The sequence below is a fragment of the Simochromis diagramma genome, unplaced genomic scaffold (genome assembly GCF_900408965.1).
Source record: "Simochromis diagramma unplaced genomic scaffold, fSimDia1.1 OVJJ01000494.1, whole genome shotgun sequence".
NCBI lineage: Eukaryota > Metazoa > Chordata > Actinopteri > Cichliformes > Cichlidae > Simochromis > Simochromis diagramma.
This window is the reverse complement of record NW_024387311.1, coordinates 484,424-556,512: the sequence shown is the minus strand read 5'-3', so window position 1 is coordinate 556,512 and position 72,089 is coordinate 484,424. Positions and strand designations below refer to the sequence as shown.

General features: G+C 42.3%; 2 protein-coding genes and 1 long non-coding RNA gene across 4 annotated transcripts; 2 read left to right on the top strand and 1 right to left on the bottom strand.

Annotated features, from left to right (window-relative positions):
- Positions 1 to 2,546: 2,546 nt before the first annotated feature.
- LOC120717180 (endonuclease domain-containing 1 protein-like) lies at positions 2,547 to 3,147 on the top strand. The gene has a single exon (XM_040005056.1). The coding sequence runs from the start codon at positions 2,568 to 2,570 to the stop codon at positions 3,117 to 3,119; it is 552 nt and encodes a 183-aa protein (XP_039860990.1). The 5' UTR covers positions 2,547 to 2,567; the 3' UTR covers positions 3,120 to 3,147.
- A 40,521-nt stretch (positions 3,148 to 43,668) lies between these two features.
- Positions 43,669 to 63,054, bottom strand: LOC120717162. Its single transcript, XR_005692101.1, has 3 exons — positions 63,043 to 63,054; positions 44,340 to 44,343; positions 43,669 to 43,769 (listed from the first exon to the last, which is right to left on the bottom strand). It is a non-coding gene; the product is annotated as an uncharacterized LOC120717162 (long non-coding RNA).
- On the top strand, positions 45,163 to 71,373 carry fbxl16 (F-box and leucine-rich repeat protein 16). Of its 2 annotated transcripts, XM_040005030.1 has the most exons (7): positions 45,171 to 45,789; positions 59,140 to 59,845; positions 61,408 to 61,650; positions 61,815 to 62,080; positions 66,259 to 66,343; positions 66,600 to 66,663; positions 68,021 to 71,373. In XM_040005030.1, the coding sequence occupies exons 2-7, from the start codon at positions 59,147 to 59,149 to the stop codon at positions 68,167 to 68,169; spliced, it is 1,506 nt and encodes a 501-aa protein (XP_039860964.1). In that variant the 5' UTR covers positions 45,171 to 45,789; positions 59,140 to 59,146; the 3' UTR covers positions 68,170 to 71,373. The 2 variants fall into 2 exon arrangements, with proteins under 2 accessions (XP_039860965.1, XP_039860964.1); XM_040005031.1 differs by lacking the exons at positions 66,259 to 66,343; positions 66,600 to 66,663; positions 68,021 to 71,373 and adding an exon at positions 62,885 to 64,058 and having other exon boundaries at positions 45,163 to 45,789.
- The last annotated feature ends 716 nt before the right edge of the window (positions 71,374 to 72,089 follow it).

The following is a 72,089-nucleotide window of genomic DNA, read 5'->3' as shown; positions in this document are numbered from 1 at the left end:
AATCATTAATGGTGGAACAAACAACACATAACTTGAATTTATTTATGTGTGATATCTTTAGGATTAGGATTCAACTTTATTGTCATTACACATGTATAAATACAGTGTAACGAAATACAGTTTGCATCTAATTAGAAGTGCAATAAGAGCAATTCTACAGTTAAGTTAAGCAAATATACAGATGTACTACGGCCTAATGTATGGATATACTGATATATACAGATAAGAGTAGTATAAATGGGGCAATAGTTATGAACAGATTATGTACAGAGAGACCAAATATACAAATGAACTACAGACAAATGTACAGATGTACAGTACATATGTACAGATATACAGATGATCTCTATAGCATACAGATGTTCTATATTGCTATACAGATGGGCAGATATAGAGATGTACTATGAACAAATATACAGATTTGCTAAATATATACAGATGTGCTGGTGTGTGGTAACAGATCTACAGAGTCCTATGAGTATATCTACAGCAGTGGAAGCGTAGCGCTCTGAGCAGACTATAACAGGGAACAGTGTACGCACTATACCAGAGACTATACTATGTCAGTGTCCTAAACTATAGCAGTAAACAAGTAACCATTTATTGTAAAATAATTTTTATAAAAGAACGAACTGAATAATTTATTTATAGAAACAGAAGGTGTTCATTAAAACTTAAAAAATTGAAAAATTAACTATAGAAAAATAAAAATACATCTCAGGGTTAAGAAATTGTTGTCTTTTCCATTAGTTTCTTCTTTAGTTGCATTTTACTTGATATGACACTTTAAACTGTATAGTAGACTGTATATATTAAGTAAGTAAGTAAGTAAGTAAAATTTTATTTATATAGCAACTTTCAAGATATAAAATCACAAAGTGCTTCACAAGACCCAACAATGAAAAAATAACAAGCAAAATTAATAGAAAGCAGATTTAAAACATTTGTTTTTAACTCATTTTTTAAAGAGATCACAGAGTCTCAAATCGAAAGAAGGAAGAGAGAAAAGTTCCAGAGTCTGGAGGCCACTGAACAGGAGGCTCTGTCTTCTCCGTTTGTTTTCAGCTGAGTATGGGGCCCCACACACACTCATTCACTCACTCAGGTCGTGTGCATGCAAATAAGAAAACGTTTGAATAGGCGCAGGTCACCACACTGTCACCTGAGTTTAGGTTTATGTAAAATCAGCATGTATTTTATTAGTTCATTTTCTTATTCAGCAGATATGATTTGCATAATACAATAAGCAGCCAGATAGAAAAAAAATGTTGTTTATATATATTTATGCGTGTGTGTTTCAAAAGTCTGAATGCTTTCTGCATTCAGTTGCAACCAGGTGCAACTATGTGTCAGAGGTCAGTACTAGTTCGCTGGGCGTACAGTTAAAATGGTTTGCATATTCTTTAAGATTGTATGTAAAACATTATGTTACAATGCGTACACATGACACTGTCATAAATTTATAGACACTGTAGGATAAAAACTTTGGATAATCAAGTGCCCTGTCCTTTGTTAAACAGCAGCCTGTGTTTGGTATCTATTTGCATTAGTACCAGCCACCATCACTGCCACCACCCAGAGGCTGACAGTATTTAACTCCAACCCTCATTTTCAGGAAAAAGGTTCAGTCTACCTTCTACTTTGCTGTGAGAGCTGTCTCAAAGGAAGGATGGGTTTTTTTTCATCACTGTTCAGGTTTATCAGTGTTCTCTTCTATGGAGAGATCACTACTGACTTTAAACCATGCATTGAATTTTTCTACGCAGAAACGATACCACAGGGCATCAGTGGAGACGGCTACCAGGCATTATGTCAGTACTATGAAAGTCAATACCACTTTGCCACCCTGTATGACAGAAACCGTCGTATACCATTGTTCTCTGCGTATATACTCAGTCCTGGAGAGGGATCTAGGCCCAAAAATACAAACTGGATGATTGAACCACGGGTAAGCTATGTAAAATATCACTGTGTGATGTTCAAAGACAGTCATGTATTTGAACTGCTCTCTTTTGACTGATACGGTATATTTTAAAGATGGTTTTCTTAGAGAGGATGAAGAACAATAGTTACAATGTGAAGGAATCGCTCGTTTGGATGTTAACTGTTTGTTGAAGTGTGTATTCTCTGCATTTTACTGCCACGTTGTTCTCCATCACCTCAAACAATATGCAACACATTTAAAGCAGTTATTTTCCTCCTGCCTGTCCTGCCTTAGATATTGTCATACTATACCACATATAATGTAATAACTTAAATAACACAAATATAACTGAATAAATAACAGGACAAGATAAAGAAGAAAACATACACAAAATTAGATGATCTTTAATAAAACGATGGTTAAAAAAGTCTGTAGGATTTTATTTGCTCTCTCACATTTCAAAATGACATGACTTTGCAGTATGACAGTAATCTCTCAGTGTTACACATTCCCACAAACTCACACTGAAAGACTATTTGCACACACAGTATGAAGAATGATAAATAATCTTTGTAGCTTCTAAAGAAACAAAAAGTCTGTCTTTGTTGTCATTCAACTGGTATCAGACGAAGTCAACACAGGAATGAAGTACCAAAAACATCCTGACCAAAATGTGAAGAACAGCCAGGCAGTCAATGAAGACTATAAACACTCTGGTTATACCAGAGGCCACCTCGCCCCCAGTGGTCACCAACAGACAGAAGAAGACAAAAAGGCTACCTTCACCCTGACAAATATTGTTCCTCAAATGGAAAAGTTCAATAACGGCCCCTGGAACAATCTGGAAGATAGGATGGCAGAAAGACTTAAAGTCTGCACATCAAAAATGTATGTTATCACTGGAGTCATGCCTTATGAGAAAGATGAACCCAAGATCAATAACAGGGTGACTGTTCCTGAGTACTTTTGGACTGCTTACTGCTGCCCAACGTTCACAGCTGGACTGCAGAATTACTTTCCTACTTTTGCTGCAGTGGGAAGAAATGATCCCAACAGTAAAGATGACATTGTGAAAAAAAACACAGAAGATGGCCATGATGTGATGGAGATGTCCTTGGAGGACCTGGAGGAGATCCTGCAAAAAAGGCTAAAGATGCCTAAAATGAGTCTCTTTAAAAATAGATGTAAGGAATAAAAGTCTTTTTTCCTTTTGGTTGAACTAAAAAAATCAAATACTTGTCACTAAAATGTGTTAAGATAAAAGTGAAATAAATGAAATGAAATAAACAATAATAAATAAAACTGTAATGTTTTTATCATTAAGTTAAAACAAAATTATATTTTAGAAACATATAACGTATCTGAGTTTCTTCAAAAAAATGAAAACATCGTACAGCCTTGTGCTGCAGGACGGGTTAAATAATACATTTGTAAATAACTACCTATTTTCCTTTATTTTCATAAAGTATAATATTTTATTATATTTTTCACATTATATAGAGATGAGGTGATTAAATTTTGGTGGTGAAAGAATGCTCTTTGGAGGGTTTACACTCAATAAATATTCAAAAGGATAATTTAATGAGATGATGATGTTTACATCCAGGGTCGATTTTAGCCCATTTGGGGGTGCTTCAGCACCCCCAAAATGAATCAAAGCACCCCCAAAGATTTCTTACTTTTTTGACAATATTTGCTGTTTGTGGGACACACTACTAAAATATAAAAAGCATACAGTACGTAATTGAGATGGAACATTTTAACAACAGAAATAGATAATCCCCCCCTCCCAAAATGGTTTGTTCCAGCTCTTCCCTACTCCGGCTCTGGTGCCCAAGATGCAGCGGAGCGGAGGTGGAAGCTTCTGCCTTAAAAGAGGACATATTAGCTGCATTTATGGGCTCAAAATGTGGTCATAAATATTTTGTACTTGTAAATCGGTTTTGTATGTGTAAAAAAAATTGTGTGTGTGTAAAAAAGATTTGTGTGTGGACTTAGCCTACAAAAACCCCTGCAAGTTACAAGTATGGATTTTGACCCTATTTTTCTTCCTTTCATCTGATTGGTCAATGTCATGTCAATCACAAATGTAACAATCCAATCAGAGAACAGATGGGTTTGGCTGTCGAGGGGCGCTTTTTTTGAACTGCAGGTCTTTGAAGGGAATAAATGCCCTTTTACATGCCAGCCCAGCGTTTTCCTTCATCACCACGAAGGATGAGGTCGTCCGAGTTTGGTGATTTTTGTGTCACAGGTCTACGTGTTTAATACAGGGACTTCCACAGCCTTTTCAACAGCGCTGCGGACCGCGGGGTGGGGGGGCAGTGTTTTGGAAATGACAGTCTTCATTACAAAGCTTTCTTCGTTATGAATTAGCATACATGTTTTTATTGAACATTTGAAGAACTAGCAAAAAAACCAGAAACTCTTGTAGAGGACATAAAGTCAGAGACAGAAAAGACAAGGAGCAGGTGCATCTAGTACAGGTAGAGCTGCTGCAAAAACCCACAGAGCTCAGCAGCCAGCACAACAAATTCTGGATCCTTTGCTTTTAGTTAGCAGTTAGCATTAGCAGCACATCCTGCGTCCGAGTTCAAAAAAGCGCCCCTCCGACAGCCAAACCCATCTGTTCTCTGATTGGATTGTTACATTTGTGATTGACATGACATTGACCAATCAGATGAAAGGAAGAAAAATAGGGTCAAAATTCGTACTTGTAACTTTCAGGGTTTTTTTTAGTCCACACACAAATCTTTTTTACACAGACAAATTTTTTTTTTCACATACAAATCCTGATTTACAAGTACAAAATATTTATGATCACATTTTGAGCCCATAGTCATTAGCAAGAGTATAAAACTTGACTGCATGCTGAGGTGGCAACCCCTAACCCTACTCAAGTAAATTTAAGTAAATGTATGTATTTGGCAACATATACTTCTAAAAATACTTTTATTGCACCATGTTCATTCACTCATGAGCTGCTGTAACATGAATCAAATGGCTGAATTGCCAACTCAGCATGCAGTCAAATTCTAGTCTTCCTAATGACCTACTAGGTGTGTTGCAACAGGGACACATGGAAAAGTTGCAGGACAGCGGCCCTCGAGGACTGGAGTTTGAGACCCTGCCGTATGGTGTTCATGCAGTTTTCTACCCCACAGTTACAGCATGTCTGACTGCCTGTTCAGCATATGCAAAAATATGAGTTTAAGCATGTGATGACTAAGGCCTTCCATTATGGTGTTTGTCATCACAAGTCCCAGACATCTGGATGATCATTTGGAATAAACAAAAACCTAAAAACTTGTTACTTCATCTTATCTTTATTATTATTATTGTTCTTATTTTACATTGTTAGGCATTAGGTTTATTTGTAGTAGTCCTTTCCAACTTCTTTCCCTCTTCCATGTTACTGTGGCAGCTTGTCAGCATCTATTTGGGTTTGGAAGTGGAACAGAAAGTAAGGAAATCCAAAGTGCCATTAAAACCAGGAGAGGTTCTTATATTTCAGAAGAAGGGATTAATTCAAAAGAAATGACCTCAATGCCATATTTTATTTAGGAACCCTAGAGAGCACTTTGCAAAATAACACATTCTTATAATTTCACCCTCAGATGAGCCAAGCTACGACTGTCAGGGAAGGTGATGTAGGTACAGAGCATATGAGAGTGGTTAAGTTTGTCTCTTGTCTAGATGAAGGCACAAGAGGGATGGATGGCAAGGCGTAGAGATTCAGTATCTTCAGTGTTCAGTGGACACTCCATTTCTGGCACAAAACACCTGTAAAAGATGGTCGATTTAGGAGGTGACCCGACAACTTCAGCCTGTCAAACATAGTAATGGAGCAGTGTGTTTAAAAAACAACAACAACTAATTAAGCATGCACTCAGTACCCTAAGAATTATTATGGTAGTTAAACACAGTGATAGTCACATATCATATCACTTCAAACAGAGGTGATCCAGTAATGCTGCACTAATGAATTAGACTAACTAGCTAACTTAATAACTTTAGCTAAAGTGAATAAAGAGTTGGGATGCTGTGTAAGACATAAATAAAGGTTTGGACACCGTTTTGCATGTTTCCCTACTGTAGGGGTCTCTGCAAGCATACAGAGGGGGTACTCTGAGAGGGTCCAAAATGACAACTTTGGAATTCTACTAGAAACAGTCGATCATATTTGTTTGTCAAAGCTGAATTCAGGGCAAACTACGCTAAATTAGCGTTTTGAGCTAACAGCTACAATAATAATAATAATGGATTGCATTTATATAGCGCTTTTCAAGGCACCCAAAGCGCTTTACAATACCACTATTCATTCACTCTCACATTCACACACCGGTGGAGGCAGCTACAGTTGTAGCCACAGCTGCCCTGGGGCAGACTGACAGAAGCGAGGCTGCCATATCGCGCCATCGGCCCCTCTGGCCAACACCGGTAGGCAAGTAGGGTAAAGTGTCTTGCCCAAGGACACAACGACCAGGACAGAGAGCCCAGGGATCGAACCGGCGACCTTCTGGTTACAGATGCGATTCCCACCCCCTGAGCCACGGTAGCCTCCAATAATAAGCATAAAAGTTACTGTACGGCTATCATTTGTTAACATGACGCTTGTTCTTATACATGTAATACATTTATTACCAACCTGAGAGTTTATCCGCTGGTCATTCGACATGACGAATGACTTCTGAAGTCTTAATTCAGCTCAAGATGCTGTAGATTCCCGTCAGTAACACTTTCGGTCCGCTAGTAAAACGTAGTTCTATTAATCTGCGCTCGATTACTCTTGAACTGGACCCGGATGTACGTCTCAAAAAACTGAATTGTAGAACTGAAACTGAATGGTGAGAAGTGAATCTGAAATTATTCGAGAGCTAAATTTTTAAAGGATAAAATACAGTTTCAAAGCAAATGAATTCATTTTCTATATATAAACTATATATATATAAACTATAAAATTTAATTTCAATTTAGTGATGATCATTTTCAAACTAATAAATTGAATTTCAAATTAGGCTAATTCATATTCAGTTTTTAAAAGAATTTATTCAAGTTATAATTCAGATTCAATCCGAGCAATTCAAATTCAAATTTAACTTATTCAAATTCAGTTCCTGATGGCACAGATTTCTGCCCATACCACCGCCCCTCCCCCCTCTTCCCAGCGCAAAGCACAGGGCTTGCATGTGGAGTGAAGCGGAAAAAAGTGCAAGAGAGAGAGAGAGAGAGAGAGAAAGAAAAAACAACCCCGCGTCGTTCACTTCAAAGACCCGGCTCTAAGAGCCGTTTTGTTCGCGACTGACACATCACTACAGGGGACGACTGGAGCAGCGGGTTCAGGGAAGGCTGGTTTTTGCAGCCAGCGAAATCATGCTTTCTAGTGATGGGTCGGTCGCGAACGAAATGGCTCTTAGAGCCGAATCTTTGAAGTGAACGATGCGAGACGGCTCCCAATAAGGAGCCATGTTTTTTTTTTCTTTCTCAATTCAATTCAATTCAATTTTATTTATATAGCGCCAAATCACAACAAAAGTCGCCTCAAGGCACTTCATAGATACAGAGAAAAACCCAACAATCATATGACCCCCTATGAGCAGCACTTTGGCGACAGTGGGAAGGAAAAACTCCCTTTTAACAGGAAGAAACCTCCAGCAGAACCAGGCTCAGGGAGGGGCGGGGCCATCTGCTGTGATTGGTTGGGGTGAGAGAAGGAAGACAGGATAAAGACATGCTGTGGAAGAGAGACAGAGGTTAATAACAGATATGATTCAATGCAGAGAGGTCTGTTAATACATAGTGAGTGAGAAAGGTGACTGGAAAGGAAAAACTCAATGCATCATGGGAATCCCCGGCAGCCTACGTCTATTGCAGCATAACTAAGGGAGGATTCAGGGTCACCTGGTCCAGCCCTAACTATATGCTTTAGCAAAAAGGAAAGTTTGAAGCCTAATCTTGAAAGTAGAGATAGTGTCTGTCTCCTGAATCCAAACTGGAAGCTGGTTCCACAGAAGAGGGGCCTGAAAACTGAAGGCTCTGCCTCCCATTCTACTTTTAAATACTCTAGGAACAACAAGTAGGCCTGCAGAGCGAGAGCGAAGTGCTCTAATAGGGTGATATGGTACTACAAGGTCATTAAGATAAGATGGGGCCTGATTATTTAAGACCTTGTATGTGAGGAGCAGGATTTTGAATTCAATTCTGGATTTAACAGGAAGCCAAAACAGGAGAAATCTGCTCTCTCTTTCTAGTCCCTGTCAGGACTCTTGCTGCAGCATTTTGGATTAGCTGAAGGCTTTTCAAGGAGTTTTTTGGACATCCTGATAATAATGAATTACAGTCGTCCAGCCTGGAAGTAATAAATGCATGAACTAGTTTTTCAGCGTCACTCTGAGACAGGATATTTCTAACTTTTAGAGATGTTCTCCTGCCCTCTCTTTCACTTTTCTTCGCTTGATGCTGCAAGTCACCCTTGTGTTTGCGCGGAGCAGAAACGGCAAGCACAGCCTTGCGTTTGCGCCCCTCCCCTCTCTGCTCAGCGCTGAGCTGAGGGGGCTGGCGTAGTTACACTCGCAACAGCAGTAGCATACAACAAGAGCAGGAGGGAGAGGGAAAGAAAGAGAGCCGGGAGCAACAAGAGACAACACCGTCACATTGGAAAGGTACAGTAAAGAAAATGAATGACACCAAGAACAGAAGCAAAGTCTGGAACCATTTCAATCTTATTGACAAAACAAAGGCAGAGTATAGAGTCTACAAGAAAAGGATATAATATAGAGCCGGCTCCACAAACAACATGCACAGGCACCTGAGAACTGTCCACCCATCAGTGCAATGGGAAGATAAAACGCAGTCAGTTGAGTGTGATATTAATATTCCTAAATGCCAACTTTTCCTTTATTGAAGATCTGGGCATTCTTCCCCCCCCCCCATATTTTAAGTTATATTTTATTGTGTTGTGGTTTGCAGTGTTTTGTGTTGTTTCACTTTGATTTGTTTAAAAGGAAAAAGCTGAAAATTTAAGTAGTTAAAAGTTGAAATGTGTTTTTGTATTTTAGAATTTATTTATTACATTTTATGTGGAGTGAATAAATAAAAGTATATTTACAGTGTCCCTTAGAGACAAAGCACGTACAAACTCCAAAACACAACGGAAGTGCTCCAGGATGATAGGGGCTGTGTTGAGCTTTTGTTACCTCGTGGCTACACAAGCCAGGAAGTACCAACAATCGGATTGGGGGTGTGGTAGTAACAGATTAATGAAGTTTTTTTTTTAATTATTTGAATATATATATATATATATATATATATATATGAGTGTTTGTGTATTAATACAAAAACAATAGACATGCTTTCGATTGTGTAATTTAAGTGATCTAGCTAGCTCTGTTTTGGAAGTTCAGTTAACACTAGAAATGTGTTTTGGAGTTTGTACATGCTTCGGAATTTCTAAGTGCTTTGGAGTCTCTAGGGGCCCCCATAAATATTTATATATAAACATACAGTACATAAAGAAAACCACGTTTTTTTTACATTACTAATTCCTTTTGTGCATAATTTTATATTGTTGTTGATAATTAATTACAGCAACAAAACAACCTGAAGAGCTGGTTCGGAGCTGAAAGATCCGGTTCTTTTTAGTGAGCCGAGCCGAAAGAGCCAGTTCTCTAAAAAGAGCCGTAAATCCCATCACTAATACTTTCCCTATTTCAGTAGTGGCTGGGCCGGAGAGAAGGGAGGAGCGGCTACAGCGGAGGGTTGGAGCAGAGTGCACTGCAAAGTGCCGAACCTCAAAGTTAAAAAAGCTAAAATTGACCATCCTGAGTCTTGTCAGATCCTTCAGGGTTACAGTCACAAGCCCAGAGTTCTTTTTTATCATTTTCAATTCTGTGATTAACCCCTGTGCCACTGATCCTGCTGCAACAGTCACAATGGTGTGGTGTCTCTTTAATGTAACATAAGTCAGAGGTTTATGATGTCATTAGAAGTGTTGGGCAAGTTATTTTGAAAAAGTAATTAATTATAGTTACTAGTTACTTCTTCAAAAAAGTAACTGGGTTACAACATTCTAAAAGTAATTAATTACTTGAAAAATAACTATTACGTTACGTTACTTTACGTTACTCTAAAAAAATGCTTAACTCTCTGGGGTCCAGGGTATAATTGCACTCAAAAAACAGATTCAGGTCCTTCTTTCAAAGAACACATACAAATTTTGTTAGTTGTTCATAAATGTAATTAAAAAATACCAAATTAATTTGATTTTCTTTGTGTAAATTTAAAATTATTCTAAACCAGCAGAGGCTGATTCTGAACACAAAATGAATGAGTTTGTTGGGGCACTGGGGGTAGGGGGAGTACATTTTTGCACTTGCGCATTTGTAAACTCAAAAAAAAAAAATTCAAGCCCCTCTATAAGCTTAAACATTTTTTTTTATCTCACTCAACGCAAATGTAGCACTCCAGCATTACTGCAATTATTATTCGTGTGGTGAACAAACCCCAAAACACAACGGAAGTGCTCCAGGACGCTAGGGGCAGTGTTGAGCTTTTGTTACCTAGTAACTACACAAGCCAGGAAGTACCAATGACCGGATTTGGGCTGTATCCCAATTCAGGGTCTGCAGCCTTAAAGGCCGCATTTTAAGGCCGATTACGTCACAGCGACACGACGAAGGCTGTCCCAATTCAAAGGCTGCTCGAAATGCGGCCCTCAAATGCGTCCTTCATTTCCCTGAATTTTAAGGATGGGTCGTGTAGCCTTCATGGCCCAACATATCCCAGATTTCATAGCACGGCGGTGGTGTGGATAATTTTGCCAAAAAAAAAAAACGGCGGAAGCGGAGCCGCCGAAGAGTGAACTTTCAGAAGTAAGTACTGAATATTATGTCACTTATTTATGTGCAAATGTTTAATAATGAAGAACATTAAAACATTACTGTTGGCCACATGTCGGCAGAGTTATGTGACATTAGCGATGTTTGTACTAACTTGGTTTTAAAGCCTTTACTTTTAAATATACGCCGTTCAATAGTTGACTTTAATCTTACAGAGAATCTGATGATTTTATGGATAATTAAGGTCAGTCATGTATCCACAAACACAACAAGCTGAAAGTCAGTGATGCTGCTCGATTTGCAGTCCTGAATATCACGGCACAAGCAGGATTCACTGCACTGTTAATGTTAGCTATGTTATATTGCTGCCTCTGTTCGGTGGTGTCGAGCCAAACGGACTTTAACGTGTGTTTGAACGAGCTGACGGTTCACTCGTTAAGCTGAAAGAAAGATGCTTTAATCACAGCAGTCACACATGTGTCCACTGTACCATCTGGAACTCTTCTTGTTTAGTCAAGTCAAGTCAAGTTTATTTATAAAGCACATTTAAAAACAACCAAGGCTGACCAAAGTGCTGTACAATAAAATACAAATATAAAATACAATAAAACACAAGTACATAAAACACCTCACTGATAAACCAATAAGTTAAAACAGTAAGTTAAACCTTGCTAAAAGCCAATGAGAAGAGGTGAGTTTTAAGAGCAGTTTTAAAAGTTCCTAGGCTTGTGGAGAATCTGATGTGAGGAGGTAAACTGTTCCACAGTCTGGGTGCAGCCACAGCAAAAGCCCTCTCTCCCCTAGTCTTTAATCTGTACCTGGGAACATCTAAAAGCATCAGGACTGCTGACCTCAAAGATCTCCTGGGGCGGTAAATGCTAAGAAGCTCTGCCAGGTAAGGAGGTGCAGTACCGTTAAGAACCTTAAAAACCAGCAGTAAAATTTTAAAATCAATCCTAAAAGCAACTGGGAGCCAGTGGAGAGAGCAGAGGACCGGAGTGATGTGGTCTCTCTTTTTGGAACCGGTCAGCATGCGAGCAGCAGCGTTCTGCACCAGTTGGAGGCGATGCAGACAGGAACGATCTAAACCGGCATAAAGGGAGTTACAGTAGTCCAGCCGTGATGTAATAAAAGCATGGACCACCCTTTCTAGATCGTTCCTGCACAGGTAGGACTTGACTTTAGCTAAAATCCGTAGATGATAAAAAGATCCCTTGACTACGGAGCTGATTTGTTTATCAAATTTAAAAGCACTGTCAAAAGTAACACCGAGGCTCTTAATGGAGGAAGTACATTCGGAAGTTAGGGGTCCCATAAAATCAAAGGAAAGGTTGGGGTCTTTAGGAAGCCCAAACACAATGACTTCAGTTTTACTTTCATTTAGATGTAGAAAGTTAAGAGCCATCCAAGTCTTAATGTCAGACAGACAGGAGAATAACAGCTGCAGAGAGTCCTTACAGTCTAACCTCAGAGGGAGGTACAGTGGGGCAAAAAAGTATTTAGTCAGCCACCGATTGTGCAAGTTCCCCCACTTAAAATGATGACAGAGGTCAGTAATTTGCACCAGAGGTACACTTCAACTGTGAGAGACAGAATGTGAAAAAAAAATCCATGAATCCACATGGTAGGATTTGTAAAGAATTTATTCGTAAATCAGGGTGGAAAATAAGTATTTGGTCACCTCAAACAAGGAAAATCTCTGGCTCTCACAGACCTGTAACGTCTTCTGTAAGAAGCTTTTCTGTCCCCCACTCGTTACCTGTATGAATGGCACCTGTTTGAACTCATCATCTGTATAAAAGACACCTGTCCACAGCCTCAAACAGTCAGACTCCAAACTCCGCCATGGCCAAGACCAAAGAGCTTTCGAAGGACACCAGGAAAAGTATTGTAGACCTGCACCAGACTGGGAAGAGTGAATCTACAATAGGCAAGCAGCTTGGTGTGAAAAAATCAACTGTGGGAGCAATCATCAGAAAATGGAAGACATACAAGACCACTGATAATCTCCCTCGATCTGGGGCTCCACGCAAGATCTCATCCCGTGGGGTCAAAATGATCATGAGAACGGTGAGCAAAGATCCCAGAACCACACGGGGGGACCTGGTGAATGACCTGCAGAGAGCTGGGACCAAAGTAACAAAGGTCACCATCAGTAACACACTACAACGGCAGGGAATCAAATCCCGCAGTGCCAGACGTGTTCCGCTGCTGAAGCCAGTGCATGTCCAGGCCCGTCTGAAGTTTGCCAGAGAGCACATGGATGATACAGCAGAGGATTGGGAGAATGTCATGTGGTCAGATGAAACCAAAGTAGAACTTTTTGGTATAAACTCAACTCGTCGTGTTTGGAGGAAGACGAATACTGAGTTGCATCCCAAGAACACCATACCTACTGTGAAGCATGGGGGTGGAAACATCATGCTATGGGGCTGTTTTTCTGCCAAGGGGACAGGACGACTGATCCGTGTTAAGGACAGAATGAATGGGGCCATGTATCGTGAGATTTTGAGCCAAAACCTCCTTCCATCAGTGAGAACTTTGAAGATGAAACGAGGCTGGGTCTTCCAACATGACAATGATCCAAAACACACCGCCCGGGCAACAAAGGAGTGGCTCCGTAAGAAGCATTTGAAAGTCCTGGAGTGGCCTAGCCAGTCTCCAGACCTCAACCCCATAGAAAATCTGTGGCGGGAGTTGAAAGTCCGTGTTGCTCGGCGACAGCCCCAAAACATCACTGCTCTCGAGAAGATCTGCATGGAGGAATGGGCCAAAATACCAGCTACTGTGTGTGCAAACCTGGTAAAGACCTATAGTAAACGTTTGACCTCTGTTATTGCCAACAAAGGTTATGTTACAAAGTATTGAGTTTTATTTTTGTTATTGACCAAATACTTATTTTCCACCCTAATTTACGAATAAATTCTTTACAAATCCTACCATGTGGATTCATGGATTTTTCTTTCACATTCTGTCTCTCACAGTTGAAGTGTACCTCTGGTGCAAATTACTGACCTCTGTCATCATTTTAAGTGGGGGAACTTGCACAATCGGTGGCTGACTAAATACTTTTTTGCCCCACTGTAGATCTGAATGTCATCAGCAAAGGTGTGGAAGGACACATTATGTTTGCGCAGCACATCGCCCAGAGGGAGCAAATACAGAGTAAACAGCAGGGGACCTAGAATGGACCCCTGAGGTACACCACAAGTTAAAGGAGCTCTGGGAGATGACAGTTCACCGAGGTGAATAAAAAACTCCTGTTATCCAGGTAGGACTGGAAAAACTTTAAGACAGTACCTTTCAAACCGACACAGTGTTCTAGGCGGGATAACAGTATGTTGTGATCAACAGTGTCGAAGGCTGCTGTCAGGTCTAAGGTTACTAGGACAGCAGCACAACCAGAGTCTACAGTTAAAAGCAAATCATTAAAAACTCTCAGTAAGGCGGTTTCAGTGCTGTGACGAGCTCTAAAACCAGACTGAAACTTCTCATAGAGACTGTTGTTGTCTAAAAATGACTGGAGCTGCCTGAGGACAGCTCGTTCCAGTACTTTGGACAGAAAGGGCAGATTGGAGATGGGCCTATAATTAGAGAGTATAGATGGATCCAGGTTAGGCTTTTTGAGGAGAGGTTGAACAACAGCATGCTTAAAAAGTGTTGGGAAACAACCAGAGCTGAGACAGGCATTGATCAGGACCAGAAGGACAGGTCCAACTGAGTCCAGGACCTGCTTCAGAAGACGAGAGGGGATAGCGTCAGTGGAACAGTTGGTAGACTTGACCTTGCAGACTGTTTTATGCAGCTGAGAAAGAGAGATTAGCTCAAACTGGTTAAAAGCAGATTGGCACGAGGGAGAAACACAGGGTTTGAAAGGTGGAGGTGGAATGACAGACTGCAGGGAGGAAATTTTATTAACAAAGAAATATAAAAAGTCATTGCAGAGGGTGGCAGAAGGTGTGAGGCAGGTGGACGTATGAGGATCAACAATGGAGTTTAAAACACGAAACAGAGTCTGAGGTTTATGGACATTACTGCATTACTGTTTAGCACTCTTAATAACACAAACACTAAATCCTGCTTCTCTGGTGCTGTTGTGTAGCAGTGTGTACACCTGAGACTGTCACCTGTCTGTCTGTCCTGCACTCTCTCTCTGTTTCTTTCTCTCTGATTGTGGAATAAAAGTATGAACATGTGTTTATAAGTTACACTTGTGTTTGAATCCTGCAGCTTATCACACATTTGATTTCCATGTGTGACGACTGCAAGTGTCCAGAGTGAGGACAGACTGAGGGAGCCACTGCTGCACATCATCTGTGAGGCTTTGCACCCCTGATGATCCACCAGGACAAACTCAGCAGTGTGTGAGGAAGAGGAGGAGGAAGAGCCAGCAGCAGCTGACAGATGGAGAGAATAGACAGACTGTTCCCTGTTTGTGAAGGACTGCTAGAAAAGTTTAACATAACTGTCTGTGCTGAATCAGTCTTATTAGGTAATGTTCAAATAATGTTATCATCCCAGTGTTTCCAGTGTGGGAGAAAGTACTCAGGGCCTTCAAGTTACACACTATGAAAGGCAGCAACAAGTTTAATGTTCAGAAACCTAAAGTCTGTATCAGCAGCAGAATGGAGCTAAAATAAATGTTGGTTTCAGTTCTATGAAGCTTTGAGTATTTTGGATCAGTAGCTGCTGTGTTTGTTGCATCATATTGCTGTAACTGTTTATATGCTTTATATATTCTGAGGTAAGTTGATCTATAGTGTTACATCATATTCTATAAGGATGTTATGTGTTTGTAGACTTTCTGCCCAGTTTGACCCATTTAGCAGAAGTCAGCCTGTTTAAGGCTCTGATATCTATTCTGTGTGACTTAAAGCAGTTATGACATGGTCTGATTTTCTCACCCAGTAAAGGAATATTTCATATATCAGTCTGCTCTTCATTCTATCAGACACAGTTATCACAGCTCGTACATTTGCTTTTTATAAATATATGTAAGCAATGAGCCAAATTTAGTAATGCCAACATACTGAAGGAACAACATTTGTTTCTTATATATAATACATCTATAAATGCACTGTCACAGATACTTGTCTTTGAGCGAAGATTTAAGATGATAAGACATATAAATAACTGCAACTTGAATCTGTACTGAGGCTCAGTATTTGACACAGAGTTCATGTTCACTGCTGTAATAACTGATAATGATTAATATAATAACTATAATATTGGCCATATTATATTTACATTACCAAAGTGAGATGACTTTAGTCTCATGAACAACATCTAATTGTTATTTACTAGCTAATCTTAAATAACTGTTCAGTACAGAAATGAAGCCCAAAAATCATGTTTTACTGTCCTGTGGTCTCAGCCTCAGATACTTATCAAATCACACAAAGCTCTACTAGAAACAAACAAACAAATCAACAAAATATGTTCTCCTTCATTTCTGTCAAACAAAGTTGTATGACACATTTCCAGCGGTTAGTATCGTGGTTGCTAGGCAACCTGGGAAGCGTGACGGAGACTAGTCCCATACAGACAAACTTGCCGTTTATTTTGCAAATCGAGCTCAACACTGCCCCTAGCATCCTGGAGCACTTCCGTTGTGTTTTGGAATTTGCATGTGTTTTTGGAGTTTGCAAGTGTTTTGGAGTTTGCATGTGTTTTGGAGTTTGCATGTGTTTTGGAGTTTGCATGTGTTTTGGAGTTTGCAAGTGTTTTGAAGTTTGCAAGTGTTTTGGAGTTTGTATGTGTTTTGGAGTTTGCAAGTGTTTTGGAGTGTTACGTTTCGGTGTTGTCAGTGTGTTGTTTTTGGCGTGACTGTTATGTGTTTCCTGTTTTACTTTGAAAGTCTGTGTTATCTTAGTGTTTTCAGTTTACGTTTCCCTGTCTCGTCAGTTCTGAGTTGCCCCAGCTGTGTTTCCCTCTTGTCCATTTTCCTGATTGCTCCCTCTAGGTGGACCGGGGACCGCCCCAGCCTTTGTCGTCTGCTGGAGGGTCCGTGGGACCGCTCCAGCCTTCATTCGCCTTCGCTGGAGGGTCCGAGGGACCACTCCAGCCTTCATCCGCCTTCGCTGGAGGGTCCGAGGGACCGCTCCAGCCTTCGTCGTCTGCTGGAGGGTCCGTGGGACCGCTCCAGCCTTCATCAGCTTCGTCTGCCTTTGCTTCAGCCATCCGTCTCCGCTGGAGGGTCCGTGGGACCGCTCCAGCCTTCGTCGTCTGCTGAAGGGTCCGTGGGACCGCTCCAGCCTTCATCAGCTTCGTCTGCCTTCGCTGAGGGGAGGGTCCGTGGGACCGCCCCAGCCTTTGTTGTCGCTGGAGGGTCCGTGGGACCGCTCCAGCCTTCATCCGCCTTCACTGGAGGGTCCGTGGGACCGCTCAGCTTCGGCTGAGGGTCAGTGGGACCGCTCCAGCCTTCATCAGCTTCGTCTGCCTTCGCTGAGGGAGGGTCCGTGGGACCGCCCCAGCCTTTGTCGTCTTCGCTGGAGGGTCCGTGGGACCGCTCCAGCCTTCATCCGCCTTCGCTGGAGGGTCCGTGGGACCGCTCCAGCCTTCGTCGTCTGCTGGAGGGTCAGTGGGACCGCTCCAGCCTTCATCGGCTTCGTCTGTCTGGATCAAACTTTTCACTTGGTGTTAAATGTTTGATTTTTGGGTGGGGGGAACTGTTACGTTTCGGTGTTGTCAGTGTGTTGTTTTTGGCGTGACTGTTATGTGTTTCCTGTTTTACTTTGAAAGTCTGTGTTATCTTAGTGTTTTCAGTTTACGTTTCCCTGTCTCGTCAGTTCTGAGTTGCCCCAGCTGTGTTTCCCTCTTGTCCATTTTCCTGATTGCTCCCTCTAGGTATTTAAACCCTGTGTTTCAGTGTGTCATGGTCGCGATCTTCCCTGTGTTGTAAATAGTTTGGTGTTTTGTTGTAAATAGCTGTAAATAGATTTGTCGATACTTTCGTTTTGGGATTTTGGTGGTGAGCTTTAGTGGGGGTTTTTTTTCTTTATTTTTACTTTTTTCATGTTGCACTCCGGTTGCCTAGGCTGGGGTGTAACATGGAGTTTGCAAGTGTTTTGGAGTTTGCAAGTGTTTTGGAGTTTGCAAGTGTTTTGGAGTTTGCATGTGCTTTGTCTCTTGTACGTGCTTTGTCTCTAGGGGCCACCGTATCTCTCTGTACTTTTTGAATAAAACTACACCTTGAGGTAAGGTAACATATTAATTTTTCATATATCCAATTGTGTATTTCTTTATGAGCTTCTCTTCTTGAATACTGATGTAGCCGGATGGGCTACTCGCCTTTCTTTTTTTTTCTCTCTCTCTCGCTCGCTCTACTGCTCTCGCTCTCTCCTGTGCTTGCTCTCGGCTGTGCAACTAGGTTAATTGGGAACCCACCTGCATATTGATTGCAGGGTGGCGTCAGCCCGTATAAAGCTAAGCCGGTGTTTTTCTGGATCATTCCTCCCGTGCATTCGGCACAAAGCAGAAGTAAATGCTGGCACACTGCGACGGACTGATCAGCAAGCGAGTAGATCATATGACAGCTACAGTGCGGCAGTTTCTGTTTTATTCCAGCGTTGCGGGGAGAGGTGCTCGAGTTATCTCCACCAGTGAGAGTATAACGCCTCCGGTCCTGGGGGTTTGATCGCTGCCTTCACCTCTCCGTGGCAACTCACCCAACCTAGCCGCTGTTGTGAGGGCTTCTCCTCGGTGGAGCCTGGAGGACTGTTGCTTGTAACCACGCTTCTGAGATTGGACTGAAGCGATCCTCTGCCCGAGTGTCGTGCTGGGAACTTTAAATCGCCTCAGTTGCTGGTCTCAGCCTGTGGGGAGCCAGACCGACTTGCGATTGAGGCTTGGACAATTACCACCAGCACGAGTTGTAGTTTGACCCTTGGGGCATAAGCCTTCCAGTGTGGTGTGTGTGTGCGTGTGATTTCTTTTATAAAAGTTATTAAAGTTTGTTTTAGTTTTTTTTTTTTTTATGATCTGTAGCAAGCCAGATGCTCAGTGTCCTTTTATTCTTTTAACATATTTCTGTGTTTTATTTCAGTGAACGGAGGATGTGCCAGTGGCCCTGGGACCTCAGGTGGTGGGTCATTTTCACACTTTCATTTGTACAGCACCGGGTGGGCTGTAGTGATTTTCTTTTTGTGTGATTTTTCTTTTGGGTCCACGGCTGCTGGTAAGTCCAAGTTCCATGATTGTTTTATTTTCATTTTAGGACACTGTCAACAACGATGCTACATTTTGTTTTCTAATATTTTATTTATTTTTACTATAAATAAAATTGTTTTAATATTGGAGCCAATCTGCCTTAGTGTGCATCCTTGAATCTGTGCGGCCTCTTTTTATTCTTTTTATCTATTCTTCTTAAATATATACTTTCTGGGGGCGAAATTCCCCTAGGTGGCGTTGTCATTTTATTATTATTTATTTTATAACCCCGCCGACCACTTGGTCACATACTTGGCGTTGGGCGACAGAATGCACATTTGAGGTAGACGTTTGGTCTTGTAAATTGTTTTATTTTTGCAGAGAACATAGTTCACCTGTTTGAAGGCTCTATTTTTTTAGTGTGTGATTATAGACAAGACAGCAGTATCCAGGTTTAGGAGGAAGCGTAATAGGATTTTAGCACCTTGCTGATTTAGTTTTCCCTTTTTTTTTTTTTTTTTTTTTTTTTTTTGGTCTAAATTTATTATGGAGGAAGAATTGCAGCAACTAAAGACTTGGTAGCGCAGTTAAAAGCAGATAATGAGCAATTGCGCCGGGATAGGGGTGCTGTGCTAGAGTCTGGTGGTGCCACGTCGGCCTCCTTTGCACCAGCTGGTTGCATGCCAAATGTTGGTAGCCAGGCCGCCGTTACAGAGCGTTTGGTGGTGGTGCCTAGGGACCGTAAATGTCCCATGTTCAATGGCAGAACGGGCATCAATATAGCTGAATGGGTTGAAGAGGTTCAAGCGTGCATGTGTAACGGAGTTAAAAATACATCTGAAAAACATGCACTTACCTGTTCTTAATTATTATTTTAAGTGTGAATTTTATCATTTTTTTTGTTGTATTTTATTTTGAAAACCCAGAAACCGGATCTCATTCTAGCATTTAGAAGCTGCTTCCGCTCCTCACAGCGCGCGTTTGCACTGTGAGGGTAAGTTCTGTAATGAAAGGCTCTGGCATTTTGATGATTTCTGGTGTGAATGTTGTTACATAAGTTGCACTTGTCGATGTATATAAGTTTATATTGATGTAAGGATATTACTGTGTAACCGAAACAAAGGGTGATTGCTGTTAAACAGTGTTTCTGCCGTATTTATGCTCTTTGGCAGTAAGCTTTTGTCGGCCCCCTAGTGGTTGCTGCGCATAGCAGGAAATGTGTTTGGACTTACTGTTTTTCTGTGCTTTTTGTGATGTTGCTTTACATTGTAGGAGCTACAATTGCTGGTACCATCAGAAGACACCTGTTGAGTGTGTTTTATATCTTCTGCAGGTATGTGAGCTGTTAACAGTCATCTTGTCTGTAAAGCACAAGCAAGTGAAAATGTAGTGCGCTACTGTTAATTTTCCACTGCAGCGGTCTCCAACCGTTTTTGCGCCACGGACCAGTTTATGCCCGACAATATTTTTCACGGACCGGCCTTTAATGTGTTGCGGATAAATACAACAAAATAAAACTAGTACCGGTACCGGAAAAAAGAAGATTTATTCATAACACACGTGAAAAGACCCAGGAAAACAGAGTTAACGATCAAAACCATAACAAAATAATGCTGAAAACCGATAAAAACCCTGAAAACCATACATTTCACACCTGAGCCTCAACTCTCGTGGCCCGGTACCAAACGACTTACGTACCGGTCCGAGGCCCGGGGGTTGGGGACCGCTGCACTACAGTGCAATGTTTAGCCAGTGATACTGTTTACTGAGACTTCAGTAGAAGGTATCCTGCAATGGTATGCATTACAGTCAAGGCATGCTTATTGTTCATGGAACTGTAAATGGGCTGGCAAAATTTAATGGGATCATTCAGCTGTGCATAGTTGAGAAGAAACTGTGTTTCATAGTTAGGGAACTATGTTCTTGGTACAGGGAGCATTATGGTGGATTTGAGCTGTCTACCCCATCCACTAGAGAGCTGGCCATAATTGAGCTTGGTGACTTGGAGGACCCATATCCCCTTGCGGACTACATTGTGGAGGGACTACGCTTCGTGCTGTTAAGGGTAAGTTTTCTTCAATAACATAGCTTTTAAAATTCCTTAAATTTAGTTTGTAAAGATTCTTAAAAAAAGAGCAGAGGGGTCTCTGCTGGAGGATGCCTGACAATAACCTCTGGCTCTTGAAAGCAAACTCTTTGAAGGTTTTGCTTATAGTTGTGTCTGGCGTCGAACAGCCAGACTCTCCATAGTCGTCCTGGAAGCTTCTTTCAGCTCTGGGAGACCCAGCAGCACATTTTCTTAGGTGACACTGAAAAGTTAATAAAAATAATACTGCTGGGTGAGCATACCAGAAGAATCATACAAAGGTGTTAGAAATGTATGTGGTTTCACAGCATGATAATGATAAACCTAACCGGAATAAAAATCCCTCTAGAGCTGTATTTATGTTGATTTAATATGCCATCATTTGGCTGTGCTTTTTCTGTTCCAGCGTAAAGGTTGTCCCATAATGGCAAGCCCTGTTCTCAGAATCATCTTTGGGGATGTGTCAGACTCCAGGAAAATGCATCTGGACTCTGGAATTCCAGCAACATTATCAGAACTCCATATGTTGGTGAAGACATTCTTCGATTTGAAAGAAGACTTCCGTTTGCAGTACATGGATGAAGACTTTAATGTATATATGAACTTAACTTCACGTCCACAAACAGCAGTGTTTACACTTGCCAAGGAACTTCCAGCCCTGGGCCTTCTTTAGTTTCATCCTGCAGTGATGATACCCTATACACACCAACCCCTCATTCATCACCAGACGTTCAACCAACAAGACAGTTTTCCTGGCCCAATATGTTTGTGGTCCCTAAATTCACATATGACGTGGAATTGGAACTCCAGCAGAAAAACGCAGAATATGAAGCAAATGGCACACTCTTCAAGCCTGGGATAAAACTGAAGGGAGTCATCCTTGATGGGTTAGCTCAAGAAATGCTGAAATACACAAAATATCCTAAAGACTATCAATGTGAAGAGGTGGCAGCAGCACTGACAAGGACCCATCCTTGTTTAGGATCTAAGACAGGATTTTGGGGATGGAAACAATCACTGAAGTACAAAATGCAAAACTATCGAACAAAGCTTGGGCGGCTCGGTGATCCTGAAATCCGTGTGAATTCCTTAAAGCACAAACAAGAAGGCGAAGCAAAAACTGCTGCCAACATCAAAAAACCAAGAAAGGCCGAGGTCTATTATGTCCCTTTACCCCCCAAAAGGTGAAAGCACTGAAAGCTTAGAAACTGAAAGAGTGGCTCTACTCTCAGAAATCAAAAAGCGGGACAATGAAGCAGTGATAAAAGCAAAAATGGAAAGAACCTTCTCCCATAGACGACTAGAGATCGTGAAACAGAGGCCGATGATCAAAGACTTCATGAACAGATGGCCTGGCCTTTTCAAGGAAAGTGAAGTTAGTAAAATGGTTGTGTATCAACAAATTTAAGTATTGTTTGTTTTGTCAGCGCTTTTAGGTATATTACTGAATATTTTTGTGTAGGTGAACTGAAGATTTGAGCAAAAAACCCTTTTGTCTGTATTTTAGCCAACTTGTAATAAATTTAAACTAAACTTTGGTGAAAAACATAGTGGTCCTAGTGGTAAGGGTGGTGACTTGAAGCCCTTTTCCCAGCAGCACTACTCACCCAAAACAACTCAGTACAGTGTGGGTTAACACAGCTCACATCAGTGTAGTTGGTTTTTCCTGCCAAATCAGTGAAAAAAAACAACCAAAAACCCCCAGCTCTAGTTAAGGGGTATTAGTTGCAGTCATTATCTTTATTGGAGACAGAAATAGCACAAGGTAAACAGTAAACAATGTGAAGTATAATTCAGGCACACTACAGCACAATAATGGGGGTGATTTTCAACGTGAACCACAATGAAGCAGGTACTAAAAATTTGGGGGAAAATAGCGAATCGTGCTGTTGGAAAAGGCTGTCTAACCGAACCACAACCATCCGAGTCATGCTGAGTAGTGCTGCTGTAGGGGAAAACCCCTATAACGGTATTATAAGAAAAGGCTAAATTAACTGTGAATGCTGTTGTCATGGAAAAGGACACGTCAAACTTAAAATTCAGCTACAAACAGTTTAGGTCTTGACAAACTTCACGGATGGTTCAAATTTTCAGAAACTTTAAGTGTGTTGATTCAACAGTCTGTATTTAAACTTCTAGTTTACTATATTTATGTATGTTTTATTTCCAGGTGAATGCAGAGTTCGCGCAGATCACTACAAAACCCCTGCAGGCCACTTTTTCATTAATTTCATACATTGTTTTAGTAAGTATCCAAAACATACAAGTTTCATTATATAATTTTTCAAGGGATCTTATATCTGTTTTCACTCTTATATGCTTTTCATACAAGTTTCACACAAGACAGATACAAACTTTATAAGATTTATATACATCTTTTCCATATGGGTTGGCTCAGCTGGACAACTTAACAGACAAGCTGATGCAAATTTTTGAGGGCAGCAAAGGAGCAAAGGGCCAAAAGATCAAGGATATCATGGCAATCAGTAGTTTGGTCAGTACTAATGATAAACCCATCAATTAAATGCAATCAACCAATTACATTTTTTTCACCCGTTTTTTTTTTTTCACCCTTGCATTAGTGTGATGACATCGACTGGTACGCTTTATTTTCTAGCTTCAATTTGAGTTAGGTTCATCGCACACAACATCCTTATATATTCAAATAAGACAATATTATTGTGAAATATGTATTATTCTTAATAATCTGTTGAAACGTGTACTGGAAAGCACTTTTTTTTTTTTTAAGGGGACAGATTCAGCAAAAATTCAATTTTTCGTTCCTTTGGTACTGCCATGTAGGTATCTACTGCCTCTATAAACACGGTAAATGTGAAATAAACATTCATCAATTTTCTGTCAGTATTTCAATTCAGTTTATTTATATAGCGGTATATCACAACAACAGTCATCTCAAGGCACTTCATAAAGTAAACACTTTTAAAGTAAACAGTAAGTAAACACAGCATTTTACAGTGGCTTGCAAAAGTATTGGGCCCCCTTGAACTTTCCCACATTTTGTCACATTACAGCCACAAACATGAATCCAATTTTATTGGAATTCCAGGTGAAAGACCAACACAAAGTGGTGCACACGTGAGAAGTGGAACGAAAATCAGACATGATTCCAAACATTTTTTACAAATCAATAACTGCAAAGTGGGGTGTGCGTAATTATTCAGCCCCCTTTGGTCTGAGTGCAGTCAGTTGCACATAGACGTTGCCTGATGAGTGCTAATGACTAAACAGAGTGCACCTGTGTGTAATCTAATGTCAGTACGGATACAGCTGCTCTGTGACGGCCTCAGAGGTTGTCTAAGAGAATATTGGCAGCAACGACACCATGAAGTCCAAAGAACACACCAGACAGGTCAGGGATAAAGTTATTGAGAAATTTAAAGCAGGCTTAGGCTACACAAAGATTTCCCAAGCCTTGAACATCCCACGGAGCACTGTTCAAGCGACCATTCAGAAATGGAAGGAGTATGGCACAACTGTAAACCTACCAAGACAAGGCCGTCCACCTAAACTCACAGGCCGAACGAGGAGAGCGCTGATCAGAAATGCAGCCAAGAGGCCCATGGTGACTCTGGACGAGCTGCAGAGATCTACAGCTCAGGTGGGGGAATCTGTCCATAGGACAACTATTAGTCGTGCACTGCACAAAGTTGGCCTTCATGGAAGAGTGGCAAGAAGAAAGCCATTGTTAACAGAAACCATAAGAAGTCCCGTTTGCAGTTTGCCACAAGCCATGTGGGGACACAGCAAACATGTGGAAGAAGCTGCTCTGCTCAGATGAGACCAACATGGAACCTTTTGGCCAAAATGCAAAACGCTGCACATCACTCTGAACACACCATCCCCACTGTCAGATATGGTGGTGGCAGCATCATGCTCTGGGGGGGCTTCTCTTCAGCAGGGACAGGGAAGCTGGTCAGAGTTGATGGGAAGATGGATGGAGCCAAATACAGGGCAGTCTTGGAAGAAAACCTCTTGGAGTCTGCAAAAGACTTGAGACTGGGGCGGAGCTTCACCTTCCAGCAGGACAACGACCCTGAACATAAAGCCAGGGCAACAATGGAGTGGTTTAAAACAAAACACATCCATGTGTTAGAATGGCCCAGTCAAAGTCCAGATTTAAATCCAATCCAGAATCTGTGGCAAGATCTGAAAACTGCTGTTCACAAACGCTGCCCATCTAACCTGACTGAGCTGGAGCTGTTTTGCAAAGAAGAATGAACAAAGATTTCAGTCTGTAGATGTGCAAAGCTGGTAGAGACAGACCCTAAAAGACTGGCAGCTGCAACTGCAGCAAAAGGTGGTTCTACAAAGTATTGACTCAGGGGGCTGAATAATTACGCACACCTAGGGATGGGTATCGAAAACCGGTTCTTGTTGAGAACCGGTTCCCACTGTTTCAATTCCTTGGAATTGTTTGCCATTTTTGCAAACGATTCTCTTATCGATTCCAGTCGCCCCGAATGACGTCACCACGTTGCGGAGCGTCATTTACCTGGCAGGAAACATGGCGGCTCAAACGCTAAAAAGTTTGGTTATACTTTACGAGAATGGATGACAACAGGGCAACTTGCAATACTTGCAAAGTAGATATTTCATTTAAGGGAGGAAACACTACGAATATGCAAAAGCATTTGCTCACAAAACACGATGACCTTAAATGAATGTCGTGTTTTTAATTCCGCTCCGGACTCGTGAATCTCAACCCAGCAGCAGCGGTAACGTTTGCACGTCCTCTCCCGTTAATACGGCAGGTAAATAATCAACTAACAGTGCATATTGTTTGTGTTATATTACATAACCTGCCATTACTGTGCGCTGCATTTAAGTGACCATGATGAGGGAGAGAGTCTGGCTCAGATGCTGGCAGTATGAACAAAAGTGATCGATTTACACCACGGTTGCTCATAATTTCATCTCTATTGACACCCTTTTCTCAACGAGAAGTCTGGGCTCGGGAGAGCCTGAGTGCCCTGGAGGGACTTTCCCTGCCGGATACACGATGGACGGGTGGCAGAACTGGATGATCATGTGCCTGACGGGACTGTCGATCGAGGACGCTGAAGATATCTATCTATTCGGAACCATGGCTTAGCCCTGGTTTATCGGAGAAATAAGAGAGCGGAACCGGCTGTTCAAACCCCCCCAAGGCTGCCCGCTGGAATCGAAATGGAACGAGGCGCAACCTCTCACAACGAACGTAATATGGTCAACACCTTGGAGACGCTTGCAGCTGCTGTGAAGGCTCAAAACAACACCATTGAGCGTATGAGTGGAAACATCAGAGAGAGGCCTGCTCAAAATGAGACCCTTGAGCGACAGTTGGAAAACATCGCGGAACGGCTCACTGCAGTTGTGAGGTCTCAGAATCAAAAGAACGATAACACCATGGAACAGAAGTTTGATACCATCATGGGGAGGCTCGCGGCTCTCCAACGGGAGATCGAGAGGCCAGTGTCGGAGTGTTAAAGAGCAGCCTGAAAACATTGCGGATCCCCATCACGGCGCCAGCTGCAGGCCCAAGGCTGGAGCCGAACAATCACTCCCTGATAACGACTGTGTTACGGCTATTCTTCCCATCCCATGCAAGGACACCTGGATTGGCTGGAGGACTGTTTACTTAGCCTGATAGGCCGAAGGACACTGTCTCAGCTGAACTATGGACACGCACACACATACACTTACACACATACACTTACACTGACAGGCACTCACTCATCCCCCCTCCCTTTCCAACGCCTTCGATGCTTGTTTCCTGCGAGGGAACGCGGCGGGCTGTGTGCCGCGCTGGAATGGTAGCGCTGTGCAGGGCGGCTGCTGTGTTCGCTTCGGATTACTCCTCACCCCCCACCCACCCCTGTGGCTTGTCATGTCTTCACAATGTTGTGTTGAGGACATTTATGTGCTTTTTTTTGTGCAAAGGAGTTTTTTTGTTTCCTGTTCTCATGCTGTCCTACCATGGAAGCACAGCATGAGTAGGGGTCTCTTTTTCCTCTTGTACTTTCCCCACTGTAGTGTACATTTCAATGTTTTTTTTTCTCTGATTCTACCAATCTCCGACCTGTATCCCCATGTAATGTTTGTGCTATATGTGTAAGGTCGGGGGGGGGGGTCCCATTTCACTGCAGGGCAACCTGCATGTGACGAATAAAGCTTTGATTGATTGATTGAGTTGTCGCTGCAGTCTACCAGTAGTGTCTCCTTTCAGGCCAGGATAGACGAATGTCACCAAGCAGAGACTCAGTTTGTGGTCAAAGGCTTGCACCCATTTGCCACAGCAGATGATTTTCAGTAAGTGAATGTGTCTAATTGTAGGCAGGGACATTACTGGATATTCTTGTGTAATTGCTACAGAATAATTTATGTTATACTTTGTTATTGCTACAGAAGAATATTTATTTTATTATTTTACATTTACAATTTTTTTCCTGGGGACCCTGTGACACCCCATTGACCTTAGCCGTTCTAAGGTCAGTGAATCCCAGGAAGGCGGCAGGTCCTGATGGAATACATGGAAAGGTTCTCAGAGCATGTGCTGACGAACTGACCGGAGTCTTCACTAAAATCTTCAACCTTTCCTTGTCATCAAACACCGTCCCACCCTGCCTCAAAACCTCCACCATCATCCCCATCGCCAAGAAGACAGCTGTGGCCAGCCCAAATGACTACAAGCCTGTTGCACTTACGCCGGTAGTGATGAAGTGCTTTGAGAGACTGGTCTGTCAGCACATCAGGGCCGGTCTGCCTCCCACTCTGGACCCCCACCAATTTGCCTACAGGACAAATCGATCCACCGAGGACGCTATCACCATAGCGCTCCACACTGCGCTGAGCTGTGAGAATGCTCTTTCTGGACTTCAGCTCAGCATTCAATCATATCATCCCGGAGATCCTGGTCCAGAAACTGTCTCACCTGGGACTCTCCACCCCCATCTGGCTCTGGATCAAGGACTTCCTGACAAATAGACCACAGTCTGTCAGACTCGGCCCCCACCGGTCCAGCACCATCACACTCAGCACCGGGTCTCCACAAGGATGTGTTTTGAGTCCCCTCCTGTTTACGGTCTACACATCCGACTGCTCCCCTACCCATCTCTCAAACACCATCATAAAGTTCGCGGATGACACCACAGTGGTTGGACTCATCTCAAGGGGGGATGAGTCGGACTACAGAGATGAGGTCAACAGACTGACTGAGTGGTGTTCAGTTAACAAACTCCAACTGAACACCACGAAAACTAAAGAACTTATCTTGGACTTCAGGAGGGGCAGAGCAGACCCGGCCCCACTTTACATTCACGGAGAGGGTACACTCCATGAGGTTTCTGGGCGTGCAGATCTCTGATGACCTCTCCTGGAATGCAGATACTACGGCGGTGGTTAAAAAGGCCCAGCAGCGTCTCCACTTTCTGAGAGTGCTCAGGAGGAACAACCTGGAGGAGAGGCTGCTGGTGACATTTTACAGAGCCACCATAGAGAGCATCCTAACGTACGGCATAACAACATGGTATGCAGGGTGCTCAGCTGCGGACAGGAAAGTACTGCAGAGGGTCATCAACACAGCCCAGAAGATCACTGGCTGCTCTCTGCCCAGCCTGGAGGTCACTGCAAACTCTCGGTACCTCAGCAGAGCTGGCAATATCATCAAGGACCACTCTCAGCCCAGCAACCAACTGTTTGAACTATTACCGTCAGGCCGACGGTACAGGTCACATAAAACCAGGACAAACAGATTCAGGGATAGTTTCTTTCCCAGAGCTATCACCGTAGTAAATAAGCACAAAAACAATTGAACCTGCTTAGCTATACCATACCGTCACTGCCATTATATTATGCTGCTATTCATACTGTCATTATATTAATGCTGCTATCCTGTATATATCGTACTTACTATTGTTTGAGTACTTGCGATTATTTTATTGTACTTTTTATATTTTACATTTATATTTATTATTTATCTTGCACCAAGGGAGTGGCACTCCAATTTCGTTGTACTCTGTACAATGACAATAAAGGCTATTCTATTCTGTGGATCTCTTAAAGATCTCACTGTTGAGTTTGTAAGGCCATGTTACTCCTAAATTTCTATCTTGTTCAAAGAGAAGATATAAAACAAAGTTCTAAGCTAACCGACCTTAGTGTTCTCCTTTTTTAAAAAGAATCGATAAGAGAATCGATAAAGAATCGAATCGTTAAACCGAATCAAAAATGGAATTGGAATCATGAAAATCTTATTAATCCCCATCCCTATGCATACCCCACTTTGCAGTTATTTATTTGTAAAAAATGTTTGGAATCATGTATGATTTTCGTTCCACTTCTCACGTGTACATCACTTTGTGTTGGTCTTTCACGTGGAATTCCAATAAAATTGATTCATGTTTGTGGCTGTAATGTGGCAAAATGTGGGAGAGTTCAAGGGGGCTGAATTTTGCAAGCCACTGTATCTACAGCGTGGGCCATTTATATGGATACACCGTAATAACATGGGAATGGTTGGTGATATTAAAGTCCTGTTTGTGGCACATTGGTATACGTGAGGGGACAAAGTCTTCAAGATGGGTGGTGACCATGGTGGCCATTTAGAAGTCGGCCATCTTGGATACAACTTTTTTTCAATAGGAAGAGGGCAGCAATAGCAACACCGCAGGAAAAATGCCAGCACAGGCATCCAGTATCCGTAGTTTCAGGTGCTGCACATCTCGTATCTTCACATCATAGACAATGGCCTTCAGATGACCCCAAAGATAAAAGTCTAAGGGGGTCAGAGCGGGAGACCTTGGGGGCCATTCAACTGGCCCACGACGACCAATCCACTTTCCAGGAAACTGTTCATCTAGGAATGCTCGGACCTGGCACCAATAATGTTTCCAGCAAGATGGTGCAAAAACTCAGGGAACGTGCCACCTTCAGTGCATAAAGAGGGAAACACATCATCATGTAGCAATTTCAAATATCCAGTGGCCTTGAGGTTTCCATTGATCAAATCAAATCAAAATTTATTTATATAGCACATATTAAAACAACAGTGTTGACCATAGTGCTTCATAGTCAGTAAAAGCATGAGACAATTAAAACAAACAATAAAACAGGACAACAAACAATAGGTAACAACACAACAAGCTAGAACAGCCAACTAGTTAGAATCAAAAGCGAAAGTAAAAAGATAAGTTTAAAGACGTGATTTAAAAGACTGGATAGACTCGGCAGTACGAATATGAACAGGGAGGTTATTCCACAGTCTAGGTGCCACGGTTGCAAATGCCCGGTCACCTCTCGACTTCATTCGAGACCTAGGTTGTGCTAGGAGCCTGTGATTGGATGATCTAAGTGCTCTGTTGGGATTGCGGGGCGATCGTGGCTCAAGAGTTGGGAGTTCGCCTTGTAATCGGAAGGTTGCCGGTTTGAGCCCCGGCTTGGACAGTCTCGGTCGTTGTGTCCTTGGGCAAGACACTTCACCTGTTGCCTACTGGTGGTGGTCAGAGGGCCCGGTGGCGCCAGTGTCTGGCAGATTTGGTTGAACCAAAATAAATGGATTATGTGGAAAACCTGCCATCAATCAAATTGAGTTCATCCAATGACTAATTTTTATGTGTGGCCATTTTTAACTACTTTTACATTTCACCTTTAAAAACTATTTACTTTGCCTTGTTTGGTATCATTCTTTTCAGCACAAGCTCACGTGTCTGAATTTACAGTTATGTTTTCATTTTGACATACTGTATTAACACAATTGATCTAAAATCAGACAGAAAACATAAATTTTACATGTTTTACTGTAACAACCACAAACATGTTTAATGAATCATATTTCATAACTTTAAATGCAAATATAAATTGTCAATTTTAAAATCATATGCACAAGTTTTGCAAACAAAGTTATTTGCAGCCATTTACCTTTTAAACTATTTACATAACCTTCAGGTGTTCTGCATTCAATAAGATGCCACACAAATTATTTGTGCCACTCCAAAAAAAAAAAAAAAGAAAAGAAATGTCTGTCCACTATAAAGGAGAACATCACAGCCTGATACCTGCAGGTCTAACAGCATCACTCCTGTTTTCCAGCAGTCGCCTCATTGTTCTGACACACAACACAAAACTATCCACAACACAGCACAACACACTAACTACATAACACAACACATTAACTACACACACTAAATATCACAAATCTTTATTAATCCTCACATCTCAAAACTCTCTCTCTCTCTCTCTCTCTCTCTCTCGCCGTCACTCCTAAAACTTCCCACTCTTCCTAAACAACCAAATGTCATATTGCCATATCATTTTTGATTGGTCGCCATGGTACACTTTTCCACCAACACGAAAGAGCTGTTTTTTGTTTGTTTGTTTTGTTTTGCTCATAAGCAGAGAGTGCTCGCTGTGCTGTCCTTAGACAGTAAACGGGACGAAACTATTGAGGAAAAACAGTCGTATATATTGTTTATCATGATTCTGGTTTTACGTGGCCTATCAACACAATTTAATTCAATTCAAGCTCAAAGTCCATTAGTTGTCCTTCGTACAAGGCTGATGATTAGGGGGTGCAGAACCTTTTAGTCCGTGGGTCCAAGGCTCTGGAACAGTTTACCATGTCAGCTCCGTTTAGCTGACTTTGTGGATTCTTTTAATAATCAGTTACAAAAAAAATAGTTACAAACTTCATTCAGGCCTTTTGTTGACATTCTTTTGTTATTTTGTTATTTATATTTTTGTGGAAGACAACCTTTTTGCCGCCCTATAAAAATTTTCTGCTTTTTGTTTTTCAGAGCAAGGGATTTTCAAGAAGCTTGAAAAGAAAAGTGACTGGACTGCTTTTGATTTCTTGAAGATGTTTCACCTCTCAGCTGAGAAGCTTTATAGGTTGAAGAAGCTTCAACTTCAACAATCCCAGTGACATGCCTTCTGACCGATGTAGAGTATATTTTATCTGAGTCTGGGAACAAGGGGAATGACTTGCCTATCAATAGGGGCGAGGTTCCAAAATCCCCCGTCGTGGTACGTGCATGTGGAGGCTCAGCTCGCCCTTCGCGGTATCTTGGCTGACGACACGAAGTATCACCATGTGGTGGCCTTGCTCAACCTGCTGGCCACCCGTCGCGTGATGACCCTTCTCCGGGACCCACCCACCCAGGGGAAATATGCCGCCCTTAAAGAGATGCTTCTTCGGCGCTTCACCGGTTACTCAAGGCCGCGCTCCAGGCTTCCTTAACAGGCGACGACTGGGTCGACCGTCTTCCGTGGGTTTTGCTGTGATTGCGTAGCGCGGTTAAAGAAGACCTCGGGGTTTCCCCGGCTGAACGGGTCCTGAGAGCCCCCCCCCCCCCGTGTTTCGATACCTCTGTCCCCCCCAAGGGACTAATTTTCTGTACCTGGCCCTGTGCACCACTGCTTGCCTGACACTTTTGTTCCGAGGTCGTTGGACTCTGCTCGTTTCGTTTTTGTCTGGCACAATGTCCATAGGACTCCGCTGTGTCCACCATATGACGGGCCGTACAGGGTTCTTAAACCGGGCAAAAAACATTTCATTTTGGACTTTGGTGGTCAGCAGGAGGTTATCTCTGTTGACAGACTTGAGCCTGCACGTGTTCTGCAAGATGATCAGGTGGTCCCGGCTCAGGCCCCTTGCCGTGGCCTGCTTTTTCCCCTAGGAGCGCCCCACAACCAATGGAGCCCGAGTTGTCTGCAGCTTTTTCTGACTGCCAGTGCCAGCCTTGCTCCTGGACTGGGTTTCCTTCAGTCAGTTCCCCACCCCCCTGGTTCAGCCATTCCGGCCGTTTGCTTAAGCCCTGGGTCCTGGACTAGTTCTGCTGGGTGTTTGGGGGGGCATGTGTGGTGGACCACTAGAGGGCTCCACTCACACCCAGTGTTGAGGAAGTGTGTTGCTGTGTTTTGTGGCGTGATGTGTTCAGTTGAAGTATGGAGAGGAATAAAGGATGAGTGAGAACTAAGAGCTCCGTGTCATCCATGCTTTCCTCCACATTATAGTTTTTATGGACAGAATTTCTAGGTGTAGCCTCAGAGTCTCATCTCTGTTTGTTGCAGAGGATATGGTTCTGTTGGCTTCATCAGGTGGTGGCCTGCAGCCCATGCTGGAGCAGTTTCAGCCAAATGTGAAGTGGTGGGAATGACAGTCAGCACCTCCAAGTCTAAGACCTTGGTCCTCAGCCAGAAAAGCTTGGAGCGCATACCACGGGTCAGGCTCGAACTACTGCCCCAAGTGCACGAGTCTATCTTGTGCTTTTGTTCATGAGCGAGAGGAGACGGGAGCAGCAGATTGATGCTAGCAAGTGAAAGTATTATCATTTAATTTGTCACACATTTCTCACCATGAACTTAGTGACTTCAGTAACACTTATATCACAGGTAGGCTTTCAATTTTCAGTTCATTAAATATACTTGCTGAACCAATCTGGATCATTCACCTTATCATAACTAGATTAACCACCAGAGGGAAGAAGAAAACCACAAATAAAACAAAAGCGTTTCAACTTTGCCACTCACTTGTTTTCATAAGGCTCTTAGCTGAGTCAGTCATAACTGGTCAATTGCAACAAAGATTTGAAGATGATCTGTTTTTGTAAAGAAGTAATAAACAGTGCTTCAAATACGATTTTCTCCCTCAGTCAACATGTGAGGCTGTTTATGTTTAGTTATTCAAACCAATTTATAAAACAAAATATACAGAGGAAAGACTTATTTATTATTAGAACCACACAGGTTTAGCTCAGGGCTGAGTAAAATTCAGTCTTTGCCATCATTGTCCCAGTATGATGTTTGGTTGGCTTAAGGTTTCTGGGAGTTAATGTCATCAGGTTTGTTGTACACACTGTTAAACATAGCATGCAGATGATGAAGCGTTAGGTTTTATTTTTAATTAATTCAAAATAAATGTTATAAATACATTTAAAAAAAAAAAAGACTAAATATGTTTTAAGTTTTCATGGGCTCATTCTGACCAATCACAGCACATTTTCACACTTTAAATCTGAGCAAACATGTCTGAAGCAACCTCTGAACCTTCTCTTTATTTCCAGCCTGTACTGTTCTGGATGATTGACAGGGATATGATGTTAAACACAGTGTGTCTGCAGGTCTGCCCCAAGTTTGTGTGCCCTCACAGCTGAATTCTACTGATACACTTAAGTTGAACTAATTTATATACTTTGGTAACTAAAAACTCAAACATTCATATTGCTGAAGAGTTATTGCAGCTTGATTATTTAGTTCACAGTAGTTTCGTGCTTCTGCAGCAGGACTGAGGATGACACTGGGTCAGACTTTGGGAAATACCCCCTTGTGTCTCTGAAACTAAAAACAGCTAAAAATCTTAAAGCTATAAAATTGCTAAATAAATGGAAATGTGTGAAGCATATTGTGTGGTCACAGTCAGCTGCTCTAGTGAGTTCATTGACGCATTTCTGCACTGAGAGAAAATGTATGAGAAAGATATTTTCATACTTTTATAAATGTGGCTACATTTCCCTATCAGTAGTGATATACCACTGATTCTGGTCCTGTGCCTGCAATTTGGCAAAAAGGAACTCTTACTTCAAGGATGGATGTCAGTTACATATGGACCCAGCAGACTTGAGTTTGCAGGATATGTCTTCCCAGCGTCAGTGTTATCCACACGAATCAATTTAAACCCAGGGTATTTCCTTTAACTTTCTGATGTCTATGACCTACTCCCTGGTGTTTCCCGACACTGGTTTGTTAGCTTAAACTGTAACCCAGGTAAGAGCAAATCTGCCTTATGAGCCGTTTGGGATGGGCAGCCTGGTTAAAGAGTTTCTCCTCCTCCCTCCTGGAAGTCATCACCTCATGGTTGGACTGGTCCCTCTTTGCCAGTTATTGCTACAAGCTCTGAAAGAAGGAGGAAGCGGAGCTCCCACCCTACCCCTAATCCACACCAGTGGAGCTGTGGATTCAGGTGGTGGAATCCACAGCTCCACTGGTTTATGCTGACACCAGGTCTCTGGTGCAAACTTCGAGGATGAACGTTTCTCCTGTGCTCTTTACGAGTCTGAAGAAATTAAGCCTGACTATTATGAGGAAGGGTTTTCTGTTCCAGACCCGGCCACTGAAGCAGATATGTGTTTTGTTTCTGACCCTGCAAACAGTAGAAAACTGAGTTAAATGTTGCTGAGCCTACTACCTGCTTTTTGTGAGTCTTTCCCATGCTGAAGTTCATATCTCTAAATTGTGTAATAAATTTTTGTATTTCCAAGCTGTCCGATAATTATGTAGCGAGTAAAAGCCACCGAGTAACCGCTAAGGGCCTCTATACTACTCGTGCAAACTTTCAGGCCGAAAACTCTTACAGGAACGAGCCCAGAATAAACGGGACAAGAGGGTCAAATATCAGTCAGAGACGTTAAAATTTATTTTAAAAGAAAACAAAGGGTTTGCAAAAGGCCTAAAACATCAAAATGGAAAAGGTCACTAACGACCACAATATAGTGTTATTGGTGCAACTTGCCAGCAATGCAACTATCACCTGAGGGCTTGCTCTCCCTCGGCGGTCCCAGATACTCGTTGCTTTAAAAGAAAAAAATCCACCCCAAATAAATACGAGCCCAACAGAACACTTATTGCATGCACTAAGTGTTTTAGTTCAGGCAATAATTGGTGGCACTAAAATCACTCTTAATAAAACGTATTCACCGCAAATCCACACAGAGCACCTCTAAAAGACCTAATTCCCCTAAAGTAAGAGCCCAGCTCAGGGATTGCACACTGCCCGACTAATATTGCACCAGCCCATTGGAAATAAAAACAAACCCAGCATAAAAAACAGTTTTAAAAGGTGACCCTACTCTAAAACCAACTTGGGAGAAAAACTCAACGAAAAAGAGAAGGAGGAAAAAACAGTGACAAATTCACATGTGCAGCCTGTCCTGCAGGAGGCAATACAATATAAATTAGATTGTAGCGCATAAATATACTTTTTTTTATGTCAAATATATTAAGTTAACATACCTCCAGCAGACAACTGTGTTTGCTGCACACCTGGCTTGTCTTCTAAAATCACTACTAGAAAAATAAAATACAATAAACATCAAATACATTTCAACGAATTTAAAAAAGCACTAAAAGAAAAACAGCCTGTACCTCGAACCTCTGCTGTAGAAGTTTAAAACAACCGTTTGTGTAGAAGACAAAACTTCTCAGGCGCTTCACCTACTCACACAACCATTGTTCACAGCCGCTCGTCAGTACAAATGAGAGAAGAAGAGCACCTGCTGCTACTTCCTCTTTTATACCCTCCCTTGGGTCCCCTGGGTCCTAAAGCCTTCCCCATTACAATTAGAAGGAGTTTGGTATTTCATGGACAGACATTAATGCTTATTCAGGTGGTTCTCAGGCAAGCAGTGATACCTGGTGTCTCCGAAGCCTCAATTAGTGACGTATACGCTGGTGTATGTGCTGTTTCTGAGGCAGCTAGAAAAGAAACAATACTTTCAGCTTCAGAGCTGACAGTTAAAGGGATTTCGTTTTCTGTGGAGGAGCCCAGGCAGCTTATTCGGGGACAGTGTTATTCAGTGTTTTATGTGTTTCAATTGTTAAGCGGGCTCACAAAAAATATTTGTCTTTTGTTCCTCAGTGTAGAAACTATTAGTGAGATTCCTGATTGCCCTGGTTGCTCCTCTCCTGTTTTGGCCTCCTCTGCAAATGTTGACAGTGCATCTGAGCTGTAAGCTGTACTGTTGCCTAGCACGGGCCCCTGCAAAGACTGTTTATTGTACTCCTGAGGTCACATTCTCTAAGACAGTTCGTATTCCTGAGGTCTACAGAGACTCTTGTTTGTGCTACAAAACTGGTTCTCTCAGAGTCTGTTTCTTTGCCCAGCGTCTGCCCAGGGACCAAGCCAGAGGCCTCGGTTTACTCTGGACCCCTGGAGAATTTTAAGCCAATACAGCCCCAGCCTCCAGTGTTAGCTGGGTGCTCTGCTGAGCCTGTGGTTATTCTCCTTTGCCATTGCCAGCCACCTATCAGCACACCTTTGGTGGTTTGATATCACCTTTGCCAAAGGCGGCCCCCCACCAAGCCTCCAGAGGTGGTCCATCACCTCTACCTTCAGCAGAGTGTCTCTGCCACTTCTGGCACCCTGTCTGGCAGCTTGGTGGTCCGGCAACTTATTACATCACCTTTTTCGCCACTGTGAATATCTGGACAGCCTCTGTCCAAGCCTCCCGAGGGCCTCCGACGCTGTCGTCAGCCACCTGTTTCAAACTCTTCTGTTGGGATAAATCACAGTATTCACTGGGTATTTGTTGAATAGTTGGGTACTTATGGAGATAAGCTCATCAAATAGTAATTAGTTACTAATTACTGATTACTTCTCCAATAAAGTAATCCCTTGCTCTACTGAGTACTTATTTTCAAAAGTAGTTAGATACTTATTACTTATTACAAAAACATGATACACAACCTGAATACGTAATAAAGCGACAGACCTTTCAGCCCAATTTCTTCTGCATAATGGTAAATGAAAATGCCCTTTACTTGTATAGCGCTTTACACATCCAGTCATCCACACATTCACACACTGGTGATGGCAGCTACATTGTAGCCACAGCCGCCCTGGGGTGCACTGACATCATATCAAATTGAATTAAATGAAATAGTCTCTTTTTAAAAATTGTTTTATTAGTTTTAATCTTTTAACTTTATGCACATTGCATCAAGCAAAAATTTAATTATATGTTACAGTCTTTCACATGAAGAAATTCTTTACCATTTAAACCTATGTTCTGCATATTCCAGCATATCAAATAAAATAATGTTTTGTGTTTACACTCTTTCAAATAGATGCAAGTAAAACTCAGCAAATAAATGAATAAAATCAAAGACTCAGCAGCTCCTAAATCTATTGTCACCTGTTTAGCAGGAGTGGGGCGGGTGGAGGTTTGTCCACAGCTCTCATGTCAGTGGGGGGATCCGGGGGTTTCTCTGTGAATGTCACGTTCCCGTGGCAGCGTGCTCGCTGCTCGCTCAGAAAGGAGTTTTCTTCCCACGCAGAGTAACAGCAGACGCTAATGTGTTGTCACTTTTTACAGAATCAAACTCAAAGTAATGTGAGTACGTCCAAGCTTTAAGCGCTGCGTGGTCGTACTCTCTCCATCACTCCATATTATCCATTGCTGACCTGCACACGTCTGTAACCACAACATGCTCGTGCATCACTGTAAGGACACACTGTCACAAACTAAATCACGGTTTAGTAATGCAGTAACGTAGCGTGCTTACAGGAAAGTAACAGTAGTCTATTTTCTTCCTTGCTATAGTAATCCCTTACTTTAGTCGTTACTTGAAAAAAGTAATCGGATTACAGTAAAGCGTTACTGCCCATGTCTCATCATCCTGTTCCACCTGTTGTCCCAGTTTTTCAAATGAAGGCTGTGGGAACATTCTTACTTTCTTTGTGCTTTTAGAAAAAATCTGTAATATGAGAAATGTTTCTCTTCTCTGGCGTCTTGCAGTGTATTCTTACTCTAACTCAGTCTGGTATTTTAGAAAGAGATGGTCAAATTAATTGACTATGTGAAAGCATCCTTCTGCTCTCTGACATTTTACCATTGTTCAAAAATATCTTGCAGTCTATCAGTCCCTGTGTGCTCACCATAATCAGCACTTCACTGGTAGCTGGTCAAGTCCCTGCTTATTTTAAGAAGTTAAACCCACCTACTTTCAAAAGACTAAACAAAACATGTGTGTTTCACCACATGAACCAAGGTGTGGAATTAAGGCTTGGGTCATTATCAGCAGAGGTCTTGGGTAAAACCATTGTGAGACCTCTGCCATGTGAGGCAGTCCATCATGACTTTAAGAACTGAAGGTCGCCCCAGGAAATCAAGACCAAGAGCCCCTCTGCTGCTGAGGATACATTCATCCGAGTCACCAGCCTCAGAAATCACAAGTTAACAGCAGCTCAGATCAGAGCCCAGATAGATGCCACACAGAGCTCCAGTAGCAGACACATCTCTACATGTTCAGAGGAGACTGTGTGAATCAGGCCTTTATGGTCAAATAGCTGCTAAGAAACCACGACTAAGGAAAAGCAACAACAAGAAGAGATTTGTTTGGGCAAGAAACACAAGGAGAGGACATTAGACCATCTGTGCTTTGGTCTGATGAGTGCAAATTTGAGATCTTTGGTTCCACCTGATGTGTCTTTATGTGACGCAGAAAAGGTGAACGATGGTCTCTACATGCATGGTTCCCACTGTGAAGCATGGAGGAGGAGGTGTGATGGTGTGGGATTTCTTTCCTGGTGACACTGTTGGGGATTTATACAAAACTGAAGGTACACTGACCCAGCATGGCTACTTCAGCATCGTGCAGTGATATGCCATCGTGTCCGATTTGCTATTTTTCCAACAGGACAATGACCCCAAACACCTCCAGGCTGTGTGAGGGCTATCTGACCAACAAGGAGAGTGATGGAGTGCTGCGCCCGATGGCCTGGCCTCCACAGTCACCTGACTTAAATCCGTCGAGATGGTTAGAGATGAGATGGACTGCAAACAATGCTCGGCTCCACAAAGCAGGGTTTATCAGGGACTACCTCCAGAATGAGTGAGTGGAGAGGGTGGATGGGCTGCCTGCAGTCCTGACCTCAACTCCATCAACACTTGTGGGATCAGCTTGGGTGTGCTGTTCATACCAGACTGATCAGCACGTTGGCGAGACAAGACCTTTGGTTTCTTTATTTTATTGTATTCAGCCCGTTTTAATTAAACTTAAATCTCCTTGAATCTACTGAATCTAATTTAACTATTGGTTACTTCTATTATTTACCTTGTTGCTGTCATTTTTTGAAGTAACCAGCCGATCAGTTCTGTTAGCGTGTGTGCTTTGCTCTGCTGCTGCCATTCTTACAAAACACATATTTGTGGATAGCTGTGAAACAAGAGGACATGGATGTTGTGGACAGTGAAAATATGAGCACTGACACTTGGCAGCTGTCTGATACAGACCTGAAATCTTTCTGGCCCTGCCTTGTCATGGTTCAACTTTGAGAATGGCAAAGCAGACTCCACCACCAAGAGAAACAAGACAACCCGATATCATGGGACAACATGTAATAGACCCGCCGGGCCACTGTGTCCATTTCAGGCTTTGCCTCTCCAAAGCATCAAATAGACACCCATGCAGAAGTTGCAGTAAGCTGCAGTATCAGCAGAGGGAGATATTTTATTTCAAGCCAACATTGCAATAATCACAGGAAGGCGTTTACACAGACATTTGTAACACATGTACGCATAAATACTTGTTAGCTGCCTAGTGTAATCATTTCTGGTGATTAAATAGTTTTACATTTATTAAATATATATCTCCCCCTGCTGGTATTGCAACTTCTGCATGCAGTAATTGAACTTGTGCACATGTGTCCATTTGATGCTTTGGAGAGGCAAAGCGTGAAATGGACATGGGAGCGGCATGTCTATGACACGTTTCACTGTGATACTGAAGAGTTTGGACACAACCGTCTGGAGATGAAACATGACAAAAGACATTATTTGGAAGAGGTCACTGTGACCACAAGTATAGCATCATGGAGAGGACATGGCAGATGGGGAGGATGCTGTTGGCAAGGCTTCACAAGGTCCAAAACACCCACAGCACTGGCCCAGTTCATACTGGACCAGGTGAATTAGATAAAGGCGGCCGGTAGCTAGATGGTTATTTTCCTGAGGAATCTCAGAGAAAGCCTTTAAACATAAAATAAATATATATACAGAAATAAAGTATATATATTATATACTCTTTTTGCACTTTCACTCATTTTAGAATCCACCCAAATACTGAGCCAGAGACTTACATCATTTCTCAGTGCACACACTCACACACACAAACACACAACTACACAGTGGTCTGTTCCTCGGCAACTGCACAGTTACTAAGAGACTGAATGCAAAGAGGCAGTGTTTCCATGGCAATGCTTGTGGCTGAGTCATCTCCACTGCAGTACATGCTTGTATATGAGTTCACATATATTTGACTGTGATTCAGTGGACACTCATTTGTATGCATACAGTTCTGAATACAATATGCAGAATGTTCAAACCCAGATTATGACTTGTGTTGATAATGTCCCACAGCACAGGGCCGTGGGCTGTACTGGACCCACAGCAGGCTTTTAACCTGAATTTGAATAAAGTGTAGGATGACCCAGGGATTAAAACACCAAACTAATTGCCACCCCTCCCCCCCTTTTTTTTTTAAAAATACATATTTTTTGTTATATTAATACATTGCTGGTGAAAAAAGAAGCAACTTTCCTTTTTATTGGGTGAGTAAGCATTTCGTATTAGGCATGTGCATTTGAATACTGATTTTCAGTTTCTGCTGCTTATTTGTAAGGCAGAAGAACAGCTTGAGTAAACCTGTGAATGGACACTAAAGGTGACCTTCCAAGTGTTTCTGATAGAGTTGTAGCCCATCCTTTCATGGAGCAGAGTTAGGCAGCACAAATCAATGTTATTTAATTTAATCGTGTTTTAGATGAAATTTTGTGCTGATTCTTCAGGTAACTCATGAATTCACGAGAGCTTGGAACATGATTTGCCTGTGTGCTCCAACACAGTGGATTTGAAATGAAACAATCAAGATGTTGATGATTGAGGTGCAAAAGTACTCCTATTCAGAGGTTCAAGTAAGTGGGCAAACTAAAACACTTTTACATAAGATTGGTTTTAATAATGTGCTTTGTAATCAATCACTGCTCGAAGTCCAGAGCCCCTCAGGTGCTCTTCTAGTTTGTCTTCTGTAACAGAAAAAGCAGTCTTGACTGGACTGATGTCCTGGCAGCTTTTATTTCACCAGCATCATGGAGGCTCTTTAAATGTTTGGTGCCACTCTAACCCGGTCTTTCTGTTCCTGAGTGTAATCAGTGCTCTGTGCTTTGTAGTATTAAAACATGACAACATGAACATGATGGAGTCACAACCTTCAGAGACAGACAGTGTGTGTGTGTGTGTGCGGTGTGTGTGTGTGTGTGTGTGTGTGTGTGTGTGTGTGTGTGTGTGTGTGTGTGTGTGTGTGTGTAAGGTGATGCCTTTCAGTTAAAAATGACACTAGTGTTTTCCCACTCACGATAAGAATCGAAAAGCTCTGTAGACTCTGGAACATTTCATGAATTTTGCCCATCCTGTTCAGCACTCGTGTAGTAGGAGTGTGGAATATAATTAATAGGACAGTTTATAACAACAATATGTTGTGATACAGTTTGAGAAATTTCATACGTGTAATTGGTTGTTGGAAGGTGTATATACTTTACCACACCACTGTTTTTCTTTAGACAACAACAATTTACTGGAAATCTGCAGAACACCATGACAACAAATCCATCTGACACTGACTGATATTTCAGACCAAAAAACTAAATAGGTTTCAGAGCTCATCACAGCACAGAAACAGCTTTAGTGAAGGTTACAAATGATCTTCTTATGGCCTCTGACAGTGGACTCATCTCTGTGCTTGTCCTGCTAGACCTCAGTGCAGCGTTCGATACTGTCGACCATAATATCCTATTAGAGCGATTAGAACATGCTGTAGGTGTTACAGGTACTGTGCTGCAGTGGTTTGTATGTAAAGACCTGGATGTCCTCTAACTTTCTGCTTCTTAATTCAGATCAAACTGAGGTTATTGTACTCGGCCCTGAAAAGCTTAGAAATATGGTATCTAACCAGATTCTTACTCTGGATGGCATTACCTTGGCCTCCAGTAACACTGTGAGGAACCTTGGAGTCATTTTTGACCAGGACATGTCCTTCAACGCACATATTAAACAAATATGTAAGACTGCTTTCTTCCATTTGTGCAACATCTCTAAAGTTAGAAATATCCTGTCTCAGAGTGACGCTGAAAAACTAGTTCATGCATTTATTACTTCCAGGCTGGACGACTGTAATTCATTATTATCAGGATGTCCAAAAAACTCCCTGAAAAGCCTTCAGTTAATCCAAAATGCTGCAGCAAGAGTCCTGACAGGGACTAGAAAGAGAGAGCAGATTTCTCCTGTTTTGGCTTCCTGTTAAATCCAGAATTCACAATCCTGCTCCTCACATACAAGGTCTTAAATAATCAGGCCCCATCTTATCTTAATGACCTTGTAGTACCATATCACCCTATTAGAGCACTTCGCTCTCGCTCTGCAGGCCTACTTGTTGTTCCTAGAGTATTTAAAAGTAGAATGGGAGGCAGAGCCTTCAGTTTTCAGGCCCCTCTTCTGTGGAACCAGCTTCCAGTTTGGATTCAGGAGACAGACACTATCTCTACTTTCAAGATTAGGCTTAAAACTTTCCTTTTTGCTAAAGCATATAGTTAGGGCTGGACCAGGTGACCCTGAATCCTGCCTTAGTTATGCTGCAATAGACGTAGGCTGCCGGGGGATTCCCATGATGCATTGAGTTTTTCCTTTCCAGTCACCTTTCTCGCTCACTATGTGTTAACAGACCTCTCTGCATTGAATCATATCTGTTATTAACCTCTGTCTCTCTTCCACAGCTTGTCTTTATCCTGTCTTCCTTCTCTCACCCCAACCAATCACAGCAGATGGCCCCGCCCCTCCCTGAGCCTGGTTCTGCTGGAGGTTTCTTCCTGTTAAAAGGGAGTTTTTCCTTCCCACTGTCGCCAAAGTGCTGCTCATAGGGGGTCATGTGATTGTTGGGTTTTTCTCTGTCTTCTTTGTATCATTTTAGGGTTTTTACCTTACAATATAAAGCAACTCGTGCACTACTGCTGCTACTATATACACATGCACAAAAACGGATGGATTCCTTACAGAAGCTGCTGGCACTGGGAGCCCTTCCCCCGCTATAGAATACAATGAGTGTTTGTCTTTTTCCGCTAACAATCCCTGCATTATTAATGCTATGGTGCATGTCTGATTCTAGGTTTTTATAAGACTTTGCATTTAATCTTGTACAAATGCCTTAATTGACTTTGTGTGTGTGTGTGTGTGTGTGTGTGTATTTGTGTCGGTACGTTTTGTACAGTAAAATGGAACCTTTTGTGTTTTGTGCCTGAATGCGCACTGTCTACTGACGCTTTGTGTGCATCTATGTGGGTGTATCTCTTTGTGCCAAAGTGGGTGGGAGGCTGAACAGGCTTGTAGGACTAAAAATAGAATGCTCTCCAGCTCCCTGCCTCTTTGGACTGAGAGAGTGGCACAGCAATAAAGAAAAAGGGAGAAAATGGACAGATCAAACATAGGAGGAGAGTCTACCATGGCGTCACTTCCTTATCAAAGCACGGCTTATAAAGAGATACATTCCCAGTAGGAAGTAGTTATTCCAATAAACTCTATAGGACCTGGCTTCTTGGTCCAAAACTGGAGTCAGTATTGAAGTGCTCTTGAATTTTTACCTGCTGTTTGTGACAAACCTCAGGTTTTATAATCAGCAAATGTATTTGCACCATATATTAAGAGTCAGATGTGATGATACTTTCTAGCACAGCTAGATAAATATCACTGAAATTAAGATATCGAATGTAAGGGCTCTGTGAACTGGAAAGAAGTCAGTTTTGCCGCCTGCTAATTTGTGCAGCAAGTGTGCTGGAATATTAAGGAATAAATCATAATATCATAGAAATGACAAAACGATCGATGCAATGGGCAGGAGTTTGCCCATTGGTCAGATAAGCTGTGCACCTTTCATGCTACATTTTATTATAACGTCTAATGAAGGTGTATTGTCCCCGCTCTGTTGGCTTACTTTTCAAGTAGTTTTCCTTTGAACTAAGACTGTGTTGCTATAGTAACAAAGAGTTTTAAAAGAATCAAGTTTAAAAGTAGGACTGCATATGTCTGCCACTTTTTAGCATCCCTCTTCTGTTTTTCTTCTTCACCCCCTGTCTGTGCTGTCTTTGAAGATAATCGTTTTAGTACATCCCTCAGTGCATAAAGTAAAAACTTCCAAGGATCAGTGCATTTCCCAAAATCGGTGACCAGAAGAGTGCAAAACGAGAATCTGCATATGCTGCTGACCTTACATCTGGATAACTGTGGCAGCCTGAACTCTTTCTTAAGGTCAAACACCAGTTTTTCACAGAGCATGTTTACAAATGCTGTAATAGTCGGAGCATGCGGAGTCACCCAGTTGGTGAAGAGTTAAATAACTCGCTTCTTTATTCATGAGCAAATTGTTTAATGTTGCTCCAACTTCTGCATCATATGAGCGGCCTACACACAGTTTTGTGTGTCCTCCACAGTAATGGGGGTTCAGTGAAGTTTGCTGTCTGTCACGAGTGGAGAATGACGTGCGCTGTTGCTTCAGGTAGCAGTCACATACACACACGGGCACAGGTAAAGCAGTTGTTGGTGTTTGGTTTTCGGAGTGTGCAGCATGCAGAAGCTGCTGCTCCTCGGGTTACATAAGAAGCAGACACGGTGGCTCTGTGCACGCCGCTGCTCCAGCTGCCCTCGCCTATCTCTTTAAATGAGACTGAGCCTCTCCGCTCTGCGTGTGTGCATGTGTGTGTGGAGGAGAAATTACGAGACAGAAAGGGCCACTGTAGGACTCGGCGATCGAAAACACAATAGACAAGCTCTTGTGCTTGGATGCGAACGACTTTGCAGAGGAGCCGAATGTGGTTTTCTGTCTATGGCGCATCTTTAGCTCGGCGATTGGACGCAGGACCAGCTCGTAATAATTATTTATTTCGCCCATTCTGCGCCGCACCGGTGGAAGAACCGTGATCGAGGCAGCGACAGCGACGTGCTGATCATGGATTAATGCCCGAGTGATTTTTCATCTACAAGGTAAACTGCGGAAAGGGCCGGCCGAGGGAAATGTGTCCGTGATCGCAGGGTGTAGGTGTGTGTGGCGGGGATGGATGGATGGCGTTACTTTATGGCAGCAGCATCCACGCCGCAGCTCCTCCGCGCACAGCGAGAAAGAGGAGACTGCAGGAAGAGGGTGATGTGGGTGAATGGCGGTGGATGTTTTAGTTCTTTGTGTGCACGGTGAGGCCTTCAGGAGCCGGAGCTGATCAACCGCATCGAGCTGCGTATTGTTAACAAACACAATGACGTCAACGTCTGTCAATGACGCACGCTCTTTCGTTCTTGTTTGTTTAACAGTGAAACAGGCTTTAGGAATCCATTTGGACTGCAATGTTTCCTTTGTGTTGCTGTTGTTCCCGGTTCCACCCATGATGCTCTGTCAGCTCTTCTTCATTCTCTGTGGGCCCGCTACGCGTTTCTGCGCTTCATATTTTAAAGGCTCCTTAAGTAGGTCAAATTGAGAAAAAGCAGGATGTTAGGAAAGCCTGCTACCAAGAGCTCGCTTCGAATTTAAATGTGTGGGACATCTTTTAATAATGCAGTTCAGGATGGTTGTTAGGTCATTCTTGGTAAAGGGCCACATCCTTTCAAATCCACACCCATGCAAGTTTTTCACTTGTGTATGTTATCGAATAAAACCATCAGTGGTATCATGAGGGTTCACCAGAAAACAGGTTGTTTCGAGATGGCAAATAGTGTTCTATTACACGTAGTGATATACAGCCCGTTTCAGGCTGGCGCTCATTTCCTTTAATCTGACAACAACTAAACCATTGCAGGCTTCACTGGGAGGGATTCTGCTGTTCAGGCAGGGGTCACTCCTGATGTGTCACATGACTTCATTCACACATAGCAACACAAAACAGTAGTTTTGTTAAGTTACGCTCATCATTGATAGAAATGTTTTGGCTATATTGGTCTTTGAGTTGTTCTTTTTCTACAGTGAATGCTCAGCACACACTTTAGACAGCGCTTAAAAATGGTAATTATTTGGTTTTCTTTTCCCATAAAGGAACACAGGGCCAAAGATATACAAAAATAAACATGCAATAAGAATTTAGTGGCACTGTGATTCTACAATGTCTGCCTCCTGGTGAAGTTCTCTTACTTTTCTCTGCATGAACAAATGTGAAAAACAGAATTGTAGGTTTACTCAGGTCAGCACGGTCTCAGTGTGAAGCTGCTATTAAAGAGTTGGAGGAGCCACTCGACAAAGGCCCAAACTGTCAGCCTCAGTGGAGAAGATGCTGGTTCAGATCCAGCCCAGAAACCAGTCTGCACATGCCAGGCATGAACTGGAAACATGTGTCACTTTCCACTGTCCATCAAGTTTTACATCACCATTAAATGAGAGGCTACCATCTAAAACTGACACTTTATAAAGTTTATAGGTGATCATGTGAACAAAGAAACGTCATTTTTGAAGGGAAGCTTTATGGTGAGAATGTTTGAAGGAGTCGAGGTGAGTCGTTCAACCTGAAGAAAACTGTACCGGCTGCTAGGCATGATACATGCATCAGCAAGGCAGAAACACCTGCTGTGGAGCAAGGCATGCTAAAGTTGTGGAATAACCTTTCCAAAATGAAACTGGTTGTGTAGCTCACAAGGCTGAGCAAGCGAGCTATATGCCACAAAGGTACAGCAGAGACCCGAGTTTTCCTTTCCTGTCCACTCTCAACTATTCTGTCGTAATAAAGGTTAAAAAAACTAAACCCAACAGTACTTAAAAAAATCAAGTCTGTGCAGGGATTACAATCATTTAAATTGAACTAACATATCCAAAAACTCGGCTACTGAAAATGTATTTAAAGGGAAACTTACCAAAGGGACATTTGACCAGATCTAAGTTGTGCTTTAGAATAAAAGAATCCTCTAACTGTCCCACAGGGGGAAATTTGGTTGTAACAGCAGCAAAAAACACATGTAAACAAACAGAACAGGACACAGAACAGAAGCACACACAGTCTTTACATATTTACATCATGGACAATAGTTACCAAAACAGAGTACTGTACCGTTATTAAAATTAAAGAACAGATACGTGGCAAACTCAGGTTGTGGTGTGCAGACAGAGCAGGATACTGAAAGATGTTTAAATAGTTAAGAATATTTAGAATAATTAGAAAAGTGCCGATTGCGTACTTTATGCATAGTTTTGACCCTGCATGTATCATTTTTGTATTCATTTAAAAGCAAGCAGACAAAAAACCCCAAATGCTGATGGCAGGTTTGTCATCATGTAGCTCGAGGAAAAGTCAACCCCTTCTTCAATTCATTGGCTTCTAGAATTGAATGTCAAATCATTCTCCTCACATAAACTCTCCTGGGTGGGTGCGCCCCACCAGAATATATATGTTATTACTATATTACCCAAACAGAGCTCTTAGAAGCTTGTACTTATAGTTTCTAGAGTTCACAAACGCACAATGGGCAGCAGAGTTTTCAGCTGCCCGGCTGCTGTCCTGCTCCAACACACCGTCTCTTAGTTGATCTAAAAATGCTGCTATTGGCTCATGCCGCATCGGGAACTTCCCACCATGACTTCTCTTTATACCTCCCAGGCTTTTACATGCAGCTGTTGAATGTGATTGATTACTCTCTGCCATCACTTTTTGGTGTTTTTTCCAGTTTGATCTTTATTTCTGACGTCTCTTTTCCAAGTGCATGCAGCAAACGGCTGGCTCTTCTTGAGCCCCATTCTACCTAAAAAACATCCGACCCTTTGGTGGTCCGCTGTCTCTGTGCTGCACCTCTTTTGCCTGCATTGGTCTTCTGGCTGCCCATGTTGTCACAACTTTCAGATTGTCGTGCTTTTACCAGAGTTTTTGATAATAACATCCTAACTTCATAACAAAAGTATTGCATTAGTCTATATACAGGGAGTGCAGAATTATTAGGCAAATGAGTATTTTGTCCACATCATCCTCTTCATGCATGTTGTCTTACTCCAAGCTGTATAGGCTCGAAAGCCTACTACCAATTAAGCATATTAGGTGATGTGCATCTCTGTAATGAGAAGGGGTGTGGTCTAATGACATCAACACCCTATATCAGGTGTGCATAATTATTAGGCAACGTCCTTTCCTTTGGCAAAATGGGTCAAAAGAAGGACTTGACAGGCTCAGAAAAGTCAAAAATAGTGAGATATCTTGCAGAGGGATGCAGCAGTCTCAAAATTGCAAAGCTCCTGAAGCGTGATCATCGAACAATCAAGCGTTTCATTCAAAATAGTCAACAGGGTCGCAAGAAGCGTGTGGAAAAACCAAGGCGCAAAATAACTGCCCATGAACTGAGAAAAGTCAAGCGTGCAGCTGCCAAGATGCCACTTGCCACCAGTTTGGCCATATTTCAGAGCTGCAACATCACTGGAGTGCCCAAAAGCACAAGGTGTGCAATACTCAGAGACATGGCCAAGGTAAGAAAGGCTGAAAGACGACCACCACTGAACAAGACACACAAGCTGAAACGTCAAGACTGGGCCAAGAAATATCTCAAGACTGGTTTTTCTAAGGTTTTATGGACTGATGAAATGAGAGTGAGTCTTGATGGGCCAGATGGATGGGCCCGTGGCTGGATTGGTAAAGGGCAGAGAGCTCCAGTCCCACTCAGACGCCAGCAAGGTGGAGGTGGAGTACTGGTTTGGGCTGGTATCATCAAAGATGAGCTTGTGGGGCCTTTTCGGGTTGAGGATGGAGTCAAGCTCAACTCCCAGTCCTACTGCCAGTTTCTGGAAGACACCTTCTTCAAGCAGTGGTACAGGAAGAAGTCTGCATCCTTCAAGAAAAACATGATTTCCATGCAGGACAATGCTCCATCACACGCGTCCAAGTACTCCACAGCGTGGCTGGCAAGAAAGGGTATAAAAGAAGAAAAACTAATGACATGGCCTCCTTGTTCACCTGATCTGAACCCCATTGAGAACCTGTGGTCCATCATCAAATGTGAGATTTACAAGGAGGGAAAACAGTACACCTCTCTGAACAGTGTCTGGGAGGCTGTGGTTGCTGCTGCACGCAATGTTGATGGTGAACAGATCAAAACACTGACAGAATCCATGGATGGCAGGCTTTTGAGTGTCCTTGCAAAGAAAGGTGGCTATATTGGTCGCTGATTTGTTTTTGTTTTGTTTTTGAATGTCAGAAATGTATATTTGTGAATGTGGAGATGTTATATTGGTTTCACTGGTAAAAATAAATAATTGAAATGGGTATATATTTGTTTTTTGTTAAGTTGCCTAATAATTCTGCACAGTAATAGTCACCTGCACACACAGATATCCCCCTAAAATAGCTAAAACTAAAAACAAACTAAAAACTACTTCCAAAAACATTCAGCTTTGATATTAATGAGTTTTTTGGGTTCATTGAGAACATGGTTGTTGTTCAATAATAACATTATTCCTCAAAAATACAACTTGCCTAATAATTCTGCACTCCCTGTATATGAACATGAGAGGAATGCAAACATACATATTTACATGGTGATGAAAGGTCTTAAGCCATTCATAGACCATCTGCCTTTGAATATGATCATGTGTATTATTTTATATCGTAGGTTTTTTGATCCAAAGCAGAATTAGCACATCTGTTTCCTTCTCTTCATATTAAAAGGTGAACAGCTATCTACTCTGACCAGTTGGCAGCTCAGAGGAAAGCGAGAGATAGAGAGATGAGGACACAACGCAGAGTGGAGAGAGAAGATGCTGAACTCATATTTTATAGCTGTTCACCAAAGCTCTCAATATGTGGTGAAAAGAGACGTCAGTGCTAAGAAGGCCATCACAAGAAATACCAACCAAAACTGTTAGAGAAATTCATGCCAGGTCACCAATCTGATACAGTCTTAAGAAAAAGAAATGCACAAAGACCACAGAAGATAATCAAAGTGAATGATGTCACACTTCTTTCCTTGGATAAGAAAACTGTCTTTACAAAATCCCAGCCAGTAGCACTGATCCATATCACCATCAAAGTCTACAATCAAGACATGTCTGCATGAATGAAAGGCTTACAACACAATGCAAACCACTGTCAGTGCAGGAATGCCAGGATAGAAAAAGCATCTAACACTTCAGTGGACCTGGGTCACCGGTGTTTATTGATGAGTACTGATAGAAATAGCACGATGGATTCTGAGGTGTACATGGCTACAGTTCTGTGAAAAAGTCTTTGCCCCCTTCCTGAACTTTTCTTTTTGCATGTTTGTCACACTGCCATGTTTCATGTCATCAAACAAATTTTAATATTAGACAGAGATAACATGATTAAATGAAACATGCGGCTTTGATCAGCCGCATTGGAGGCTTTTCTCGCATGAACAGCCTGAGATGCTTTGACATCTCGATCAGATTTAAGTCTTTGACGAGACCACTCCATCAGTTCCAGCTAGCGCTCCAGCCCCAGACCATCGCACTACCACTGTTGGCATGATGTTCTTTTTATGAAATACTGTGTGAATTTTACACCAGATGTAATAAGACTCAAACCTTCCAAAAAGTTCAGTTTCACTGAATATTTTCCCTAAAGTCTTTTTTTCTTTGGCAAATCTAAGATGAACCTTTGTAACCTTTTTTGGTCGTCTTTGTGCTTTGGGCTAAAATATTATCCTCGGACCTTAACTAAGACGAGTGAGGCCTGCAGTCCTTTAGATGTTGATCTGGGCTTTTTTAGGACTTCTTGTGTGATTTCTTGATGCGGCCTTGGACTGATTTTGTTAGTCTGGCCACTTGTGGAAAGGTTCATCACTGTTCCAGGTTTTCTCCATGTGGTTTATTAAATGAAGGCACAGGTCCAGACCAGATCAGCTTTATTTATACAGCACGTTAACATGAAACCAGGCTTTACAAAGTGCTGTACATATACAAACAGGATAAAGAAAAATAAAATCAAACATGTTGAAACAAAGTGAGTCGACTCCTTAAAGAGTGCCAAAGGCCTGCCTAACATGCACGGTCACCTCTAAAGTTATACTTAGTTTCTGGTGCCGAGCTGCTGATTGGCCGACCTAAGTTAGCGGGCAGGTGTGTATATGTTCAAACACTTCCTGACAGAGACCCTAACCCGCTCACAGGGCTAATCTTAAGGCTGTTCTGTTTAAAAAGGGATTAATAATAAATATTACCTAATGTCATGAATATCTCTGCTGAAGATGTTATAAAATATAAGATATTATTTAACAATCGTTCTTATATTTCCGTACATGTCATTTTAGTTGTGAATCTTTTGCATTTTTCATACTGATTTTCTGTGCTGTAGTGAAAACAATCCACAGAGGTCAATGTTATCTAATTCTATTATAAGGAACCAACAGGGAATGAAGGGGAGAGGACAGACGGCTCTGAGATGAGAGCATGCCTGACTTACAAACTACTTTATGATATATTCAAAAAGCTCAAACCATGTTTCAACAAGTCTATCAGAGCTGTCCATACAACACTGTTAAACTTTGTTATTGAAGTTTTACTTCAATATTAAATATGATCAGTTTCTCTTTATTAGTCTATGTGGAAGTCTTTTAAGGGTGTTGTCATTACAATATTCCTTAAAAGCCTTTACTTGTCCCAGCTATCTTCCAATTAATCAAAGATGCATTTCAGCTGCTGTCAATCAGCTACAGAAATCTACACGAGTACAGGTGACGGGCGATCGTCTTATGGCCTCTAACTGTGAACGTGTCTCTGCTGCGGTGAGGTCCTGTTAGGCCTCGATGCAGGATTCAATACCGTTAATGACTAAAACAAACTGCTGTTATTAAAGGAAATTCATTGCACTGATAAATTCCAGTGTGTTCGTGTAAATGAGTCCACGAGGTTCTGTACTTGGACCGATACGTTTGACATGATATATTCCTCTCTCAGGACGTATTTTTCAAAAACACTGCTGATGATCAGAGCCTCAAAACCAACTAGAGAAAAGGTTGATTCTGTTCACCTGGACGTGGCGTTTTCAGTGAGCTTTGATCAATGGTCATGAGAGTTATATTAATGATGAAGGGACTGACCTCCCAGCCCATTGTTCCTCAGTGGGCTGGTTTCAGTCATCATGCAAATGTCCTGTTTATAAGATTGAAACCTGCAGTCAGCTGAGACTGAAGACGTCACCTGATGATGACGAAACGTTTCTCCCACTGAAAACATCCAGATGAACTGAATCAACTTTTTTTGCTTACCTACATGATTGAGCGTGCATCAAGACAACTAGAGAAACTATCAAAACTTCTAAATATTTTTGTTTTCATTTCTTATTCTTACACTTTATATATTTTTTAATTTATACAGCTGAATCCTTTAAGATGCTCTGCTAAACCTTTACTGCAGCCACTGTCAGCCACTTGTTTGTGGTCTCTCTCCTTCAGTTTGCCAAAATATCCTTGGGTAAGAGACTGAACCTCATATTTGCTCTCTGGGCAAACTGCATCCCTGGAGTATGAATGACTGTGAATGTTAGATAGAAAGCACTATATAAGAACCAATCCATTTACCATGGATTGGTTCTTATATACAGAGTCACTGATGACTCTGTTGGGTAGAGCCAACAGAGTCATCAATGAACTGAATTATCTGAGATTAACCACATTTTTTGGAAAGCTGAGTTGAATTTCATATGCCACACCCAGGCCTGACCTTCTGTCAGACCTGCTGAATCAAGAAATCACTTAAATAGAACCTGCCTGAACAGTAAAGTAGGTCACTGACATCTGTAAGTCTGGAAAGAGTTATAAAACCATTGTAAGGCTTTAAAAGCACACAGTTGGTTTGTTTTTATTAAAAAATAAAAAACTAGCATTAAACATGATTGTCCCCTGTGCCTCGCTCAGGACAATATTATCCAGTTGTTTATTTGTGATGTTGTGATTGTTTCCACTGTGGTAAAGCAGATGAATATAAAAAGGGCTTCGGGTCAGATTTGGGTATTTCAGGCTAGCTGAGTCAGAAGGGATCATCAAACCCTGTTAGTGAAAAGTAAATGATTATATATTCCCTATAGTGATACTCAAAGATAGGTATAAACAATATTTTGACTGACAGTGGGTGTCAAAATGATTTATAACAGATATTTCCAACAAACAAACAGCTCTGCACCTCACAAAAGTAACATGAAGGAAAAAAGTCCAACATTGTGATGGACTTTTTACATTTGTGAAAAAAATGTAAAAAGTTGTTGTATGGCAGTAATAAATATACTGAAGTTACCAGAATCACTGGGATATAACAGATATAACTAATGTTAACGCAGGGCCTTTGTTTGAAGAAGAATATTTAACAATATTATATTCACTTAGTTAATTTCAGCACTTCCTTTTTGCTGCTACAGGATATTTTAACTGAAAATAAGCAAGCAAGATGAACTTCTTTCTACAACAGCTTGGTGGAGCTGCAGAGGTAGCCAATTAAATTAATAACAGTAACATTTATTTGAAGTCATTTTACTTTTTGTAAAGTCTCATTAAAATTATTATCAGTCCCTCGGTGGATAAAATGTCTCATTTGTAAAACTGCTGTAAAGTTTTATATTTGTTGCTTATTATTATTATTATCCATCCATTTCCTTCTACTTCTTCTGGGCCTCCTCCCAGGGGGACATGCCCAGAGCGCCTCACCCAGAGCGCCTCACCCAGGAGGCATCCTTGGAGAGTAGCGACTCTACTCTGAGCCTGTCTCGAATGAAGGAACTGCTCCTATCTCTGAGGGGGAGGCCGGCCACCCTTTTTTCTGCCACTTATATCTGGGATCTCGTTCTCTCAGTCACTACCCAGAGCTTGTGACCATGGGTGAGGGCAGAGCTTTGCTGCCATGCTCAGCTCTCTCTTTACCATAAAGGACATGCAGCATCTGCATCACTGCAGTCGTGGCCTCAATCCAGAGCGAACTCGGCCACCACCCCATGTAGCCAACAGAACCACATCACTTGCAAAGAAATCCTGGCCACCAAAGTAAAGCCTTCCTGCACCTTCTAATTCCTATCAAATTATGAACAGGATCAGTGACAAAGAGCAGCCATGGCAGAGTCCAGCTGTCACCATGAGTCTGACTGATTTCAAAAACGTGGACCAAACTTCTCAAATTGTTGTATAGGGAACGTACAGCTTGTAGCAATGGGCCACAGACCCCATACTCGCAAAGCACTGTGGTCAAATGCCTTCTCCAAGTCCACAAAGCACATGCAGACTGGTTGGGCAAAATCCCACGCACCCTCAAATCTCCTTGAGAGGACAGAGAGTTGGTCCAGTGTCCCACAACACGGACGTATCTGAGGTTCGACTTATGGACAAGTTCTCCTTTCCAGTATTCTGGCATAGTCCTTCCCAGAGAGGCTGAGGAGTGCGACCCCCCCATGTACTCGGGGGTCTGGTCCATTCGAGTCTTGCCCCCCCATCGCCATGCGATGTTATAGAGATGTGTCAACACAACAACCAGGGACTGAAATATCTAGATTTATTTTAATGTCTAACAACAAACAAACATAACAAAAACACACTAAGATAGTACACACTGTCATACAACCAAAGCCTTATTCGAATCTAAATTTTGCACTACTTTCCTTCAGCTCTTTGAATTTCTTAAAGCCTTTCTAGTTAAAGTCACAGTGCATACATACACATGTGTGCAGGTGCATTTAGCCTCTCCTGTGGCTCAGAGGAGTCCTTATAGTGTTCAGAGTTAAGCAGCACGTCTCAGCTCCTGCTGTGGTCGTGTGGGTATCACGGACAGTCTCAGCTTACTGACCTGTAGCATCCTGGTCTTAGCTGATAGGAGTGGCATGCTAGCAGTTGTACTCTGACCTTTGACATCAACGAGACCTTTTCTCCCAGACAGCCACAGCACTGGATATTTTCTCTTTTTCAGACCATCTCTGTGACGTCATGTATGTTTCTCAAACACCAGCCAACCACATTCACTCAAATCATCACCATTCTGGTCCTCAGCTTGAACTTCACCAGGTCACCTCGACCTTGTCTAAGTGCACTGAGTTGTTGCTAGGTGACTGACTGATTAGATATATGTGTTAGTAAGCAGATGAGCGGGTGTACCTCATGGAGTATATGCTTGGCACATAGATTTATTCTTTAAAGGAAAAACAGAGATAGCAGCAGGACCCTCTAAGAAATGCAGCAACAGGCGGTCAGCCTGAAACTGATATTTGTGCCTTATTCCCAGTCATTTTGTCATGTATTAATATTTTTATTTACAGTGTAGTTTGGCTTTCTGGTTTCCTTCTTGCCCAGTCTTTATGTGCTCTGTCTGGCTTGCTGATTGGATGCCTTTGTATCACCCCTGCTTTTAATACTACTCCACAATTTGGGTTAAAGACATTTATTTTATTCTGTGTTTTTGCATGAATGCCATCCATCACTTTCTTAACTGATGGGCCTGTATCAGTGGTGACAGGGTGGAGGGTTGGGTAGACCCCGGACAGATCAGTGTGTGCAAGGCTAACAGGAGAACCCACACAGAAAGGCCCCGGCTAACTGATGGATAACAGGCTAACCACTGCTCACGTCAATTTTATTTATATATCACAAAATCAAACAGCTGCTTAGAAGTGCTTTATAGATTGCCTGAATTATTTCACACAAACTCTTTGCAGTTGTTTCAAATATACAATATTTCATGAACTATTATTTTTTTAATCAGCTAGCACTGTGGGAAACAGACTCTGACACTCCACAGCTGCACCCACAGTTCATAATGCTGAGTAAGAATCACATGTGAGGGAACAGACTACTGATATTTCCTGCTAATGACAATATTGTATGTGTACATGTGTTTCCTCTACTCGGGAATGTTGGATTTCATTGAGTGATTTCTATATATTAGTTCTTTTCCTTAAACTTGTTACATCTGTAACAATGTGTTATTTAAATAGTCTGTTACAGTTACTGTCTTGGAGCAACTGTAACCTGCATCATTTCCTGTTCTGATTCTGATTTAGTGCTTAAAGAAAGAGAAGCCTGTAATGTGGGACAAAAATCAAGACAATTTAATTCAGTTCAGTTTCATTTAAATAGCACCAAACTGTGACAACAGTCACCTTAAAAACATTTAATATTGTAAAGACTCCAATAACACAGAGAAGCCCCCGATAATTAAAGAACCCTCTGTGAACCCTCGGGGCCAAAAATCTCGTTTTTTACACAGACTTGGCTATTTCATGTGAATCAGCTAAACTGTGTTTAGCACTGCTGCTACGTGACACAGCAGACTGTGTGTAGCATCACTTTGTGTTATCTGTGTAGTCTTTATGGTAAACTTTGCATCTGTGATATCAGAGGGACTGTTCCAGCTGTCTTTGCTCTGATGGGTTCTCCTGACGTTACTCTGAAGTGTTTGCTTTCTGAAACATTTCATTGTGCTCGCTGTAGCCACAGTTGCTGACAACACTGGCGTATTATGTAATGGATGGACCTTGTTTATGCTACTGCAGAGGCAGTGCCAGTCTGCTGAGGAGCTGACAAGACATGAAAGTGAGAAAATGCACAATGTGTTCATACTGAAAAGTGCCTTTGTTGTGCATACATGCACATATAGCATATAGCATCACATCTAGCTGTGTTAATAGAATTGGACAGGGAGATAGTGCTGTGCATCTGAGCACCACAGTCACCATGTTATATAACTGAGTGGTTTGAGCTTTCATGCTACTGATACAGGGAGGGCACACAGAACAGGCCTCACTCCTTTACACTGTGCTGTCTTTTACTTCGATATCATGTCAGGTTCTCTTAACGTTAGTAAGAAGACCGAGTGTTCAAATAACGGGGTTAGGGCTACCTAACACATTCCAAACGATGCAACATGAGGGTTATTATCTCACACAAGACTACAGACTGGCAGCAGATGGGGATTGAACCAGCAACCCTCTGATTAGTAGATGACCAGCCTGACCTCCTGAGCTACAGTTGACTTACCTCCAATAGCAGATGTTACAGTAATACCAGCCCTGGTAGGTTCTCTGATGGCAGACTGGTCCTGGCCAGCCAAGTGTGATTCACACTGAAACATGTTAACTCACCTGGATCCAGGTTATCCAGGCCCCACCCTGGAGCCCGGTCCTGGGGACAGCTACATGTGTCAATCCTCCTGTGGACCCTCCGCCCACAGAAAGGCCACGAGCTTCTAGTGCAGTATGGACTGGGCAGCGATACTTGTGGGATTATCTCTGGGTCTTCTTAAGCAGTGAGGGAAGGAGTGAGGAGTGCTGTGGACCAGCCTGTCATGGTGAACAGAGAACAAAGCTGTGGATTTAGCTCTTCAAATGTTGTGGGTACTGACTGAAAGAATGAGATGCAGATATAGGCCTCTGGTTTCTGAGCTCTCCCAGAGACAGAGACACACTGAAAGGAGCCAGTGAAGTAAAGGTGTCTAACTACAATGCCCCCAGATGGACACAACAGACGGGAAGCCCAGGGTAGATGCTGAGATTATGTTATGATGTCCTGCCAGAGGAGCCAGAGGAGGAGGCTGGGGAGACGTAGGGCCTGCTGCCTGGACCAACAGAAGGACTTTGTTATTCAGCTGCTGCTAAATGCACAGCCTTTACTTTGAAGGTGAAGCAGCTCTGTTTCCAGCAAATAGGACTTGTAAAGAATTCCACATGACTCCTACATACAGAATGTGTGCCATTTTAAACACACAGCAAATTCAAAATATTGGACACAACAAGCTTCTGTTTATGAAAATCTACGACATCATGTGGGTAGAATAGCTTTCAAATAAGATGTCAGAGTTTTCACAGTGGACGCAGTTTGGTTAACTTTTATGGTAGCTACTATAATTTGTATGAAACGAATGTTTAGGAGTATAGCTGTAGTTACTGGCTTAGATCAAGAGCACGATGCCAAAGGAAACACACCTGTCCCTCGCACGCCTCAGCACCCGTGCTCTTCCTGGAAGGCCCAGCTGGAAGCACAATAAATGAAACAATATATTTAGACAAACAGCATCAGATCTGCTCACAGTGGTCTAATGAAAGTAGCCATATTTCTGATAGGGATAGTGAAGACTGACGGGAAAGAAAGAGGGGAAGACGTGCAGGCCGCGGGCTCAGCTGTGCAGCGTGTGGTCGTCTGCTCATTCCAGGAAGCTAAACCGGCGCCCATGAAAGCAGAGATATTAAAGAAATTATAAATCTGCAATATCAGTTTGAATAGTTTAAAATGACCTCAGATGTGTTAGTCCTGCAAATCAGCAAATTGTTTAAATATAAATTCATAATCTTTTCCACAGAAATGTGTTAGAATAGTAATTTTTCATTCCTCAGTAAATTTGTCTCCAGTTTTGTCTTTCAGTGTTTAACGGCGCTCTTTGCATTTGCTTTCTTTCACCAGATTCCCAATGTTGAACATGTCCACACCGAGTGAACTGAAGTCCTCCTGTGTGACTCGTAACGGGATGGTGAAGCTGCCTCCCAGCCAGCCCAACGGCCTGGGCAGTGCCAGCATCACCAAGGGGACGCCTGCCGCCAAGAACCGCCTGTGTCAGTCCTCCTCTGTACCCTCCATCCTTCCTCCTCCACCATCTTCTCTATCCTATCACCATCACCACCTGGATGGTCCAGGTATGCCCCACGCTGCAGCTCCTCTCCTGCCCTCTGAGCCTGGGAAACCTCTGGTGGGTCTGAAACCATCTCTTTGCCAGCTTCCTCCTCTCACCCTGCCCAAACCTGTACTGCTGGAGCGCCAGCTCGTTCTGGATGAGAAGCTGCTCAACCGGCTGCTTTGGTACTTCACCACAGCGGAGAAATGTGTACTGGCGCAGGTGTGCAAGACGTGGCGCAAGGTGCTGTACCAGCCTAAGTTCTGGGAAGGAGTGACACCCATCTTGCATGCTAAAGAGCTGTACACCTTGCTGCCCAATGGGGAGAAGGAGTTTGTCAGCCTCCAGGCCTTTGCTCTGCGTGGATTTCAGTCGTTCTGTTTAGTCGGTGTTTCAGACCTTGACATTTGTGAGTTCATTGACAACTACCCGCTGTCCAAGAAGGGTGTTCGGTCAGTCAGCCTCAAGAGGTCCACAATCACAGATGCTGGTTTGGAGGTAAGTCGCAGTGTGTTTGGAATAAAACGTTCAGTCCAAGCCATACCTGCAAAAGTGGAGCCATTCCAGCTCTTCCTCGCAGTTTCATCAGCAATGAAAGCACCACCATTGATGTACCAATTTATTATCACTATTTGTGGATCGAGCCATTAAGAATGTAGATTCTACTTCCCCGTGTCTTAAATTGCATTTGTGTTTGATCTTTATGAACTGCTTTTTCTTCTCCTCTTTTAGTTCATGCTACACCCTTATGTGAAGATGAATACAGTTTTTGTTTCCAGACACCTGGTTTCACCTGTTAGCACACACATTACTTTCATTCATTCATTGTTCTCATTTCTTGTGTTACAAAGTTCAGTCTGAAGCACAGAGAAACCACCTTTGGCTCACTTTCCCTGACACAAACCTTGTGAGTTTTTATCACAGTGAACAGTAGAACGTGTATTTTGCTGAGACAAACCGGTGACATGTAACCAGCAAATCAGAGATTTTAAATAACTGGCAGCTGTTGTACTTTTACCCAAACTGTTTCTGTCTTTAAATCAGTTTCAGCCCTGATATTTAAGGCATCACTGCTGATGACACTAATGCAGCAACAATATTATAAAAGTCTGTGAATTAGACTCTCTCTGCTGAAAACAAAAGGACTTGTAACCAGTGACAACTGTGGCATGAAACATGGGATTGATGTGTCAGTAATGAGAGCAATGATGGATTTTGCATAAAAAATGTTTCAGTTGTATTTGCGTATATGTGTTAGCTCAGACAGCTGATTTGTCACCTTGATCATTGAAGCTTGATTGATCGACGGTCTTTGTCCTGCTGACAGAGTGCCAGTTTTAGGTTTCCTGAACACAGAAAGTAGACAGCTGATCACTTCATGGTCAGCTTAGGTTTGTGCTGGAGCCTGTGCCAGCTAACGCGTGGTGGGGCTAACGCGTGGGGCTAACGGGCAACCATACACACTCACATTCACACCTTTCACTGTCCTGTGGGAGGACCCCACAGTGATTGGATGATTACTAGATCTTTTAAAACTGGCTTTTAGATCAGAATTTATGGTTCTCCTGATCACTCTTATTGATTAGCTAGTCCCCACTGTGGCAGTGTGTCAGTAATAGCAATCACAGCTTTCTAACACATGGTATATTGAGAATGAAAGATTGTAGGCTTGAGTTTCTTTTCATCCATCTCATTAATCTGAGCACAGATGTAGATTGTATTATTGCAGGTCTTTACCTTATAATAATAAGAGCCTTGAGGCATCTGTTGTTGCCATTTGGCGCTGTATAAATATATAAAATGAACTGAAAGATTTGCATGACTGCTGGTGTCAGTGAGCTCACCATAAAACCTGTGGGTTTATTGCATGTCAGACACTACGTCTGATAGTGATGACCTCAGGACTTTCTCTCCTCGCTCTGTAGCCTCATACAATGATTTCATTCATTCATTTTTTTAGATAATATGTTGTCCAATGTTTGCTGTCCAGCACTGGCTCAGGAGACTTTACAGTGTCTGTGGGTATAATTACATTTCACATGTTATTTCTTGTGTTTCAGGTTATGTTGGAGCAAATGCAGGGCCTGATGCATCTCGAACTGTCAGGCTGCAACGATTTCACAGAGGCTGGCCTCTGGTCGAGCCTCAACGCTCGCCTCACGTCCCTCAGCGTCAGTGACTGCATCAATGTGGCGGATGATGCCATTGCTGCTATCTCACAGCTCCTGCCCAACTTGTCAGAGTTGACCCTGCAGGCTTACCATGTCACTGACACAGCCATGGCCTACTTTACAGCCAAGCAGGTAGGAAGTTAAAATAATAATGATATAAAGTGCTGCCTAGTTTAGCTGTCCTCAAGCTTTTTTCTATATTGGACTTCTTAGAATCCAAACAACTTTTTTGGCTTCATCTTTCTTAATTCCTTACTAGTTACTGACATAATTAAAAAAGTAAAATTCCTCCACAGGGCTACACCACCCACACTCTGCGGCTTCACTCGTGCTGGGAGATCACCAACCATGGTGTGGTAAACATGGTCCATAGCCTGCCAAACCTGACTTCTCTCAGTCTCTCTGGCTGCTCCAAGATCACAGATGATGGTGTTGAGCTGGTCGCTGAGAACCTGCGCAAGCTCCGCAGCCTGGACTTGTCTTGGTGCCCTCGGATCACGGACATGGCTCTGGAGTACATTGCCTGCGACCTGCACAAGCTGGAAGAACTGGTGCTGGACAGGTGAGTGTTCTTTGCCGTCCTGCGCACGTAGACGGAGTCTGTAATCAGGTCATATTCATACAAAAGGAAGTTACGATAATGGAAATAAAGATACAACTCATGCTCATGCAGGTATTAAGGTTAGGGATAAAATGTTTGCTGGGCAAAGGTTACAGATGTGGAGGTGTGTGCTGTGTTCTCATCCATCTAGCAGTGCTAATCTGCAGCCAGCATGAACTTATTTTGCTTAAGGTCACTTTAATACATGGAGGGCCTGCTGTCTGTGAGAGCTGAATAGTGGACAACCTGCTCTACAGCCTGAGTTGCAGCTGGTGTTTTATTGGTGCAAGAACTTGTAGACTTGGCCAATTTATCTTTAACACAGTGAGGATTTAGTGTGCATCAAGTGATTTTCTAATATTTAAGTGTCTATTTCAGTCCTCACATTTGAAGGCAGCACCTGTGCGCCACATGTTAGTGTCCATGGCAAGGCACTGAGCTCCTCTGCTGTCAGTGTGAGGAGCATTTGTCGAGTGCAGTAATGTTCTGGGACAGGAAGAAACATTTTCATTTAAGGCCTTTACACACTACACGCATAAAATCTATCTATCTATCTATAATAAAGCCACTCACACTGAATCTGCAGCTTTCATTTTTTAGAACTATAAGCATATCTGAACAATCAGATTGGGCAACAAGTGCACTTGTAATTTAAAACACACATTGGTACTATATGGAAACAGTAATCCTATTTTACGTCAGACACGCAGGTAGATGCTGCTCCGGGTCAGTCGGCTCTCTGAAATGATTTCTCTACCTCCTCAGATGTGGTCCCAACTCTCCCAACAAGAGCTCACACTACCCCACTCACATCCTGAAATATGCACAAACGCAGTCGTGAAGCAACTTCCACTCCTGGATCAAACCGTGAAATCCTCCCCGCTGCCGCCTTTCCTGGGAAATGGATGAACCGAGAATCTCACTTTCTTCCTTTTCTTATTCAGAAACACAGCTCATCATCGCCTAATGTCAACTTTGTTTTTTTCACAGTGTGTTTTTGAGGATGACGATTTGCAAGAACACTTTCAGTGTGTGTGTACACAACGCACTGAAAGTTTGCCTCTGAAAATTCTGAACTTCTTCTCACTTTCCCCCAACATGCTCAGTGTGTAAACACCTTTACTCATTCATTATTCATGTAACAATGACAACATGTTGTTGCTGTTGTGTCATAGCTTGCTGTAGTTAGATAAATAATATTAAATATAACACAATTTCAGTGAAAACTAAACTTCAGTAACACAGGAAGTACATTTGGATTCCATCAATGTTCTGACTCAGGATGGCAGGGGGCCAGAGCCTATCCCAGCTGTATAGGCTGGACAGGTCACCAGTGTGAGCTTGATTATGTCATTGGGGTACTAATGTGTTTGTGCTGTGGGGCTTGACACTTCATGTAAGCTCACTTGTTATTTTCTAATTTAAATTCAATTTAATCTTATTTGTATAGAACCAGCATTCTCCTCACTATTATTAGGTAAGACCCTACAATAATACAAATGACACCAACAGTCAGACAACCCTCTATGAGCAGCACTTTGGCGACAGTGGGAAGGAAAAACTCCCTTTTACCAGGAAGAAACCTCCAGCAGAACCAGGATCAGGGAGGGGCGGGGCCAGTTGGTTGTGACTGGAGGAAGATGGGATAAATAACACACTGTGGAAGAGAGCCGGAGATGAATTATAATGTATAATTAAATGCAGAGAGGTGCAAAAACAGACAGTGAGTGAAAAGATAGCAAGAGAAGGAGAAATGCTAAGTGAATCACAGGAAGCCAATCTAAGGGAAGATTCAGGCTCTAACTATATGCTCTGTCAAGAAGACAGGGTGTCTGTTTCCAGAATGCAAGCTGCTTAGATACCATATTTCTAAGCTTTTCAGGGCCGAGTACAATAACCTCAGTTTGATCTGAATTAAGAAGCAGAAAGTTAGCGGCCATCCAGGTCTTTATGTCTTTAAGACATTCCTGCAGTTTAACTCATTGGTGTGTGTCATCTGGCTTCATGGACAGATAGAGCTGGGTGTCATCTGCATAGCAGTGTAAATGTATGCTATGTCTTCTAATGATGCTGCCTAAGGGAAGCATGTATAATGTAAACAGAATTGGTCCTAGCACTGAACCCTGTGGAACTCCATAATTAACCTCAGTGTGTGAAGAGGACTCTCCATTTACATGCACAAACTGGAGTCTATTAGATAGATATGATACAAACCACTGCAGCACAACCATGGTTCAGCATTCTTTAACAGTCTCCTTTTACTTCGGTTGCTGTTTACACACAGTTGGCTGCAGCTTTCCCGCCACTAGCCACACACACTGACAGCAACAAACACAACACAGACCCTAGTCCCCATTCTGAAGCCGGCGGGGTCATGATTGCGGATGCCGTGCAGGTGCGTCCACCTTCCCTGCAACGGGACCGCAGACCGCGCCCTGCCACAAGTACTTTTAATACCTGCAGCATGCTCTAATCTCTGTAATAAAATGTATTTATTTAAATGTAACCATTCTGGACCACACACTCAGCTCTTCGTCACAGTCTCAGACTGTCCTGTGTGTTCTCCAGCTGGCCCATCATTCCACTCCTTGGCTGTGTTTTCTAACTTACAATATCCGTATATGCTGGATACCGTACCAAAGATAAAATACTTCGCAGACTTTTGCAGATATAGATTTTCAGTTTGATGTCCTACAATTGCATCTCTTCCATAACATCCTGCTGCACCTCCAACTTCCTCGAAACAGCATGACAACAAAAAGGATGTAAATCCATCCCTAGTGACTTTCCCAGTTCTCATAGTGAATTACTGACACACATCATCTCAAACTGGAAAAGTATTTCACATCTCAGCAACGAATGGCTCCGGTTGTAACTGATAAGTGCTTCTGTTTACATCGCGTCAGTGAAACAGTCAGCCAGGGTTAGGAAGTGTGTTTACTGCTGTTTTGAGAAAGCAGATGTATCTCCATCCCGATCCCTAGCTGACTAGATTTTTGAAAACCATGACATCAGTCTTCCGACTTCAGTCTCACCTCTGACCTCTGAGACTGTCTCCTTCCATACTGGTAGGCAGGGGCTCAAAGACAAAAAGACAAGCAAACATACAATCAAGCATCAGCTCTCACTGCCTGCCTTCCCTCACCACTGTCTGATGATCCTTCCAGTCTTGTAACTGCAATAATGTGCTCAAATCCTCTTCCCAAAATCTTTATTTTCTTACTAAGTTTCCTGTCATACTCACAAGAGCCATTAAATACATTCCTGTAGCCAGTCTGAGAGTTTAAAAAAGGATCCTCACGGTAAATAAAATACCTCAAATCCTTGTCAGCAAAGCAATTACAATGAAAATACTTTGAAAGATCCTGCAGTGATTCCAGATCCCAACACACTTGGTGGAATTCCACTAAAGTAAAAAGTCATATATCTGCAGATGTAATCAGTTTAAAACCTACATTCAGTCATAATTTTACAGTGACAATGAGAATATGACTGTGACGTTTTGAGGCCCTCCTCACCCTGATAGGACAGTAGAGTCATGGCACTGATGTTTGAGACCTCAGCAGTTTTTAAAGTTCTTAATGTGTAAAAACTTAAATATTTTAAATGTAATTTAAATGTAAGTGAATGGGTAACTATACACTGATATCCTCCCTGCTGCTGGAACATCTGGAGGGAACATCTGTGTTTGCAGACACACACACACACCTGACTTTGTTGGCTGCTGTTTGGTTGCGAGGACTGAAAGTTGAACCATGTGGTTTTCCAACATTATTCTAAACTATTTATGAAGTTTATTCACTCAAACACACTGTTTCCATGTGGTTTCCAGTTCAGAGTTTCAATAGAATCACAGTCAGAATTCAGTGTTTTGTTTCTAAATTCGATGGATTTGACAGATAGTTTTGCTTCTTTAAATTCTGCCAGGTTTCCTTTGTTTGGCAAATAGCATGAATACAAACACTTCTTTCTGACCTCTTTTACAACCTCGTCAACATCAAAAATAAATGTCATGATCTGCTCTCTGAGAGCATGCTGTAATAAGAAAGTCCTGTGTAACCACGTCTACACACAGTCCTCCACTCAAACGTGGCGTCATTAGATGAAGGTGTAATGTTGCTGATTGTGTGTGATTTTAGGTGTGTACGGATCACAGACACAGGCCTGGGATACCTGTCTACCATGTCATCATTAAGAAGTCTCTATCTGCGCTGGTGCTGTCAGGTAACAAAAACATGACATTTATTGGAATTGTAATTAAAAAAAAGAAAAATCAAGGCAGCGTTAAAGATACAGCATCTGTACATGCTGCAGTGCAGCTATAGGAACAGACTGTAGCTGACACCATACGGCTCGCTCTTATTTTTAATGTAAACCCTGCAGCTTCTGTTGCTTTAACAGTAATAGGATCTTACTTCTAACATATTATATCCAGGCTAAGCAGTTCTGGAATTTTGAATGTCATTTGTCGTTGTTGCAGGTGCAAGATTTTGGACTGCAGCATTTATTTGGCATGAGAAGTCTTCGCCTACTGTCTCTTGCAGGTATGATCATCTTGATCCATCTTTCCCCAAATAAAGTCCTTTATAATGTGGGTCTGTTGTATCTGAGTTAGTGACATGCTTTCAGCGTACAACCCTGTTTGTAATATAATATATGGAAATAAAAACAGAAGGCACTGATTTCCAAATAAAAAAGGATTAACCATGGCACACTGCAGGCCTCCAGATTCCTTTATGGTTTCATCTGGTGACATTTCAAACACACCTGCTCTTCATCAGACAAGAAACATCGAGCAGCTCCATCTGAAATCATGTGTGGGCCGTGGATGGTAAATGCACAGGTGCTTATACAGCACTTTTCTGCTCTCCCAGAACAACAGTTAGCTATTCTGTGATGGAGAGTTTATCAAAGAGTATTTAGACACTGAAATGGGTCAAAATGCATGATGTATCATTATTATGCTAATTTCCTGCTGACCTCACACAGGCTGGCAAGGGGCAGCCAATAGGATTGGATGTGGCCGGCCGGCTGAACAACGACTGTGCCAGTCCAAAGTGTCTGAATGTGTCAAGTGTTTTGACTGACACTGTAATATTAAAAAAGGTGCAGAATCATACAGCTAGTTAAGTTGAGTTTGCTACAGAGTCTTCTGAAATGAAATATATGCAGGGGTCACATATTTCAAGAACTTAGTTGCAAAGAAGTCGTGAAGTTTGTCATCTGCAGCACACAGACATGAAAGCATCTGTATGTTAGCGGCACTCTTGCAGGAGTAACTGGTGTACAGCTGTTCCACTCTTCTAGACTAAGAATCCAAATGCCCTCTCTGGGAGTTACAGTCCCTGGGAGTCCTGTTACCACTTAATAAAAACGGAGATCTAAAGGACTAGCTTCAATATTATAACAACTCAACCAACCTCGATGTGTTAAGCATCTGTCGTTTATTATTCCACCAGAATGTAGCTGCCATCACCAGTGTGTGAATGTGTGTGTGAATGGGTGGTGACTGGATGTGTAAAGCGCTTTGGGGTCCTTAAGGAATAGTAAAGTTATACAAACACAGGCCATTTACCATTTACCAGAATAACCAAAGGACTAAATGAGGAAATATCCTTTAACAGAATAGGAGTGTGCAGCCAGTGCACACGTGCAGTGTGCTCCTCTGCTCTTTTGTCTGTATGTTGTTCCTGATTCCACATTTTGAGCATCTGTATGATTATGTGATCGTAAATGTAGGCTGTGTGCTGTCGCTGTGACATAACAAGCCATTAGAAAATATCATCATTTTCACTACTGACAGGCTTTTTATGGAATAAATATTAATCACCGGAGAGAAGCGATCAGTGCTTTTCTTTAGCAAGCCCACAGCTGAAGTGTTCCTCTGCTTTGTTCTCCTAGGCTGCCCCCTGCTGACCACCACTGGTCTGTCAGGCCTCATCCAGCTACACGAGCTGGAAGAGCTGGAGTTGACTAACTGCCCCGGAGCAACTGCTGAGCTCTTCAAATACTACTCGCAGCACCTGCCTCACTGCATGGTCATCGAATAAGGCCCATGACCGACAGACCACCATACTTCCTGTTTTTCTCACTCTTATACTAAATGCTAACTGCTCCTCTTGTAACACTGTTGCTCATTACCTGACCCTACACCCAGCCCGTCTTCCTCCACACCACTCCATTGAGTAGACTGACCCACAGCTGGACAGAGAGGAAGGAACTCAGACGATGGTACGTGCCAGACCGGGACGATAATGGGATGGTATCTGAGGAGATGCTGGAGCAAAGAGTTTGATGTAACATCTCGTCTCAGAGCAAGTTTTTTTCCTGGCTGTTGTCTACAGAGAAGACGGCATCTTCAAAGACTCTGATAGTGTTGACTTAATGGATACTGAAGCGAGTGACGGGCAGATGCAACACGGGAAATAAGAGAAATGGAAAGATTGATGTGTTTTAGCTGTTGGAACTTACATACGCGGTCACACGCCGTAAACATCCTGTATATGGTGAAAGCAGTGAGTGTAAGTCCTCAACACCACGAGGACTGACATCTCAGACTGAACCCATCAGTTGGTGTAATATAAACGCTTTATTCATTCTTTTTCTCAGAAGTATTTGGCGCTTCAGTTTTCTTTGTTTCGGGAAAGCCATATGTCATCGCACCATACACCACATGCCAGCTGGAAAAAAACAAGACCAGTTCAGTCAGTGACGACAGGGATGGGAACATCTCGCTTTTTCTCCTTTGTGTGTGTCAAGTGTTCGTTGTGGACTTGGAGCGACCCATCATTTCGGAATAAAGTCACCACTCCTGAAAACTAAAGTAATAAGAAACCACAAACAAACAGTCACATCTGTTCACGTTTGGTTTGGTTTGGGGGTTTGCACTCCGGTGTGTCCATTTGGTTTTGTGCTCCTTTCTACAGTTTTTGCACACAGGTGTAGTTTACAGGCCTGGAGGAGACACGCTGAGAGAGTCTGCTGACGATATGATGCTCGTGTCTGAAACGGTGAATAGAAGTGAATTACAAGTTCAGTAAAGGGGTTTTGACTTCCTGAACTTTGAGTGTCACGTTTAGTGTCTGAATTTGAAATTGAGCTCACTGAAGCTACTTATTTATTGTGTGCAGTTTGCTAAAGCCAGGTTACTTTCAGGCAGTGAATGCAGGTGGGTTGCTGTTGGTATTCAAATCAGAGAAACTATTCAAAACTACTTTAAACTATTAGAACAATGTCCAGTAGAAACAAAGTCTCATTGGTGAGAAATGTTGCCACTAAGCCACAGTCAGAGAAATCATTTGCTGTAAAAACAAACAGCATGAATGAGGTTTCACATTTTCAGTCCAAACTGGGCTCTAAGCTGCCTTCTTCTGGCCACTGGTTGTGTTTGTAAAATGACACTGGTAACCATGACATCAGTAACTGGGAATCCCGCGGGTCCCCTCCTAAAGACAGGAGCAGCAGCAGACAGGTGTAGGTATGCCGACCCTAACGAAACCCCGCTGACCCAGTCGACATCAGCTGTAAACTGTAACGTGAGCAGCATAACACTGACCAGGGCTGTGGACTGCTGAAGCGATAACTACTACAGTGTTTGATTCTACAGTACATACAGTAGGTAATAAAAGACAAAAGCTCCCCGTAAGCCAAAGAATCCGAGAGTTGTTTCCCACCCTGACAGAGAGCCTCCATCCTGCCTCGCTGGTTGAAGAGACGTATCAGCGTCAGCCACCGTTTGCTTGTGACAAATGTTGCTTAAATGTGGCTGCTTGTTTCTAAGTGACGACGGTGAAACGGACCGACTATACGAACAATGTAGAGCATGCATGTTTTTAGTTGCCTTTTTGTTACAGATCGGTTCCTTTTAGATGTTCTTCAGCATTTCTTCATTGGACATGAATACATTTATTTATTCATGTATTTATTTATTTATTTAAATCAGTTTGTGTCTGATGTAATTTATTTATTGAAGAGATATTCTTAAATCAATTTCGTGTTTGTTTGAGAACTTGCTTTTAATCTGGACTTATTTCATTTATTGCTGTCACTGCTGCGATGATTATTATAACCACCATGAACCACTGACATCAGTGAAGTGTCCGAATACACAGAAGCATCTTATTTTCATCTGTTCACTTCTGCTGACTGTGTTCCCCTTTCTTAAAAGTAAGGGAGCAGAAATTGGCAATTTTCTAACTATTTGTGATTGTCCTGAATATGGCAACAAAATTTATATACACACACACGCACATATATATATATATATATATATATATGTGCATGTGTGTGTGTGTGTGTGCGCGTGTGTGTGTGTGTGCGCTTGTTGAAGATTGAATGGAAGATTATTAACACAATACTGGATTTGATTGATGTAAATAAGATCGGAGCATGATCCAGCACGCTTGTTCTAACATACCACTTTTATTAGTTTAGAGAGAGACTTTTAAAAACACTTTACGGTGGCATGATAAACGGATGGTTTTCTTATTAGTCTGACTCGCTGCTTAAGTGAAAATCTATTTTTATACATCACCACACTCACTTCCAAGTCCTGATTACCGTGCCCTTTGCAGGTATTTGCAGATTAACTCAGCATTTATTCATTTATTCAAATTTCACTCAGAGTTTACGTCAGGACATGAACCAAAAAGGACAGTGTAGTCATGTTCTTATACGCATCATTGAAGTCAGTTTATAATGAGTAATGCACAACGTGTGATTGACATCGCTCAGCTGTCACACTGTGTTGTGCACCATGCTCCTGCCTCGACTCCTGATCAGCTGTGTTTGTGCTCTGTCAGTATTTTTGCTTTGGATGAGCTTCCAACAGCTTCACATACATGTTTACGTAGGAGCGCTGGGATGCACAGCTGCATCCTCACGACAAACAACAGCAACAAACTCAACTCCATCATCTGCCCTTATTTTGAGTCCTTTCTACTACAGTATTGTGTCTACATCTGAGGAGCGCAGCTTTACAAAAGCAGCCAAATAAATCGTTTACTGAATATGACACGCAGACACACACAGTGTGCGCTGATTCCTTATCTGACCATACAATGACTGAGAGGACGTGCAGGCCTGAGAGCTTCTTGTGTCGTACTTGTACCTGCTGAGGTTTGAAAAAGATCTTTCCTTCTGAACAACAAAGTGGTTTGGATTCATGAAAACATGAAACGAGCTGATGTGTGTATATTTAGTGACAAAATCCATTTTGTAATACTAGTTAAATAAACATGTACTGCTCTAAACTACAGGTTGAACTATGTAACAACAGCTTGTGTCCAAATAATCTGAGTTAAATCACTTCCTGTGCACGTGTTCTGAAGCTCCCATCATCCTGTTCACTTCTTCTCACGTGACACACATGAGCTGAAGTCTAGCCATCACTTATAACATATTCATGTAAGGAGCTTGGAAAGAAAGTGACTGGACTGTTTCTGTTTCTTGAAGATGTTCCAGCTCTTATCCAAGTTCTGAGACCAGCTGGTGGAGAGTCCCAGATTTTAAGCCAGCTAGTGGGACGTGTTCCTTACTATGGTCGGTGACCCAGTATTGGATCTTCCTTTTTTTGTTTTTTTGAAGTGCAGTAGAACTGGATGCTACACATTCAGACAAAAACTGCTTCATCCCAAGGACACAAATGCTGACACAAACTAAACAACGTAGTGTAAGCTGTGCAGAGCAGCAGGGAGTGCTCCGAGCACACACAGCCACTCTATAAACACACGGCACAACACAGAAGAGCCACCTCCACAGGACTCTGCTATGAGTCTGCATCTAAAGGTCAAAGGTCACTCTTTGAACACCACTGTGAGACACCAGCTGTCTGCCACACGATATGTAATATATTCACTCTGTGACAAACCTCTGCTGATTCATTTTGCACCTCGGCTCATGCGATGAGGCACATAATCAATAGTGGGTCAATGACCCTCTTACTCCCACGAAGGCTCACATACCTGGGACT

Excerpts from the sequence above, each read along its gene's own strand:
- LOC120717180 (XM_040005056.1), top strand. The coding sequence starts at position 2,568 with ATGAAGTACCAAAAACATCCTGACCAAAATGTGAAGAACAGCCAGGCA.
- fbxl16 (XM_040005030.1), top strand. The coding sequence starts at position 59,147 with ATGTTGAACATGTCCACACCGAGTGAACTGAAGTCCTCCTGTGTGACT. Across the intron at positions 61,651-61,814 it reads CCTACTTTACAGCCAAGCAG|GGCTACACCACCCACACTCT; the intron begins GTAGGAAGTTAA and ends ATTCCTCCACAG. Across the intron at positions 66,344-66,599 it reads ATCTGCGCTGGTGCTGTCAG|GTGCAAGATTTTGGACTGCA; the intron begins GTAACAAAAACA and ends TCGTTGTTGCAG.